The 72,089-nt window shown below is 38.9% G+C and overlaps 4 protein-coding genes and 1 long non-coding RNA gene across 5 annotated transcripts; 3 read left to right on the top strand and 2 right to left on the bottom strand.

Moving 5' to 3' along the window:
- Positions 1-8,235: 8,235 nt before the first annotated feature.
- On the top strand, positions 8,236-11,988 carry LOC131019429 (uncharacterized). Its single transcript, XM_057947969.1, has 2 exons — positions 8,236-8,411; positions 9,693-11,988. Exon 2 carries the CDS (start codon positions 9,994-9,996, stop codon positions 11,809-11,811), a length of 1,818 nt encoding a protein of 605 aa, XP_057803952.1. The 5' UTR covers positions 8,236-8,411; positions 9,693-9,993; the 3' UTR covers positions 11,812-11,988.
- A 14,299-nt stretch (positions 11,989-26,287) lies between these two features.
- Positions 26,288-27,088, top strand: LOC131019428 (uncharacterized). The gene is made up of 2 exons (XR_009100258.1): positions 26,288-26,737; positions 26,871-27,088. It is a non-coding gene; the product is annotated as an uncharacterized LOC131019428 (long non-coding RNA).
- Positions 27,089-29,880: 2,792 nt separating this feature from the next.
- On the top strand, positions 29,881-32,041 carry LOC131019427 (uncharacterized). Its single transcript, XM_057947968.1, has 4 exons — positions 29,881-30,163; positions 30,635-31,147; positions 31,252-31,314; positions 31,478-32,041. Exons 2-4 carry the CDS (start codon positions 30,653-30,655, stop codon positions 31,850-31,852), a joined length of 933 nt encoding a protein of 310 aa, XP_057803951.1. The 5' UTR covers positions 29,881-30,163; positions 30,635-30,652; the 3' UTR covers positions 31,853-32,041.
- Positions 32,042-40,722: 8,681 nt separating this feature from the next.
- LOC131019425 (15-cis-phytoene desaturase, chloroplastic/chromoplastic) lies at positions 40,723-42,344 on the bottom strand. The gene has a single exon (XM_057947967.1). The coding sequence runs from the start codon at positions 42,300-42,302 to the stop codon at positions 40,806-40,808; it is 1,497 nt and encodes a 498-aa protein (XP_057803950.1). The 5' UTR covers positions 42,303-42,344; the 3' UTR covers positions 40,723-40,805.
- Positions 42,345-49,206: 6,862 nt separating this feature from the next.
- Positions 49,207-52,800, bottom strand: LOC131023159 (uncharacterized). Its single transcript, XM_057952704.1, has 3 exons — positions 52,489-52,800; positions 50,769-52,421; positions 49,207-50,657 (listed from the first exon to the last, which is right to left on the bottom strand). The coding sequence occupies exons 1-3, from the start codon at positions 52,798-52,800 to the stop codon at positions 50,214-50,216; spliced, it is 2,409 nt and encodes an 802-aa protein (XP_057808687.1). The 3' UTR covers positions 49,207-50,213.
- Positions 52,801-72,089: the final 19,289 nt, after the last annotated feature.

Here is a 72,089-nt window from a genome sequence, read left to right as displayed (position 1 = left end):
AGGCCTTGATTGTAATAGACTAGAACTGTTCGAACTCAAGTGTTAGAGTTCTTTTCTAGTTTAGATTGATGTTCTGAAGACTGAAGACCGAAGGACGAAGGACTGAAGACTAAAGACTGAAGTATCAGTTGAAGAATCAGTCTGAAACTGATTACTTAATGCGTGCCACGAGGAAACAGCAGACTGATACTAAAGTCAAGTATCAGTTAAACATTCTTCCTCGGACTGAACTTCCAATGTTCAAAGGAAGCCACGTACTCCAGAAGTACAGCCGCATTAAATGCAGAGATCTCAGGATCCTCCTTTCTCTGCAGAGGTCATTCCTATTTGGTGGCTACTTTATCAGAGACGTCGCATCTTCTGCTCTTCAACATAGTCGTTCCCACCAAACAAGGAACCTCGAAGATTGAAGCCTCAGCCCAAATTCAAATTGCTCTCCAACGGAAGAATTCTTGAAGACCTTATCTGCCAACGGATCTATTCAAGACCTCTCCAATAAATAGCGCTCGAGGATCACTTCAAATCTTCACCGATTCAACAACTCAAGCTGAAGCTCTGCCAAAATTGTGACTCAGCCCAAAGCTTAACCTCTCCAAAGCTTGAATCGAAGAAGAGAATACCAAAGCCAAAAATCAGTCACTGCTGATTACATACATTCTCTTAGACCTTAGGCAAACCCCTGTTTACCCAGAGCCTAGGTCAAAACTAGCTCCAAAGAACTTGTTCTTTGAAGTTTAGTTGGTAAGATTTCAAACCTCCCTTCGACCGATAGAATCGACTGTTTGAGTTGAAAAGGAGTTCAGGAAGGTACTCTGACTCCGCGAGATCCTAGTGCCAGTTCGTGCTAGGAGTGAGAAATCCAACACGAGTGAAGTCGTTGGTACTGAAGATTGCATCTTCAGTTGATTCGGTTGTGTGCACCCGGCTAAGCACACGGATTCGATTTGCTGTGCACCCGTAAGCACAAGCATTGGTTTGCAGTGCACCCGTAAGCACTTGCAGAGTGAAGTTATTGGTCTGATCAACCAACCGATGATGTAGGAAGTGTTTTCCGAACCACGTAAAAATCTCTGTGTTATTTACAGCTTTCAATTTTACTTTCCTACTTGTGCTTAGCCGGGTGCACTGCAAACCGAAACTGTGTGCTTAGCCTGGTGCACACCACCGAATCAACTGAAGATCCAATCTTCAGTACCAACACTTCACTCGCGTTGGATTTTTCACTCCTAGCACGAACTGGCACTAGGATCTCACGGAGTCAGAGTACCTTCTTGAACTCCTTTTCAACTCAAACACTCGATTATATCGGTCGAATGGAGGTTAGAAATCTTGTCAACTAAACTTCAAAGAACAAGTTCTTTGGAGTTAGTTTTGACCTAGGCTCTGGGTAAACAGAGGTTTGCCTAAGGTCTAAGAGAATGTTTGTAATCAGCAGTGACTGATTTTTGGCTTTGGTATTCTCTTCTTCGATTCAAGCTTTGGAGAGATTTAAGCTTTTGGCTGAGAAACAATTTTGGCAGAGTTTCAGCTTATGTCGTTGAATCGGTGAAGATTGAAGTGATCCTCGAGCGCTATTTATAGGAGAGGTCTTGAATAGATCCGTTGGCGAAGAACGTCTTCAAGATTTCTTCCGTTGGAGAGTTTTTTGAATTTGGGCTGAGGCTTCAATCTTCGAGGTTCCTTGTTTGGTGAGAACGACTATGTTGAAGAGCAGGAGATGCGACGTCTCTGATAAAGTAGCCACCAAATAGGAATGACCTCTACAGAGAAAGGAGGATCCTGAGATCTCTGCATTTAATGCGGCTGTACTTTTGAAGTACGTGGCTTCCTTTGAACGTTGGAGGTTCAGTCCAAGGAAGAATGTTTAACTGATACTTGACTTTAGTATCAGTCCGTTGAATCCACGTGGCACGTATTAAGTAATCAGTTCCGGACTGATTCTTCAACTAATACTTCAGTTGGTAACTTCAGTTTTCAGTCCTTCGTCCTTCAGTCTTCAGTCTTTAGAACAGCTAACTAAACTAGAAAAGAACTCTAACACTTGAGTTCGAACAGTTCTAGTCTATTACAATTAAGGCCTATGGATTTTGGAATCATCAAAACAAGGATTAAGATATTCCATTAAGTTCCCAACATAGAATGACTTATTTGCCCTCTTTGTAAACTTCTATAAATAGGGAGCTTATTTATCATTATAAGGTTACGCTAAAAGAAATACAAAATACTTCATCGTTCTCATTGCTTTGTTCTAGCTTATCGACACTTCGCACACTACATGTGAATGATTATACTTTAAATTAGTGAACACAATAAATGAACTTATCAACGGCAGAGTATAGAGAATTCAAGAAGTAGAGAGCACGTAGGATTTTTCGTGTCCCCTTTATGACCTAGTCTGGATGTTTATAAGAGGACATCCAACCGCTAGGGTTTCTACAGTCTGGCCTCGTCAAAATCCTTATCTCTCAGGTTGTTACGGTTTGGACGGGATTATAGAGATTTACCTTCTAACTGCGTCAGCTTGGTGGGAGATGTCTTTTAGGGTTTGACGACTGGGAGACGTCTTTTAGGGTTTGACGGCTAGGTCTTGTAACTTTGTCAATATAGGTTGACAATAACCTTTGAGCCGCATGCGATATATCCAGCTTGGTTGTGGATTCAAGTTGATCCATAGCTTTCTAGGCTAGATGGACCAATCTGTTTGACTAACTGAGCCTTTTAGGGTAGTGCCAAATTGGTGAGCTAGCTTGGTGGACTAGCTTGATGGGCCAGGCTGAGCATGAATTATTCGGCCTGACGGTTCAGACAGGTTGGTCTTGAAGTGAAGTATTCAACCTGGGTCGGTCCAATAGGTCTTAAAATAAGTCTAATTTTAACTTATCGAGCTGGATGGACCGGGCTGCTTGAATCATTGGGCCAGCTTGAATTATTAATTGGGTTTAAGCCAAGTTGACGAATTTTGCCCACTACAATTTTTATTCATTTCTCAATTGTTTATGGACCAAGAAATAAATAGACTGCATTAGTAACGTTGAGGGCAGAGTCTTGAAATGTATATATTGCTTAGACGATCAATGTTCTAAATAATGTAGTTAGATGTTTGCGTGACTTCAGTTAGTTACAGTGATAATCCATCCGGTTCAACTAACTTGATCAATATTCATTTTTTGATCGTTGCAATTAAGTTGATTAATTTTTTTTATATTGAATAAATATAAGCAAGGAAACATCTAATCACTTATTTCCTTTCCTTTATTACCAAACACACTTAAAACACTAGTTTTTAAATCTTGTGCCGAAAAGAAGTTGATCAACTTAGTTTGAACCGAAGAACTATTAATTTATCATTTCATTTAATCATGATAACATTCATTTATTGGGAACTGAGATCTATGTGAAAAATCAAAGTATATAAAATTTATATATTTAAAGGCAAAAATATTAATTTAACAACTAAAATTGAATTAAAAAAAATCATATTTTAAAACACAATTACTCTTTTTTATTTATATAATATGTCTTCAATACATATATTCAATTAAGCCAAGCCAAGCCAACATATACTCCCTTAGTCCCCATCCTTATATTTATGTAATATATTTATGTATATATTTCCTTTTTGGTATGTTCTATAAATTTATGCATATTTTATTTTGAACATTGCTCGACCCATAATTTTCACAATTTTATTTTTGTAACTTATAGTATTATTTATTAACAATCTACTGTATTTAATAATATTTCAGTGTGAATTTTTTTTTTCATTTATCAATAATTTAAGGGTTAAGTATCAAATAAGCCCTTAACGTGGAAACCCTTATTACATTGCCGACCCTATGGCAAAGGGGGTATCAAATAAACCCCTATCGTAATTAATTTTGAACAATTAAGCCCTCCGACTTAACGGAAAGTTAACTCCGTCAGTTTTTCTCTTAGGCATTTCGTCGAGCAACTTCTCTGCAACACGATCCTCTCCAATCTCGCAGCCGATTACCCCGTCGAGAAGGTGGCTTGCTGCTTGGCCGACGACGGAGGCTCCTTGGTCACCTTCGAGGCCGTGGCAGAGGCCGCCAGCTTTGCCAGAATTTGGGTTCCTTTATGCCGGAAACACAACATCGATCGCGGAGGATCAATGCTTTGCCTGAGACGATTAGGCGGAGGTCGGACGCCTGCAACGCGCAGGCGGAGATGAGGGCGAAGAAGAAGCGGGTTGAGGGTGCTTCAGACCCTTTCGCGGCGGCGAGGGGATGTGCTTCATGCTCCACCGCGGCGGCGACAAGATCTGCTACTTCCAGTTCCCGCAGCCCAACGACCGCTGCGCCAACCACAACACCGTCTTCTTCGACGTCAGCATTGTTTCTCTGTGAACTCCAGCAATGACGCAGCCGGAAATCGCTGGTAACCTCGTCGAAAAATCGTGTGGCTGGGGAAGGAGAGAGGAGGCCCACCGAAAATCGCCGGATCGTGTTGCAGAGAAGCTGCTCGATGAAATGCCTAGAGAAAAACTGACGGAGTTAACTTTCCGTTAAGTCGGAGGGCTTAATTGTTCAAAATTAATTACGATAGGGGTTTATTTGATACCCCCTTTGCCATAGGGTCGGCAATGTAATAAGGGTTTCCACGTTAAGGGCTTATTTGATACTTAACCCATAATTTAAATACTTGACCTTTTTATTAAAATTCTTATTATGGTCAACTATTTACATTTAGGCTGCGTTTACTTTGATTGATAAATTTATCCATGGAAAATGATAGATAACACAAATTTATGCCTTTAAATGTCTCCTTCCTTTTCCAACATTTGACATAAAAAGAGATGCTCACCATTTTTTCTTTCTTATTTTTACTTCAAGAATGAATAATATTATCACACCAAAATTGAGGGATAATATTATTCATCCTTAAAGTGAAAATAAGGAAGGAAAAATGGTAAGCATCTCTTTTTGTGTCAAATATTAAAAAAGGAATAAGACATTTAAAGGTATAAATTTGTGTTATCTATTATTTTTCATGAATAAATTTATCCATCAAAGTAAACGCAGGCTTATGGGGATGGAGGGAGTAAGAAACAAAATGGATAGTAGACACGTCAGCCACATATTTAGATATTTTACTCTGTTGATGAAAAAATGGTATTGATAAGGGCACGCCACGACAACTCCACCAGCACCACTTATTTTCCTACCCGCGGTCCCACCATTTTTTAGGAATATACGTTTAGCCGTTTGAATCTTAAGATTCAACAATGGACAGAAAAAGAATCAAGAAATATTTCAAATACCCCTTTCAGGAAATAAAAAGAAAAAAGATATTTCAAGTAAATTATATTGATGAATTGAAAATTCAATTTCATCAATAAAATAGAAAAAGATCAGAATGAGTATAAACTTTAGATTAGTTTTAGAATAAAAGTATCCATGCAACTTTAACAGATGCTCCCCCAATTAAAATATATATATAAAAAATAGATACTTCCTCTTATAATATTAATTCTTTTAAAATTATTTTTCGAGATGTTCACAATTTTTTTTATTTTTGGACTATACTCAACTACTAATAATAACTTTATTTATCTTTATCTTTTCACATTTTTTCACCAACACAATACTCGACAATCATCGCTCCTAATATACTCGACAATCTCATTTTAAAATTCGTATTGCTCTTTCATAATAAATTTTATTGTAGACGAATGGAGTATATTCTACGAATTGGAACAAATTAAACGAACAAGATTCACTTCATAGATGTGAAACTTTAATGAAGATTGAAATTTCTTTACTTTTAGAATAGGTTTCTTGCATGTGACAACGTGGACATAAATATTTCTATGAATATATAATTCTGATTAAACGGTTCATTCCACAAATTGTTATCTAAACCATATCACATGATTTCCGTGTTCTTTTTATAGCTTTATGTTAGGGTTAATGATAGCTTTTATTCAATTTTAAATATTAAAATATAAAAAAAATATCTACATTTTAAATTTACTTTGATTGTAAAAATTTTATTGAAAAAGAATGAATAAGAAAATATGAGAAAATATTATATTTTTCTCCTTTTTATGTTTACTAGAGATGAAAAGATTAGAAAATATTGGAACATATTTTCACATCACTATCCAAAGATAATATTATCCAACATTTGAGAGAAAATGAGTGAAAATGAAATGTTCAAAAAAAATATTCCACTTGCCCGAAGAAAATTTTATATTATAATAAATATGTAAAAATTTTAGAAAAATAGTAAAAATATATTTTCTCTACTATTCCGTCAAAGTAAATGAACCCTTAATAAAAAATAATTAAAAAAATTAATTATTGAAAAAAAAAAAACTATTTCTATTCTCGCCGCCACCAACCTTCGTCGTCTTAAACCCATCTTGTATGTCAAAATCAACTCCTCCTTAACATCTTTTTAAGGAAGTTTGTGGTGCAATATAGGCCGGTTAAATGAAATATTTCATGTTAAAATTAAAGGATATGGAAAATGAAATATTTTGAATACTAATAACTAGCGATTATACGAGCTATTAACCGCACATAAATAATGAATAATTATGTGTGGCTAATATTTTTTGTCATTTAAATATAATTAATAATTTCTATTAATTTACCACATAAACAAATTTGAAATTAAAGTTAAATAAAACATAAAAAAATATAAAATAAATGTGACTAAATCTACACATAAATAAATGTAATTGATTATTTAAAAATATCTAATCACCTTACCTACACATATTTAGTTATGTGTGGATAAAGTGTCGCACATTATTATGTGTGGCTAAAATTTAATTTTTTTTGTAGTGCTCTCTCTCTCTCTCTATATATATATATATCTGTGTGTGTGTGTGCGCGCGCGCTTTTGCCTCGTCGCATTGCCGTGTCATTTTTCTGTTGCGATATGTTTTCTCTCTCTATGTGTGTGTCTCAAATCTAGAATGTTCGATGCTCGAGTGTCAAGTAATAATTCAAATTGAGTATTAGAATCGAGTATGCATGTTGGTAGTGGTGGATAGAAGGACTGATGGTGGTGGTAGCGCTGAATTGGTGATTGTGATTGTGGTGGTGGATCGATTTGTGGATTGCGGCGACTAGTGATGGTGGTGGTGGATTTGCGAAGAGTGATGATCGGTGGTGGGTGTCGGCCAATTGTAGCAATAGCGATGGTTGTCAGTCAAAAATTGGCGATAGTGGGACTATTTTAGTTTTTATTTTTTTAATATAAATTATGATAAAATAAATAAAAAATTAAAAATTAAAAATATTATCTAAATTTGAATTGATATAAAGGTAGAATATATATATATATATATATATATATATATATATATATATATGTGTGTGTGTGTGTGTTTTATAAAATGTGGATAAATTTTCTCTTGTCTTCGAAAAAGTGCGGATATCGTTTTGCCCTTTCATGTTATGTTTCCTAAACCAATGTCAAATAAATCTAATGTTATCTTAAAATTTTCATGAAAACGATAAGCGCTGTAAAACCAAACATTTAAAATGAAAATCAAAGCCAAATAAATTTGCAACGCACAAAAAGAACGTTGTGAAATAAGACGCATTTCCTTCGACCGCTAAATAGAGGTTCAAATTACTAGTATTACATAGAAAAATGAAAAATTATTATCAATAATTATTTTTAAGAAAAAAAAAACACTATTGCGACACCACTTTTTAAACTTTTGAATATGAATTCAAATTTTGGTAGCAATTTCAACACAGAAAAAAAATAAGAAAACTTGTCCCTAAATATCGTTTCAACACCAAAAAATTGCGGATTTCAAAATCATAATATATAAAAATAGATAGAATTCATTATTTGAATATTTTAAAAATGAATCTCTATAGTTCAAGGACAATTTTCACTTTTCGATTACTTACACTTCAATACTTTTTTAACAGTAACTCAAATGAACAATCAAATGAATCATTATTTTTCTCTTAAAAAAATGAATCATTATTTTTTTTGTTCATTTGCAATTACCCTTTTGAAAAACACTGAAGTGTAAGCAATTAAGAAGTCAAAACTGCCCCTGAGCTGCAGCGATTAATTCAAGTGCAGAAAAGTGAAAAGCAAGCGCCTTGTCTCTTTCATTATAAAGTTATATGTATTGGGTCCGAATCGTGGGCCTGCAGCCTAAATTGTCATGAAAGGGTATTATTGGTAATTTACGTGCCTTTAAGCTTTAACTAATCAAGATAAGGGGCTGCTCGAATCAAGTCCATTCCTATTTAACTCTTTGATTAACCTTAATTACGTTCCCTCTTTTTCTCTTTCTCTCCTTTTCTACTCTTTGTTTGTATTCAACTGGCAATTGCTGTTGCTCTCTCTCTCTCTCTCTCTCTCTCTGTTGAATTGTTGCAAATGGCCGAGAGAATAGCTAGCCGTGGAGAGTAATATTCCTCTTCTTTCCCACTCCTTTCATATTTAGTCTGCTTTCCTAATTACAGTATATCAATTCATCTTTGCACAGAATGAGTTGATATGCATCCTGTGCGTTAATGTGTATGTGATGCTTAAGATGTTATCTCAATCCTCTTTGTGTAATTACCAGAAACACTTGACCGCACACAATAAATTTTCCATGTTGTTTCGCTGAATTTGATACATTGAGAGCTGAGTAAATATTCTCTGGTTTTGGTAGTTAGTAGTTACGTAGAAAACTGCTATGTTTAATTCTTCTTTTACTGAAAATGGAAAATTACACATACAGGATTTTGTGTTTGCCTAACATGGCAGCACAGCTTTAGCAGCAACGGAATCTGTGATTGCTTTATGGTTTTCTAGAATTTTATTAATGTTTATTTTGATTTCATGTATGAAGAAAAGGGTTTGATCAACTGTCTTGTATTTAGTATGATTGAGAGATAAATCTTTAGATCTCCTTTCATGCTCAATTGGTGAGAGGCGGATCGATAAATATAATGGAGTTTTGAAGACTAATTTTCAGTAATTAAGAGATTAGATTTGTAGAGATTTGTTCATGTGAAAAACTAAATCTTCATTCCTGCGTTCAAGTATGAGATGAGTCAACTTCTCTGAAGGCGTTATTGCTTAATGAAATTTCACTAGTTTATAATTACCAACCATCTTGTAGATTTCTCTATATGCTGGTGCAAATTTTTAAGCTGGACGTGTTACTATTGGTTTAAGAGTATTTCCTGTATGAATTGGATATAACGACTTGCAGGGGTGCCAAATAAAAGATATAGGATGGAATGCATTAAAGATACAGATGTAGATTGCGATGTTTGTTTAGGTTTTATTTCTAAATGAATTATACATTTTGCTTCCTTCAGTGTTCTTCTATCATTTTAAAGTTAAAGAAACTTCTTGTTTGACCTGCCTTACACCGAAATTACATATGTTCGTTTTCTGGTCCTTATGTGTAGTATAATACTAGTCTAGATCAATAAATCATACCTTGATGTAAGTTTCATATCATCAGAGTTTTACAATCCTTATTTCCAATCATGACACATTCTTCTGCATTTGGCCTACATCTTTCTCTTCTATCTATCAGGCAAATTTCGGTAAGCTACACTTACCAGTTCCAAGAAATATGTATGTTTTGTTCACGCTGATCAACTATAACACACAGAACTGTGCCATTGTATGTAGGTTCCTTTCTCCCTTCTTCGCATATGGTTTGAAACTTTGTCTTGTTTTGTCAGGTGAATGAAGGACTCCGTATTCAGTGTCTGGAATTGTACGGGTATTTGAGATTAATGGTACTTCCAGTAGTAACTTCGCAATCCTGATGTCTTTATAAATACTCTCAGCGCTTCTCACAAGCAGTTAAAGAATGGATAGAGCAGACACATCTGGCTTTGTGAGTGGTGGAGGTAGCTTGTATGTCCGTGTTTTTTTCATTTTGATCTATGGATTATCGTACTAGTGTATCATAGTCTCTTATGCTGCCACTTCATTCCTTGGAAATAGTAAGGTATTTTTGTTAATAAGATCAAGAACGACATGCATCCTTCCTTCTACTCTGACTTCGTTAAGAACTGTAATGGCGGAGATACTACTCTACGGTTGAATGGCTTTGGTTATGGGTCAACTGAAGCTTCCATATTTGGAAGCAGTCATATGAATGGCGGTGGTCATAATTGCACAAATAATCCGGATGATGCATGCAAGTTAGTACTTGGACTGGGACCGACACCCAGTTCATATTCTGATAACTACTCGCTTCCTAAGGATGATAGTACCAAAGGTCTTGCACCTGTACATACTTCAGGCCTATCCTCGGAACATAATTCGATGTTGAAGCTTGGGCTTTCTGGAATCGCTGATGTAGATTCTGATGCACTCGAGGTTCCAGCTTCAACCCAGCCTCGTTTTGATACATCGTATCAGCTTAACCACTTATCCTCACATGGTGATGAGGGTTCTACATCATGCAAGAAATCAGGTGGCTATATGAGGAGCCTTATTATGGCCCCAAGAAAGGAAGATGCCAACAGTTTATTGCCAAAAAATAAAATTGCAGAACTTGGTGCAAAATCTAATTGCCAACTTTCTCAGCTGAGTTCTGAACCTTCATCTGTCTCTGATCACTCCATGAGTGCCATATCTGAGCCTGGAAGTGCTTCGGAATCATCAAATCTCAGAGGTACAAATTCAAGAAGATGTAAGTTCGATGGATGTATAAAAGGAGCACGAGGGGCAACAGGTCTGTGCATTGGCCATGGGGGCGGGCAGAGATGCCAAAAGCCTGGATGCAGCAAAGGTGCAGAAAGCCGAACAGCCTTCTGCAAAGCACACGGAGGAGGGAGACGGTGTCAGCAGCTTGGATGCACCAAAAGTGCTGAGGGGAAGACGGACTACTGCATTGCACATGGTGGGGGGAAACGTTGTGGATTTTCCGGGGGGTGCACTAAAGCAGCACGGGGGAAATCTGGCCTTTGCATCAAGCATGGTGGGGGTAAGAGGTGTAAGGTGGAAGGCTGCACTCGAAGTGCTGAGGGACAGGTCGGTCTGTGCATCTCTCATGGTGGTGGGCGACGCTGTCAAGTCACTGGCTGTGCTAAAGGCGCGCAGGGGAGCACCATGTTCTGCAAAGCTCATGGTGGCGGAAAGAGATGCATATTCGCAGGCTGCACAAAAGGTGCTGAAGGGAGCACACCCCTCTGCAAGGGGCACGGTGGTGGGAAGCGCTGCATGTTTGATGGAGGCGGGATCTGCCCGAAGAGTGTGCATGGAGGTACAAGCTTCTGTGTTGCTCATGGCGGAGGGAAGAGGTGTTCTGTTCCCGGCTGCACCAAGAGCGCCCGTGGCAGGACTGATTGCTGCGTCAAACATGGAGGGGGGAAGCGGTGCAAGGTTGAAAACTGTGGGAAGAGTGCTCAGGGTAGCACTGACTTCTGCAAGGCCCACGGTGGCGGGAAGAGGTGCAATTGGGGGGAGGGGAAGTGTGAGAAGTTTGCAAGGGGAAAGAGTAGTCTGTGTGCTGCACACTGCAGCCTGGTCCGGGGGCGGGAGACGAGCAAAGGAGGGATGATAGGAGCAGGGCTCTTCCATGGGTTGGTGCCTACGTTCAGCACGCGTTCCTCATCCGGTGTGAGCGTGGTAACGGACTCAATCAACTCAGTCGAGAGGGCGGCCAAGCGGCAGCGACTCATCCCCCCTCAGGTATTGGTTCCTTTGTCGATGAAGGCCTCAACGCTCCAAAGGAGCGTCGATGCACCAAAGAGCTTTGATTTTGCAGTTCCTGAGGGCAGAGTGCATGGTGGTGGTCTCCTTTCGTTGCTTGGTGGAGACCTTAATACTGCCATAACTGGGGTTTGAAGCTTATTTTGTCTCCATCAACTTCTTATTCTGATTTGTATAAATTATTGAATAACATCTACCCCTATGTAATGTGTGATGTGTCTTGTATGTTGGTGTAAGAGGAATGCTATTTTTTGAAAGTTAAATAAAACTTGTAATTATGCTGAAGAAAATGAAATAAATGTTTTCTTCCGAGTTGTGTTGTTGAATTAATTGACACTTCAAATGTGATTTATAAAATATATAGTAAGGGAACACAATTTTATGGTACTATTGTGAATTCTAACTTTCAAAACTAAAATTTATAATCAACCCTAGCTATTCATTTGTGAATTCTTGAACAACATCTCGTAATATAGTAAGTGTAGCTAATTTCTAAATTTTTTATGATAGTGTATAGTTTTTATTTTTGATATTTTAATTTGGATATTTTTTTAATCCACTTTTGTATAAAATTCAAAATTAACTTATACATTCTTTGTTGCATTCGTAGCACGATTGCAATATAGGTATGATCTGCTCGACTGCACTATTTTATGCACATTGTTCGACACAATTGCACAATGGTGATAACCATGATTGACAAAATTTGTAGTCAAAGCAACTACTATGACAATTTTTTAAGGTAGTTATCACGAGCCATAGATACCCACCACAATGGAGTTGTGGAAGTTTAGGCAGCTAAAAATTTGAGTATAAAGCTGAAAAAATTGGGCCGGTCCTATGGCCAGATCGATCTGCCTGAATTTAAGGTTGGATTGAACTCGATAATATAAAAATTAAAAAATAATCGGGCCTAAAAAGCTTTTTCAGAAGATTCACCGGGCTGATCGAGCTTCGGGGCTAAAAAATTTGGAGTTTTTGAGCTTTTTAGTCCACCTAATTTTTTTAATTATTAATTCATATTTATTTATATAATTATATATTTTGAAAAAATAAGAATAAATTAAAAACATATTCACGTTTATATTTCACTTTTATACTAGCTCATTAATTGAGGAATCTTAATTTATGAATTAAATATAAAAATATTATATCATGAATTAAATACAAAATATAAGTTAATTATAATATATATATATATATATATATATATATATATATATATTCATGTTGCACGCACTATTTATTTTTGTGAATCTCTTCATGATATAATGAGTATTATAATTTTTCTTTGACTTTGTTATGATCGTGAATTTGCCACTATTTAGAATAGATTTTAATTAGTGTAGTATGGAATATGAATGTCTGTTTTGCTATCTTTGTAGTTCAAAAATGTGTGCTTTCTTGATTCACAAAAACTTGCGTGCACTCGGTCTCTTCTATGAGACGAGGTCTGACCCACGCCCCCTCCCCAACCTAAACCCTCATCTCCTATTTTATCTCATTCTCTCTCTTCAGTCCCTATTCCATCTCCTCCCCTTTTTCTCACTTTCTCTCTAATTTTCCACTAGGAATATAGTCGTGAAGCATGTCCGCCACCTCCTTAAATCGGCTAATGAAGGTAGAGCAGGCTCTATGCCTTTAGTTCGAGCGTAACCTCCATGCGTGGCGCCACGCCAGCGCCGCTTCGAGGAGGTGGAGTGCTACCGCAATCTCGCTCTACTCTTGCATCGCGATCAACATCCTCGCTTATCTTACATATTTCTCCACTAGAAGAAACACTGGTGGCCCCTGAGAATAAACACTGGTGGCTCTGAGGTTCTCAGGCGCTATGGCGAGATGGCGTTGCTTTTTAGCGCCGGGGTTTTTTTGGCCAATTGGTTTATGGCTCTCGCTTATCTTCACAGTTGGAATTTGTATCAAACACTTGTCATGCAATTCAAAATCTATTTTTAATTTTTTTAATCGCGCATGTAATCCACTTGCTAGGCATAAATTGAAGATGAGCCAGAGCTCGACTAGCTTGGGTTTACTCGAGTCAACCCTATGAGCCGACCGGTGTGGATGCTCTAATTAGTATTAAAAAATGGTGATAAGGTGTTATAATTGATATTGTGAGTGATGAAAATGTAAAAAGTAAGAATAAATGGGGTATTACTAATGGTGGGGTAGTGTCCCAAAATAGATAGGACGTTATTTGGGGGGACGACCCAAAAGGAAAAGATAAGAAGTTATTTGGGGGATTGAGGGAGTAAAAAATTTCAAAAATCCACATGCTGAAGGTTTCGAATTCAATGTCATTGGATTGAAAATGTGGAGCTTTACCCGTTGCACCAACATCTTATTTTGATATTTCTTAATGAACATATGTTGTTGGGAACCTTGTGGAATATCCTAACCCTTGTTTTGATGATACCAAAATTCATAGGACTTAATTGTAATAGACTAGAATTACTTTGAACTCAAGTGTTAGAGTTCGTTTCTAGTTTAGTTTGCGGTGTCGAAGGCTGAAGACTGAAGACTGAAGAATGCAGATACCAACTGAAGTATCAGTTGAAGAATCAGTTGAAGACTAATTACTTAATGCGCGCAATGGACTGATACTAAAGTCAAGTATCAGTTGAACATTCCTCCTCGGACTGATCTTCCAACGTTCAGAGGAAGCCACGTACTCACAAAGTACAGCCGCATTAAATGCAGAGATCTCAGGATCTTATCTCTGCAGAGGTCATTCCTATCTGGTGGTTACTTTTCAAAGACGTCACATCTCCTGTCCATCAAAGAGAACTGTTTCCACCCAGACAAGGAACCTCAAAGATTGAAGCCTCAGCCCAAATTCGAATTGCTCTCCAACGGAAGAAATCTTGATGACGTTCTACGCCAACGGATCTATTCAAGAGTTCTCCTACAAATAGCGCTCGAGGATCACTTCAACCTTCACCGATTCAACGACATAAGCTGAAGCTCTGCCGAAATTGCTACTCAGCCTAAAGCTTAATCTCCCCAAAGCTTGAATCGAAGAAGAGAATTCCAAAGCCAAAATCAGTCACTGCTGATTACACACATTCTCTTAGACCTTAGGCAAACCTCTGTTTACCCAGAAGCCAAAGGTCAAACTTGCTTCAAAGAACTTGTTCTTTGTAGTAAAGTTGGCACTCGTTCAAACTTCCTCCCCAAAAGAGTGTTTGAGTGTTTCAGAGTTCAGGAAGGTACTCTGACTCTTAGTGAGAAGTCTTAGCACGGGTTATGTTGAGCAGAGAAATCCGACGCGAGTGAAGCGTGGGTCCTGAAGAAGGGTTTTCTTCAGTGGTACGGTTGTGTGCACCCGGCAAGCACACGGTTTGGTTTGCAGTGCACCTGTTAAGCACTTGCGGAGTGGATTGTTGGTCTGATCAACCAACCGTGGATGTAGGAAAGGGTTTTTCCGAACCACGTAAAAGTCTCTGTGTTGTTTACAGCTTTTAGTTTACATTCTTACTTGTGTTATTTCAATTGATAAACTGAACACTGATTAACTGCAAAGAGTAACCTAATAACCAACAACGTGCTCCACCGAGGCTATTGTGAAACTAAGTTTAATTTCCATTGCGTATGATATCAGTCTGACTGATCTATCTTTTGATAGTCAGGAAGAGTGTTATCATCTCTGTCTTAGCAAACACGACTGAAGCCCTTATGTGCATCAGTTAAGTTTCAAGAGCTTAACTGATAACTCTTTACTGAAGAGCTTTCAGTATCAATCGTCAACCCTGTTTGGTCAAAACTGTTTTCAGTAAAATAGGAGTCTGTGTTTGCATGCAAAGTTTCGTTTTGATCTCTGACTGAGATCCCTCTGATTGAGGATTCGTTAAAAATAGCCCATAGGTGTATTCCCCCCCATACACCTATTCGAGACCCTCTGGACCTAACATATGTTATACTCCATCTGTCCCACCTCACTTGGCGTAATTCATTTCGACAGGGATAATATATTTTTCAACGCGCCCCGCCCCGACCTGCACCTCACCCTACCCGCCCCGTCTCTTGGGTAAGACCTATTGCACTAAAGATAAACTCTTCTCGATTTGAATACAATTCTATTAATTTTGAATTTATTTGACTTTATAGCAATGAATGCAACTCAAACGATTGGTGTTTTTGAATTGAAATAATTAAATTGAAATAATTGATGTCATAGATTTTGTTAGAGTTAATGTTGACTCTGACAATATTGGATTAAATGTTGATAACATTTTTGTTGTCAACATTTCTGGAAACCAGCCAATATTCTGGAGTCTGTCTTGAAGCTGTACTTTGACTCTCCATTGGTAACTGTATATAATTATGGGTTAAGGTAGAGATCCACCCCTAAACTAGACACCCCTAGAGCATATTCTCCCCCATTCTCAAACTTGGTCCAAATAAACCCCCAGAGTCCAAAAAAAGTGTACATTTAAACCCAGCCACTAAACGTCCGTTTATTTAATTTTTTTATTATTATTTTTGGGAGGGGCCCACCTCCAACATCTACCAATGGCTTTTTAATTAGAAGTTAGGGTTCAAATATTGCGAACCCTAATTCATGATTGCAGGTGCAATTCTTTAAGAGAATTGGAAGGAATTTTGTCGAATTAGCTTAGGGTTTCTTTGGGATTTCTAAATTCGATCAAAGAACATGAGTTTGAACTCAGGATTTGGGTCTACTTCGTCGCGCGCTCGAAGGCAGATGCACACTGAGCATGGGAGTAATTACATGTGTTGTCTTTGCGAATTTGAAGGCAAACGACTTAAAGCTCCAAGAATTACCTCGTGGACAGAAAATAACCCGGGGAGAAGGTTCTATGGTTGTAGAAATTGGAAGGTATGTCACTTCTTCTTTTACTCACTTGGTTGTGGTGAAAGTGTTGAAATTAACATTTTGATATTTTCTTTGTTGACGAAAAACTGCAATTTCTTCGAATGGTATGACGAGCCAATGTGTGAGAGAGCTAGAGAAGTCATAAATGAGTTGAAAAATGAAAATATGAAGCTTCTAAAGATGCATCACAGTTTGGGCCCCCCCATGGATGTGAAAAATGAAATTGGTAGTCTTTGGAATGTAATGGAATGATCGAAGGAAGAATGCAGGAGGGTTAGAAGGAAAAATACCTTTGTTGTTATGGTTTTGATTGTATCTTGGTTGATGCTAGTATATGTTGTTCTAGCATGAAGAAAATTGTGTTTTATCTCTTAGTCGTTCATTCATTTGTATTTTGTATTTGTTGCAATCAATGAATGAATTAAACTTGATTGGCATACTCTAATTGAACCTTCGAATATGAAATATCTAAAGATTCTTTTTGAGGGGACGCTGGAGGCCTTTGCAAAGACTCCCGAGCTACTGAACTACTTTGCGCCTGGGCTGGCTTATATGATTACTGAGATTGGCAAGAAGGGTGCAGAGCTGGCACCACCCCTGAGGCAGTAGCTACCATGGACCTCCGAGCTCTGTTCAGGTCCATGGACAATGAGGCGTTGCAGACCAAGCTCAACATTGACCCTGCGGCTCCTCAACGTCCAGAATGGTGGTACCCGGTTCTCAACCAGGCCCTCCAACAATTCACAATGGGTCTATATTCTGAGCAAGCTCCCGACCAGCTCATCTACAACAGCTCATTCCTCAAAGTTTTGTGAGAATTTGTGCAAGAGCTGTCCGGCAACCCTGATCAACCTAGAGCCTTCGCGAAGTTTGGCTTGTACCCTTTCCAGCCCGTGCTTGCCGACCCGGCTAGCCTGCTTTCATCTCGGGAAGCGCCCTTGCTCAGCTGGGCAGCTTGTATAGGGACGAAGCAAGCTTTTCTCGTGCGCTAGTGGGGGACCTGTCCATGGACCCTGATCCTTTCCCTGACGTGGATGCCTCGACCAACTTGCCAATGTTTGATGAGTATCCTCCCATCTCAGGCTCCAGTGCTGATGGCTCCCGTGCTCCTCCTGGAGGCTCTGCCCAACAGCCCACTCAACCAGCCCCTTCGTAGCTCTGTTTTCATGATGTGAATTTCTCTTTTCAACTTGTACTTATTTCTGAAACAATTCCGCCCTCAGGGCGTGACAAGCTTCAGCATCGGAAAGATGATAAGCTCTGCATCGGAAAGATGATAAGCTCTTCCTCTTAGCACTTCTGTCACAACAAATTGACCCTCCCACGTGGGATCGAATTTCTTGGTTGGGTGGAGCGCATCCACACGCTTCAGCATTAGATCTCCTTTGTTAAATTTTTATACGAAAACTTTTTTGTCAAACTCAGCCTTGACAAGGCTCTTATATTTGGCCGTTCTCAACACGGCTGCATCTCGGTGTAGGTCTATCATATCAAGATCAAGGCGACGTAGCTCGTCATTCCTGATGGGATCATAATGCAAGATACGGTGTAACCCTAGGTGCACCTCTGCCGGGATGACAGCGTTGGAACCATAAACCAAAGTGAATGGAGCCTCCCCTGTAGCAGTTTTAAGGCTAGTACGATGAGCCCATAAGACTCCATCCAGCTCTTCCGCCCATCTTCCCTTGCACTTTTCAAGTCATTTTTTCAACCCTTCACAGATAGTGCGGTTGGTAAGTTCTACTTGCCCATTTGCTTGAGGATGCGCTACGGATACGAAGTGCTGCACAATATCCATTCTTAAACAAAAATCCTCGACTCTTACTCCTGTGAACTGAGATCTATTATCTGAGACTAGCACTCGGGGTGACCCGTACCGACAGTAAATGTTACGCCATAGGAATCTTTCGATGGCACACTCATTAATTTTGGTCACTGCTTCCGCCTCCACCCATTTCGAGAAATAGTCCACTGCTACAGTGAGGAATCACTTCCCTCCCGGTGTCGTGGGCAATTTTCCCACTATATCTATTCCCCACTTATCAAACGGACAAGTGGCTTGCATGGTGCCCATGGTCTCCCCTGGCGTGTTAATACGAGGGGCAAACTTTTGATAAGTCTCACACTTCTTAACAAAGTTTTTTGTATCCTCTCCCATCATAAGCCAGTAGAAGCCAGCCTTGACTATTTTCCACATAAGGTCCTTGTATCCAGCATGATTACCACAACAGCCCTGGTGTATTTCCTGAATGGCGTACACTGCTTCCTCTGATGAGAGACATTTTAGAAGCGGATGCGTAAAAGACCTGCAGTAGAGCTAGTCATTGAGCATACAATACCGACTGTAAAGGCAGCGCTGAGATACCATCGCGTCGAGACGCTCGCCCGTTCGTAAGAAATGGATGATAGGTGCTCGCCAGTCTGGCTTTTCTTCCACACTAAGAACTGCTTCCCTGCCCTCTGTGCTAGGCTCAAACAACAATGTCACGGAGTCCGTCCAGGTGTGGTCCACAGCGCTGGCCATTCGAGCCAACAAATCAGCCCTGTTATTTTGTTCCCGCGGTATTTGTTCGATGCGGCAATCCTGAAACTTAGCCATTAACTCTTTAGCTTTGAGATAATAACTAGCCATCCTGCTCTCCCTGATGTCGTATACCCCCAACAGCTGCTGCACGACCAATTGAGAATCAGATTTAATATGCACTAACTCGACCCCCAGCTCTGCTAATATCCGTAATGCCCTCAGCACTGCTTCATACTCTGCTTCATTTTTGGACAAGTGTTGCCCATACTTGATTGCAAATTGTAAATCATCGTTGGCTGGGGATTGTATGTGTATGCCCACGCCACACCCCTCTTTGGTGACTGACCCATCCACTGATGCTTTTCAGGGTTGGTTCATTTTCGTTCTTGTAGTTTCTTGTATGAAGTCAGCTAAGGCCTGCGCCTTGATTGCTACATGTGGCTCAAAGTCCACGTCAAATTCGCTCAACTCAATTGACCACTTTACCATTCTTTCTGACAAGTCCGGGTGTCCTAGCGTTTGTCTGAATGGCAGCGCTGTCCTTACTATAACTTTGTGCTCCAAAAAGTACGGCCGTAACCTCCGGGTAGTAGTGAGTACCGCCAGGGCTGCCCTCTCGATCTTAGTACAATTCAACTCCGCCCCTTGTAAGATCTTACTGACAAAATAGATGGGCCTCTGCTGCCCCCCGCTCTTCCCGGATAAGCATCGAGCCCAAAGACTCCATTTCCACTACAATATATAGGTATAATGTCTCCCCTGGGCTGGGCTTAGTAAGCACTGGTAGCCCTGCCAGATATTCTTTCAACTGTTCGAAAGCTCGTTGGCAGCCCTATATCCACTCAAACTTTGATCCTTTCCTCAAGACTTTGAAGAAAGGTGGACTTCTATCAGCTAGGCGAGAGATGAACCTTCCCAGTGCTGTGATTCTTCCATTCAGTGTTTGTACCTCCATAATAATCCTGGGTGGTGTCATGTTGAGTATGGCCCGCACCTTGTCTTTATTAACCTCAATACCCTGAGGAGTCACCTGGTATCCCAAGAATTTTCCAGTTCTTACCCCGAAAGTGCACTTCTTCGAGTTCAACATTAACCTGCGTTGCCGTATGACAGCAAAGATTTCCTCTAAGTCTGCCAGGTGTGATTTCGCAGCCCTGCTCTGTACCATCATGTCATCCACATAAACCGACATGTTTCGACCAATCTGATCCTTGAAAATTATGTCCATCATTCGCTGGTAGGTCGCTCCTGCATTTTTCAACCCGAAGGGCATCCAAGCAAAACCAAAAATGCCACAACATACCGCAAAGATAGTCCTGGCTATATCATCAGGGTGCATGCTAATCTGGTGGTACCCCTGAAATGCATCCATCATGGACAATAACTCATATCCAGCTGTTGAGTCCACCAGCTGATCAATACGAGGTAGAGGATAGCAATCCTTCAGGCAGGCTGCGTTCAAAACCCTATAGTCTACACACATCCGCCACTCCTTCTATTTTTTCTCAACCATCACGGTGTTAGATAGCCAGATGGGGTACTACGCTTCCACAATCTGCCTGCTTCCAGCAAAGCCTTCACTTGGTCCTTGATTGCCGCATCCTTTTCGGGCCCAAAGTGTCTTGTTTTTGGATCACTGGCTTTTTGTGGGGTCAACATTCAAGCGATGCTCTGCCAGTGTACGATCTATTCCCTTTAAGTCTACCGTGGTGAAAGCAAAGACATCTGTATTGCGTCAAAGGTATTCTATAACCTCTCTCTCCAGCTCTGGAGCCATCTCAGTGCCCACTCTGGTGGTAAATCCAGACTTCCCTGGGAATAGCTCCACCAGCATGCACTGATCATCCGTCAATAACAGGGGCTATTTTTCAGGATTCTTTCTCAACTCCTCCACTTCTTCCCTTTCAGCTGTGTTATTCGAGCTTGTTGTCAGCTTGAGACTCTTATTAGCCGGCCCCTCCTACTTGCTCTGGGAGCATTTTTCCCCGGTCTGTGCAGTTAAACTGCGGACGAAGCATTCTTTTGAAGTAATTTGATTTCCGACCACTTCTCCTATCCTTCCTCCTTCCAATGGGAATTTTATCTTCAAATGATACATAGATATTACTGCTTGAAAAGCATTCAAGGCTGGCCTCCCCACTATAATGTTGTAGCTAGGTTGAGGAAAATCGACCACCAGAAATTTCAAGATTCGGGTCCGCGAAGCTCCCTCATTTTCCCACGTTATAGGCAGCTCTATGGACCCCGAGTGGTGTGATAGACTCTCCTGTAAATCCATACAATGGGTTGCCCGGCGGCTTCAGCGTTGCGTTCAAAGCCATAACTGTCAAGCAATCCTTATATATAATGTTGACAATGCTACCAGAGTCAACAAAGATACGGTGCACAGTGCAGTTGGCCACATCTGCCAGACCAGTGCATCATCGTGCGGGTAAATGAGCCCCGCGTGATCCCTCGGCCCAAAAGAGATGGTCGGCTCCCTCTCGGTTGTGCGAATCGACATGACGTGGCTAGGATAACTACCAGCTCTGGCGGAGTGTATGATCTGTTTACGAGCTCGGTTGGATGTGGGGCCGTTCTCTTCCCCATTGATCATGTGCACCTGCCTCTTATTTTCCCGGGGTGGGGTAGCCCTGCGACCCCCGCCCCTATTTCCCTAATCCTGTGCAGCCTTGTCAGGCTAATCATTGTCTTGTTGCTGTGGTGGTGGTGTTTGCTTAACAAACTGATCCAGCTTTTCCTGTCTTACCAGCACCTCTAACTGATGCCTCAAGTGTCCACAATACTCTGAGGGATGACCATAATAGTTATGGTATTGACAAAGTAAGTTGTTAGGCCCGGGCTTGGCGGCCCCCTCAACATAGGCCCTTGGAGCTCTAAAATAAGGCTCATTTTTTATTAGATGGAAAATCTCCTCCTGAGATCTATTCAACAGTGTTTGATCAGTCAATCTATTCACATTATCAACCACCCATGTCCCTTGTTCAGCCCTGGGGGTTGGAGCTTGATACGAAGAATGGTAGCTGGGCTGTGCTTCCCCCTGCATCACTCTTGGGGGCAGACCTCTATAGGGTGCTCGCCCTTGAAAATGGTTTTCTACCTGTTCAGCCCTGCCTTCAACCTTCTTGCTCTGCCTTGCGGGCAGCTCTGGCCTCCTCTAACTGAATATAGCTCGGGAGACAAGCCAAGATATCCTCGAAATCCCTCGATTGTCTTATTTGTAAATTATCAAAAAAGGCACCAGGTCTCAACCCTCTCGCGAAGGCATAGCCTTTAATTTATGACTCAGCCTTGGGCACCTCCAGCGATGCTTTGGTAAACCGAGCAGTGAACTCCCTCAGCGTTTCATTAGTCCCAAGTTTCATTTCCATCAGCGACATAGCTGTTTTGGTGGTTCGTTTAGAACTCGCAAATTGACAAGTGAAAGCATCATATAGCTCTTCGAATGAATGGATGGAATCTGGCTCTAGAGTTCGAAACCACTGCTGAGCCATCCCTGTTAGCGTGGTGGAAAAATATCCTGCACTTAATCCCTTCAGTATACTGATGTAGAGTAGTCAGGGTTTCAAACCGAGCCATGTGGGCTTCCAGGTCATCAGATCCATCATAATCGATGGTAATAGGTCTGTAATGCCTGGGCAATGGATCTGCCAGGATGTCTTTAGAAAAAGGGCTCCCATTAATCCTAGCCTTCCTTCCGTCACGGAAGGAACGTTATCGGCTCTCATCTCCTCCCTCATGTGGAGATTGTTGAGTAACGTTCCTGCGCTTGCTCCCTTCATCCCGAGTGTCATATCTCTCCTCTTCTCTCCAGCGAGAGTGTCGTCTAGAGAGCTTCTGCCCTTAGAACGGGGAGACGATGCCCATTGACTCTTCCTGTGCCCAGTAACTTTACTTTTCCCCTTCTCCCTTGCTTTGTCCGCAATAACTTCCTCCAGGTCCTGAATATGTTTCTGCATGATCGAGACCCTTTTCTGCAGCAGAGCTGATTCAGCCAGCTCTGCTCCCTTTTCCAGTTCTGCCTCCTTGCCACGGAGGTCACTGATTGGTCTGGTCTGGCTGGAGGTATCCTCCAAATCCTCAATTCCTTCGATATTCCCCGAAAATTGGGGTCCCACAGGGTGTGTGTTTGGTACATTTTCAGCTCTAGTTGTCCTGGTTCCCGCTGGGGGGGATAACCACAGTACTCTTGATCAGCCCTGTCGGATGTTCTGCCCTGGCGCTCCCTGGAAAAGCCTGTGATGGGCGAGAAAGCCCCAAAATTTCCAGCTCTGCCTCCGAAACAACACTGGAGCCCAGATTCGGAAAGGATGCAGAGGTTCCCATCATTTGTTTCGCGCAAGCATAGCTAAGAAAAGACAACATTTGTTCAGTCATTGTAACATTCACCATCCCTGTTCCAGCAATTCCTGATCCCTGAATGGCTAAAGTAGCCTGCAGCCCTGCAAAAACCGATCTTACCGGCCCAGTGGGTGTAGAGTCACCCAAGCAAATTCCCTCGTTGGAAATTGTTGCAGCAGTAGCCGGATCCCGGCCTTCCCCAGTGAGGTCACCCATCAAGTTCTTAGGGATGTTAGTGCTTTCCATGACCTGTTGCAAAAAATCATAACCAAACTACGAACATGTAAAAATGAGTTAGCGCTGTCAAATATGTAAAACACAAAAATAAAAATAAATACATATATCGTATATATATATATATATATATATATATATATATATATATATAATAGAGTTCTATGGAGACCATCAAAAATTCGAAGAACGAAGACCAAATCTTGTGCGTCGATCTTGGTATATCCAAGGGTGATGATTCATCTGGTGAAGATTTGATATTTTCGTTAATTTTCATAGATATAGGCAATCAAATCTTTTATTTATGGAATATTAATTTGATGAAGAGTCTGTTACGTGAATAATGCATCCACATATTATGTTCATTGATATGTTCGTAGAAAATACTAATGAACATATTAATGTTCGTTGATATGTTCGTAAAAAAATGAACATACTAATTTTCGTTGATATGTTCGTAAAAAATAAATGAACATCTAATGTTCGTCGATATTTTCGTAAAAAAATAAATGAACATACGAATGAACATACTAATGTTCGTCGATATTTTCGTAGAAAAACAAATGAACATAATAATGTTCACATATTATGTTCATTGACGGATCAGGTCCCAGAACAGGAAGTTTCAAAATTTCCGGGATTTATTCAATGTGATTCCAGATTTCAGTGGATTTAATCAACTAATATTTAGATACCTCAAAAATCAAATCAGGAAACTATATGAATCGTTAGATTAAGCAAGATCGACGCACAGGATTTGGTCTTTGTTCTCTATGTAGGGGAGTAGTCTCCATAGAAGCTAACCCTATATATATATATATATATATATATATATATATAGAGAGAGAGAGAGAGAGAGAGAGAAGGGTTCAACAGATAAGCTAAATATTGTGGAGAATAGAGAATTCGTAAAATAGAAACGAACAGATCTATAAGTTTAACGAACAGATCAATGTACCGCATGAACAACAATTTGCCCCGGGTTCGAATCCTGCTGGTGGCGAGTTTTTCTATATTTTTATTAAATACGTCTGTTCATTACTTATGTTGATATGTTCGTAAAATATATAGATTTGTTCGTTCTCTCGAAAAAGATAATTCTCTGTTGAACTCAACCCTATATATATATATAGTAGAAAAAAGTGAGCATGTCACTAAGGAGAGAGTAATAGAAAAAACATTAAACAGAGTAGAGAGCAAGGATAAAAGATTAGTTTTAAAATTTTAAATTACCATAATTTAATCATTTAATTTGTTTTTATTTTTAAATTTTAAAATGTCTAAAATTTTAGGGTTAAGGTGCAGATAGGCCCCTCAAGTGGAGGCCCTTAGAGCGTTTCAGTCCCCTTACTAACTGTGTGTGCAAATTGGCCCCCGAACTCAAAAAAACGGTGCAGATTGGCCCCTCTGACTTAACACCGTTATGGGTCGTTAGTCAAGGGGGCGATCTGCACCGTTTTTTCGGAGTTCAGGGGCTAATCTGCACCTTTTAACTTTTTAATTAATTCATCTCTCTCGCTCAAAATTTGATCATCGTTGTCGCTGATTCAAGCTCCGACGAGGCCGGCGGAGGGCGCCGCCCCTTTCTTTCTCTCTTGGGCCCTAAACCTCGGAGCTCGCTCGACTGCACACGCTTAGCGTCAAGGACGAGCCCTAATTCTCCCATCCCGTCGGAAATCGCCGCCACAATATCCGGTGAACCCGCCGCCTGGCTTTTCTCGATGAGGAGTCGCCTAGCTTTTCTCGATAAGGAGTCGCCTCTTTCTCTCAAATCCGGCGAAATTCGGTGATAAAGGCCGACGATGCCCGTCGCCATCTACACTATCGGCGTGCTGTTGAAGAAGGACGCCTTCAAATCAGAGACCATGGCCAACATGATCTCGATTGGGGTCACGATCACCGCCTACGGCGAGGCGAAGTTCGATTCGTTGGGGGTGATTCTGCAATTGGGGGCGGTGACGTTCGAGGGAAAATTCGAGTTTCCATTTCGATTATGTGATTTTCGGGAGCAATGACACCGATTTGGAATTCCCGATTTGGGGCTTGGGAACTTGATTTCGTGATTTTCCTCATCTGACGACGATTGACGCCGGAAAAGTTGGTCGGAGAAGATGAGATGTGATTTTTTTTAATGAACGGTGTGCAGATTAGCCCCCGAACTCCAAAAAGGGAAAAGGTGCAGATTAGCCCCTGAACTCCAAAAAAACGGTGCAGATCGCCCCCTCTGACTAACGGCCCATAACGGTGTTAAGTCAGAGGGGGCGATCTGCACCATTTTTTTGAGTTCGAGGGCCAATCTGCACACACAGTTAGTAAGAGGACTGAAATGCTCTAAGGGCCTTCACTTGAGGGGCCTATCTGCACCTTAACCCAAAATTTTATATAAAATCATAGCAAAAAAATTCCAATTATAGCTATGAATCATACGTAAACATATTATGCACAAAAAAGAGAAAGGATAAAACCGAAAAGCAAAAGAAAATGAAAAAATAACATAATATCTAAATGAAAAAAAAAATAAGTGAGTAAAAGTAGGTCATTCCTACACTTTAATTATTTTAACATTCATATAAAAATAAAACATTTATTCCACTCATAATACATCAATTATTTATTAAAATTCGTGTCACTTTTAATTGAACTCAAATTATTCTATGCGACCGGTCGCATACAATGCGACGGGTTTACCCGGCCCGTTTAGAGACCCGGCCCGATCCGATTAATTAAAATATAAAAGTTTTTTTGCATTTTTTCCCCTCATTTTCTTTCTTCCCTTTCTCTCTCTTCGTTAGGGTTTTCGCCGCTCCCTCTTCTCTCTCATCTCCTTCCTATCCGAGAGCAGCAACACCGTCAAGGCGGCTCTGTCCTCCTCTATCTCCGGCGATTTCACCGGAGAACAGCAAGGCGGACCCTCCTTCTTCTTTCTTCTCCGGCGATTTCACTGTTTCTTCCAAATCCTAGATCCCCAAATTTGCCAGCCTTCTTCTCGATTTTCGAAGATCTTCACAGTGATCTGGGTGGATCTGATCCTGTCGAAGCCGGTGGAGTTCGGGGTGGGGCTGATTTGCCTTTGTGGCTGGGAATGAGAACTGCTGGGAATGGCGGGGTTGATTCAAGTTCATGAGGTATTATTTTCTCATTATTTTTGGTTTATTGTTGTCGATGCCTTTTTATTTACAGAATTTTGTTGGGATTAAGACACAACACAAGTGATTCAATTTAATTATAGCTTTTGATGTGAATCTTGTTTATAAATAGCTAGGAGATTCATTTTGACGTTCTGCAATGGATGTGGAAGTGAGCTGGGCGGAGGCCACTAGATTGCTCCTCTCCAACGAGTTCAAGCTAGTTAGGAGAAATTCATTGTTGCAAACCTGCAAGAATTCACGCCATGTCTACATGTTGTAGACATTATTGTCTACAAATGTATAATTTATACTAATTAAAAGTAAATATTCTTATGTTGATTTGGTTAACTAGATGTTAGTATGAATTGGTACTAAATTGGAGTTCTTATGCAGATTATGAAATGTTTTTGAATATGCAGTTGTGATGATTAGTACCACTTTTAGTTTTCGCTTTAATATTTGTTCAAGTAATACTTTTGTTCAGGAAAAGTAAATGTTACTTCTCAAAAAAGTAACACTTACAGTTAATGAAAATGGAAACATTTGCAAATGCATGTCTTGTAGTAATTCGATGTCTATTCCTATTTCGAATATTAAGATTTGTTTTTATCTTCAAGTGTTATAAATTGCAAAAGTAATTCTTATCTTCAATAAAAGTAAACATTACTTTTAGAAAAAGTAATACTGTTTGATAATTAAATACGTATATTAAACCTCTTCATATACTAATCGAAAATAATTATTTAATTATGAATCTGAACTCAATCAATTAAGTGTTTTGATTTTTAAGCAAAATACCTATATTAACATAAGCAAAATATCTATATTAACGTAAGTATACTTTTGTGGCAAGAAAAGTAAATGTCAGGCCTTACAAAAGTAAATATTCTCATTTGGGTTTAGTAATCAAATTTTAGGGTTTAGTATTTAGTATTTGGGGTTTAGTATTCTAGGTCTAGGGTTCAGTATTCAGTGGTTAGGTTGTAGAAAATATTTCATCAAAGGAGGTAAATATATTGACATAAGCCAAATACCTATATTAGAGTAATTAAGTAAACATTTTGGACAAGAAAAGTAAATATTAGGCTTCACAAATATAAATAATCTGGTTAGGGTTCAGTATTCGGGGTTTAGGGTTTAGTATTCAGTGTTTAGGTTCAGTATTCAGGGTTTAGTATTCGGGACATTTGCAAAAATGCCCACATCCTTATAAAAACTTGTAAAATTGCCCATTTTCATAAACAAAAGTGGGCAATTTTACAAGTTTTTATAAGAAGGGGGCATTTTTCCCTATTAACACTTAGTATTCCAGGTCTAAGGTTTAGTAATCAAGTTTTAGAGTTTAGTATTTAGTATTTAGGGTTTAGTATTCTAGGTCTAGGGTTTAGTATTCAATGGTTAGGTTTAAATAAAGAAAAGTAAAGCTATTTTTATTGGCTAGAACTTTTTTTTTTTTTAGGGAATATTGGCTAGAACTTTTATTCTTAGCTATTTGGTTAAGTAATTATTGTCGTAATTAAAAGTAATTATTGTTACAATAAAATGTAATGTTTCTAAATATTACATTTGTTCACGATAATTGTTACTTTTATTCTTGATAATTTGTACTTTTAATTATTTTATCAAATAATTATCATTGTAAGAAAAACTACTTATATAACATAAGTATATATTTTTGCGAACAAATTAAAAGTAAATATTCATATTAGGGTTTAGGGTTTAATTTTCAGGGTTTAGGGTTTAGAAAATATAATACTTTATATTGATCAAATAATTATTATTGTAAAAAAGCAAAAAATATTGTAAAAAATCAGAAAAACGAAAAGAGACGTAGGTAAGAAGAAGAGGAAAAAAAAAGGATAAAAATGAGGAAAAAAATAACATTAAAACACAACGAAAAAAAAAGAGAAAAAAGGAGAAAGAAAAAAAAGGAAAAGCAAATGCAAGGAATATTTCAAAACAATTACGTTCGTTCAAAATAATTGTTACTTTATTCATGAGAATTTATACTTTTAGTTATTTGGTCAAATAACAGTATTTTAATTCGCGCGAGCTTGTACTTTTAGCTATTTCGTCAAGTAATTATTGTCGTAAGAAAAAATAATTGTTGATATAAAGAAAGGTAATGTTTAAAAACACTATTCTTCGTGACGATAATTACTTTTCATTATAACAATATTTACTTTCATATAACTCTTTTTTATCATAACAATATTTCGTGTCGATAATTGTTGATGTGAAGTAAAGTAATGTTATTTTCCACTCGGTAGTACTTTTATTCTTAACTATTTAGTTAATTAATTATGTCGTAATAAAAAGTAATTATTGTTACAATGAAATGTCAAGTTTCTAAATTATTACATTTGTTCATTTTATTAGTTATTTGATCAAATAATTATTATTGTAAGAAAAAATAATTATTGATATGTATAGTATTTTATATTGAATGAAGTTAATTACTTATATAACATATGTATACATTTGTGCGAATAAATGTACATATTATGCTTATTAAAAGTAAATATTCATATTAGGGTTCAGAATTTAATGTTTACGATTTAGAGTTTAGTTTTCAGCGTTTGGGGTATAGAAAATATAATACTTTATATTGAATGAAGGTAAATACTTATATTATTATAAGTATACAGTTGTGCTAGTATATCTTATGCTTATTAAAAGTAAATATTTTTAAAAGTAATTTTTTTACTAAAATAATAATTATTATTATAAAAAAACTGTGAAATAAAAAAAACAAAAAAAAAACACAAATAAAGAAAACAGAAAAAAAAACGTAAACGTTAAAAGCATAAAAAAAATGCATAAATGGCTGCAGAAAAAGAAAACAAAAAAAAGCTAAAAGGTAAAATTGAAAAAAAAAAAACGCAGAAAAAGAAAACAAAAAGAAAAACTAAAAGGTAAAATAAAAAGGAAAACCACATAGAGTGGCGAAAGTGGGTTTCGAACGCTGCATATATTTGTTAAAAATGGAAAACCTTACCCACTACATCAACATCTACTTTTGATAATTTTGTTTCACCTTATTGTATCTATCCGCTTAGTGACCCGACCCGTCGCAGACTGTGCGACCGTCGCACAGGAGACGGGCTGTTAATTGAATACTAAACGATGGGACGGAGATTGGGAAGCATATTCCATTCCTCTCTTTCACACGGACAATTGTATTATACGAATGAAAAATGTTCTTGCATTTACTGCTACCCCTCCGCCCTCGCTACTATAAATGCGTTTCAACTTCCTTAACTTTTCAAAATTGCAGTCGGAAATATTTCTCGTTCAAATATGCGCAGGAAAGCGAAGCGAAGCTGAGCTTCGCTTAAAATTCAGATTTCATCTTCATTTCTCGGATTCTTCTTCGATCGATCAAGGCGTTACCACGGCTACAGAAAAAGCTCTCATCTTCAGGTGTGATTGAACTCTGATGATGCTATTTCATTCCGTTTGATGTTTCCTACGCCGCTTGATAGAATCAGAACTCAAATTTTTCTCTTTGATCGATTTTTCTGATATTCAATCCGATCGCTTAACTATTATCTCTTCTTATGAGTTATTTCGACTGTTGAACTGAATTAATTCGCAAATTCGTCCGCTTGATTTTGTCCTTTCCTGATTTTCAAACCTAGAAATGGCGCGCATTTGCTTCGCCGAGGCGAAATTGAAATAACTTTAGGTTTCACCTTTGTAGCTAATTATGTTGCCTGAACCTCAGTGCGTAAGTCAATTCTCGTAGGGTTTTTGTTGTTCCTTCGCATAATTTCTTGTATTATATGTCAGCAAAGATTTCAAATTTCTTTACTCAATGGAAATCAGCGGCGTGATCCAATCACCACTTCACCAGAACTCTTTCTTGATTAAATTTTATTGATTTTCATGTAGTTCTGATTCCACAATTAAATGCATACGATGTTCTTGGAAAATAAGCGCGAAACCGAAGGTCCGAAGTTACAATCCGGCTTCGTGTCACCAATCAACTTGATGAGTGTGGCAGGCAGCCGCCGCTCTAGGTCAGTGTTTGATCCGTACGCATCCGACAGTTCGGATTCCCCGTCTCCGCTGATGAAGTTCCTGCGCTCTGTTGATCCGGCGGCCGGAGGTGCCTCCTCGCCGGGATTCGTCACACCGGTCAAGGTCGAGGAAGATGTGATTGTCATGGATGGGATTTCGGTGCCTAAGTCCAACAAAGGAAGCGGTGAAGTCAGATTGAGATTACCTTTGATGTCATCAAATTCTGTCAATTGCAGTTATGGGAAATCAAATTCGACTGGTTCGTCGTCGTCGTCGGGGAGTGGCGGTAGACGCAGCGGCGTTGAAAATAGCAAATCCTATAAGAATAGGGTGTGCCATTTCTGGGAGACTTCTGGTATATGCCAATTTGGTTCCGAATGCCAGGTCTCTCTCTCTCTCTCTCTCTCTCTCTCTCTCTCAACTGTTAAATAGCAACTATATAACAGTGCTAATACGCTCACATAAATTCTTGGTTTCGATTGGAACAGTTTGCACACGGCAAAGAGGAGCTGCGCCACCATCGGTGGTTCCCGGGCAAGATCAAACTTGAGGTACATAACTATTCAACCTAATCTTTGTTGAGCCATTTTCTTTCCATCAACGAGTCATTAAGTAGTCTCGAGTGATGATGAACCATTGGATAGGGTGGGATTTTTATATAGCACATGGTTTCTTGTATGTTTTGGTACCTTCTTGCAATTTCCATTGGCATAGATCTCCAAACTGAACAGCAGTATCGAGGGATCAAGCCCAAGCCCAACCCCATCACCACATGGCTCTAAGTTTCTCCGAAACAGCCAAGTCAAGGCGGCAGCAGCAGCAGGAGAAGAAGCCTTCTCATTGCCATCACTATCATCGCTATCACCAATCCCAGCTAAACTAGTTTCTGGAACTAGCGCTATCCCAAATACTGCTCTGCTCATATCGGAATGGACTCCTCAGGTTGATGGGATTGAGGCCACTTTGCCTTGTGTGGGAAAGAGTCCACCAAAGGAAGATGTAAGTGCTTATATTGAGAGTATTCTGTATGGGGCTAAGACAAAGAAGAGGCTGCCTGTATTCGTCGAGATTTGCCCTGACTCTTGCTGAAGGGGGATCACTGTGTGGTAAATATGGCTGCTTTTGCTGATACAACTGAATTGGTAAGGATTTACTGTAATTACTAGCTACTTACTGATTTTTCACTGTGAATGATTGTGGTTACTGAGTGATGATGAGGGATTTACTGTAATTACATTTTTGGCCTTGGAATAACAAAACTGTTAATTGGTTGTGCTAGTTGTTGAATCCAATCGAGCTTTGGGAATACTTTCATAGTCGAACTTGTTTATAGGTCGTTAGCAAAAAAGTCGGTTTAATGGCTTCGGTGAATTTGAATTTTCATAAGATAATTCAGGGTAAAGGGTTAATATTTCCCCTATGGATCAACGAAGCCGTCACAGATAAGCCTATTATTAATTTATTACCATTCCATCTATTTACTTTATGCAATATTATTATTATGCTCTTAGCGTAATGTACGAGCTATGATATATCTTGTTCTTTTTAAAAAAAAATTAAATTATTTAAAAATTTCAAAATATCATTCTTTACCAGTTAGATTAATTGTTAACAAAAAATAATTTATGCTAATTTAAATATTAATGTTTGAAATAGTGTATAATAACAAGATTATCAATTTAATGAATATAATATTGAATTTAATAATAATAATAATAATTAAATTTATAGATTGTAAAGCAAATAACTTAAATCAATTTTATTTTGAGCAAATAATATTAAACCATAAATAAAACAAAACTAATAGCTCACATTTAATAACAACTAGTACGTGTCCGCTCGTGCGATGCACGACCATCATCGTTATTGAACGATAATTTAAAAAAATAAATATAAATATTAAATATAAGTAAATACAAACATGAATCTCAATATAAAAAATATGAATCTGAAAACATTCGAATTTTCAATTTTGGAAATAACAATTAATTGATTTAAATGATAATGTGTATAAATATATAAATCATCAAATATCAAAAGCAAGTATAAATGATAATGAGTATAATTATGAATCATATAATATTTTAAGATGTACAAAACAATTAATTTACATATAGTTTAATATATTTTTTGAATACATATTTAAACTTATTTATGCGATCATTTTCTTTAAATACAAATTTTAAAATAAAGTTCCTATCAACGTCCAAAGATTTGATTTTTCAGAAAATGCATGATTTGTTTTCACCCAAAAAATTGGCCAATTTATTGAGTTTAATTTTATAATATTGAACAGTGATGTTCCATTATTTTAGTTGAGCTTCGATTTTAATAAAAAAAATGGAAAAATGGTTATATCGATGAGTCGTAAGTGTATACATGCCATCCAGTAACGGATCTAGAAATTTAATCATGGTCGGGCCAAATTTTATCGAAATTTTTATCACCGGGTGAATTTATAATTTTTTTTTTAAAAAAATCACGTAAAGTATATATGTAATAAAAATAAAAATAAATGCTCGGGCGGGCACCGAGGGTGCCTGGCCTTAGGAACCTCCCCTGATGCCATGTAATTTGAATAAACACGACAACAATTATTTTTATATGCATCAAATTTTTTATTTGTGTTATTTTATCCACAAATATTTTTTTATCAATTGTAAGTGCAAAAATAAAGGGTTCAACATGAGATATGTGTCGTTCATTTTAAAAAATAAAATGTATGCAATTTCAGTAAATTTAAATAGATGTGCTACTACAAAATTAAACTCTTTAATTTGCTTTTATTTTTTTATTTTTTAAAGAAAACCGATAACGGTTATCCAGATAATGATTTTCCAATGAGTCATTTTGAGGCTTAATAGATACTCCCTCCGTCCCACGAATCTTGACATGTATTCCTTTTTGGGCCGTCCCACGAATCTTGACATGTTTCTACATATAGTAACAATTAGCTAAACAATAAGGGTTCTTAATTACCTTTCTCTCTCCTACTTTATCACATTATTACACTCTTTCTCCTACTTTGTCACTTTTATACTTTATTATCTACACACTTAAAACACTAATCTATAACTCCTTAATTCCCGTGCCGAAACTAAACGTGTCAAGATTCGTGGGACGGAGGGAGTATGTAATTATCAATCTAATATCGAATTTAATTAAATAATAATAATAATAATAATAATAATAATAATAATAATAATAATAATAATAATAATAATAATAATAATAAACTTTGTTCAAAATCCATATTTGACGCGAAGTAAGGATTTTACAATTAAATACACCAACATTGTAAGTTGTTTAATTTTTACGCCGATTTCATTATCCCCAAATTTTAAAATGATGTGGATCCTACGTGGCTCGCCAGCACACTCCTTCTAGTTGGTCGGACAAATAACAAAAAGACGTCATTTTCTTTTACATGAAACGGTGTCGATTTCTCATTCCGGCAGAGGTGGAGAGGAGGGAATAATCGAGGAAGAAGAGCGTGGAGGCGATGTGGCTTCAGAGAGGAGAAGGGCGAGGGCAATGAGAAGGTGGACGGTGCTGCGAATTGGAGAGAGGTGAGGAGGTGGACGGCGCTGCGGCCTTTGACGAGTGGATCGACGTCGGAGGAGACGATGAACTGGTGTATGATTGCGATGATGAGGCAGAGAATGATGGGGTAGAGATGCAGATGCTACCACCGGTGGTAATGTTGGTGGGCAGTGGCGGCGGCGGTGAAGGGGAGGGGATGGTTGGGTTTGGTGATGAGAAGATCTGGTAGATTAGGGCTGCATTTCCACAACCTTATTGACATTTGTTGCAGCTGATGATACAATTTAATTGAACAAAAATGGCGGATGTGTTCATCTACTAGAATCGCGTCATTGAGATTTAGGTGTAGCGGTGATTTTGCAATCTATTTAACGAAACGACATCGTTTTGTCTTGTTTAAAACGTCGTCGTTGTGTTTCTCTCTAATAAGACGCTGTCTTTTTATTTTTTACACGGAATAATTAACTTGACACGTAGGCGCCACGTCATTTTCCCAATCACCGGAAATGAAATCGGCGTCAAAATTGAACAATTTACAAAGTTGGTGTATTTAATTGTAAGATCCTAACAAAATATGAATTTTTAGCAAAGTTTGTGTACTTACATGCAATTTTTCCTTAATATAAATATATATAAGATTCATATAAAAAATTAATAAATCTAAATCATATACTCTATTTTTAAGATATATATATATATATATATATATATATATATATATATATATATATATATAGGGGCCGCTCCAATAAGACTCCCTATCTTTCGTGAGAACTGAGGTACGATCTGGTGCGTAGATTTTATAAATCTTATGGCTAGATTTTTTTTCTGATTTGATTCATTATTTAATTATCTAAAGGTTAACTTTGTCATTTGTTAATTTTCCATATCCGATTGTGATCTACTAGCATATCTAAGTTAGTATTTTATTTATGTTTAATTTGTAATTACCTAATTCATAGTAACCGATTTTATGTATACTAATATATCTCTCATTGGTCTAAAAAAATACATATATCTCTCATTATTTTATTTATGGTATATGTAGAATCATATCTTTTTAGTTCAATTTTAATTTGTCGTTATTCACGTCCTTTCATATATTCTTCTTTTCGCTTCATATAGTTTTTATAAATTATTTGTAAAACTGATTGCATTAACATATTTTGTTAAACTATTTTTTATTGTTAATTAGATTTAAAAATGATTGGGATTAAATACTTTACTTTAAAACAAAAATGGTTTAACGATTTATAATTCTTGTTCATGTTCTCATAATTTTGATTTGTCTTTGTAATTAATTTTCAAGCCAAAATTAAAAGGAATAATCAAATATTTATCCTTCCATCTAGCAAAACTAATCATTTTCTAATGAATAATGCATAATACTTACTGAATATGACTATAATACAAGATACACAGAACCAATTTTATGCATTGAATACGACTATAATAGAAGTTGCACAGATGCAGTTTTGCATTATGATAATCTGCTAACAAAACATGTCAGTTTAAACCTTAAACAAACTGCATAATTTTTTAAACAATTTTGCACTCGATGGTCTTGCTAGTTTACTTTGTTTCTTCGCAGGAGACGACGATGGGACCACCACCAACACCTTGTAAAAAGTGACTTCAATGAAATAAGACACTTATTATCTAAAAGACAAATGAACAACATAACAACGCATAAAGAATAACTAAGATTTTGTTATGAACAAAATAAGTTATCAAGTGAACAAAACAAGTTATCAAGTGAATAATTAAGATTTTTTAATGATCAAAACAAGTTATCAAGTTATCACTTGATGAATAAGGACTTCATTATGTGTATTATGGATATGTTACTGAATAACAAGTTATCCCCCAATTGAATAACATGTTCATACTTAATGAATAACGTAGATATTCATGAGAATAAAATATACTATGTAGTAAATAAAATATTTACTGAATTACTATGCAATACATAAGGCACATATAGTCATATCAGTGAACAAAGCTCATTTAGCTATTGAATAATATGGCATAGTTCATTGAATAATAAAGCTTCGAGCCTTCGAGGTGAAAGAATTATTAGTATTGAAAAGGCAGGAGAAATTTGCCATCACCTTCGTGTTTTCTCCTCAACAACCCATAAAATGCACTTTTAGAACTAAACATAGCAATCTGGTTTGTTCCACTACACATCACGGTTGTGGTAGCTCCAACCCACATACCAAAACAATCATATGAGCACAATGCACAGGTCCCTTGTACTTGAAGAGCTCGGGACACAATCCTCTCTGCTGCTGTCTATTTTTTACCACCTCAAACAGAGTGATGATAGCGAAAACTCCGAGCACTCCTGCATAGAATCCGAACAACGATCACCCACGGTGGTTGAGCTCTCATGTCCGTGTGTCCTTGAACATCACTACTATTACACGTTTGACCTCATCCGCAACGCGTATTTCAACATCAAATGCATAGAGAAGTAAATTCAATGTATTACATATTTTAAATAATCATATTTAATAAGACAAGTATATAACATAACCAAATTACACAAAACACTAACATATTTATGCCAATTGATTCCATTCATTCAAACTTTTTACAAAATCTAACTCACTTCTTTATTTGCTCTTAATATTTATAACCACATATATTAGTTGAAGAAACAAACGAAATAATTGAAATTATATTAAATGCTAAAAAACTTTCAAAGTATATATATAACAAATTTTGCACAATTTACAACAACAAAATGTTAAAAATCACATTCCAAAACACCCAACAAATTGACATATCGAAAAAAACAGGACACGTGCTTGACAAAAATTATCAGAGTAATCCAACTTCACAAAAAAAATTAATATAAGCTTCTATTTTCTTTACTGTGCATCAAATTAGTTTATTTTTTCTTCTCCTTTTCGTGTAATGCTTACTTACCCCATTATATACCTTCATCTAAATTTCTCATAATAATTTGTAGTGTAAACTAATCACTGTGATGTTGAAAAGTTCATTCACCAAATCGAGGAAAAAAAAACCAAAGAGAAAACTGAAAACTGAAAACACCAAATCACAAACTAAATATCGGAAAAGCGAGGATTAAGAATGTAGGTATGCAATTAACTAAGGCCTAATCTGGCGATTTGGCTCTGGCTCTAACTCTAACGACTTAGCTCTGACTCTGGATCTGGCGACTTGGCTCTGGCTCTGACTTTAATGACTTAGCTCTGGAATCTCTGCTCTGGAAGCTCTGCTCTGGCAACTTGGCTCTGGCCCTCTGCTCTGGAAGCTCTGCTCTGGTTTGCTCTGGCTCTGGCAGCTCTGCTCTGGAAACTCTGCTATGTTAACTCTGCTCTGACAGCTCTTCTCTGGAAGCTTTGCTCTGGCAACTCTGCTCTGGTAACTCTGCTCTGGCTAGCTCTGGCTCTGGCATCTCTGCTCTGGCAACTTGGCTCTGGCCCTCTCCTCTGGAAGCTTTGCTCTGGCAACTCTGCTCTGGTAACTCTGCTCTGGCTAGCTCTGGCTCTGGCATCTCTGCTCTGGCAACTTGGCTCTGGCCCTCTGCTCTGGAAGCTCTGCTCTGGCAACTCTGCTAAAAATCTAGGTTATAAGTTTTCATTGTTAAAATTCTTTCCAAAATTTGTTTTTTCTAAAATAATAATCATTCTATATTTAAAATAGTGAAACGTGTTATTAAATTAGGAAACTAATTTAATACTTACCAAAGGTGTGTAGGAAGAATCACGGCAGATTCAGAAATGAAGGTATCAAAACAGAGAAGTCGTCGGTGGGGTGGGGGTCGACGGCACGGTGGATGAACTCCAGGGCTCAGCGGCGACTATTTCGCCGGAGTCTAGAAGAAGGAACGACAACGGGTTATAGGAAAAAGAAATCTTAGGGCTCTTGTATTAATTGCTTCGAATGGAGAATTCTCATGGGTTTAAGAAGTGGAAACAGAATCGAACTAATTAAGGAATGGAAGAGGGAGTCAGAGATGAGGCGGAGCAACGCCGCACTTAGGACGGCGGCGACGCCGGAATTTAGAGGGAGAAAGAGGCGGGCAATTTAAGGGGGGAATTAGGGCTCGATTTGAGTGTGCAATTGACTTTAGAGAGAGAAAAGGATTGAGAGAAGAGAGAGACAGTGAAGGGGGAGACGACGCCGACCGGATTCAGGGACGACGGCGATGGGGTGAGGAAGAGGGAGGCATGACTTTTGTTTTAAAAGTGAGAATGAGAATATATAGATTGGATTCTCAAATGCCACGTTGGAGATTGAGATTGAAAAGAAAGAATTTGAGGCCTGTCACGTAGGCTAAGGTCTAATCGTATTGTAGAATAGATTATTATTATTATTATTATTATTATTATTATTATTATTATTATTATTATTATTATTATTATTATTATTATTATTATAGTAATGGACGAACAGAAACAAATAAAGTTTGCAGAAATGAAAAATATATTTTTCTTCCCTATATAAATAAAATGTATGGATTTATTTTATAAAATATAAAAATAAAATTTTAATTATTTTGATAGACATAAAATAAGATTTTGTTTTAAATTAATCAGTTTACAGAATTTGTGTCTTATTATGCAAACATGTAAATCAATGATCGGACCCATTTATAATTTATATATACGTGCATGTCTCAATTCAAACTTAATTTAAAATTAATTTTATTGAAACTTAAGAATATAAATATATATATATATATATATATATATATATATATATATATATATATATATATATACACACACAATATAATATATAATATGTACGGTATTGAGAAATATAAAATTAATAACAAATATACATCTAATCACTAACATTCAATTAAAATAATTTATCATATATAGATTATAATTTTTTTCTTATCAGACATATAAATCTAATTTTTATCTAGAAAAAATAAATAATAAAATTTATTAATTTAGATTATATGTAATGTTAATATTATTATATATATATATATTATTAATTATATTTATTATGATTAATGAATCTTTATATAGAATGTAATAGTTAATTAATTAATAAATGATGAAGATTATATATGGTAAATTTTGAAATGGTGAGATTTGAGATATGCCACATAGGTTAAGGCTTAATCCTATTATATAATAGATTATTTATTTCATTTTAGGGAAAGGACGGACAATTTATTCAAGACAATCCCCAATTACAACGTCCTTAAGCTAATAAGGAAAATCAAGGGTCCAACACATAGGCCGCAAACAATTGTGTTGCTCTATTAGCCGATCTCTAAGCATGACGAACTCCAATAAGCATGCACTCTCTAGCTTTAGCTAAAATTTCACACACATCATTCGTAAGAATTGGTTTTCCTTTAATGCACCAACCATCAATAGAGTTGCCAGCAGCGAATTAGTGAAATCTCAATGGGTTCCATATGATGCTCCATACAAGTGAGTATACCATAAGCCACCACCATGATCTCTGCACGCATAATGTTTGATGACAACCTTGTGGGCCTAGCAACAACGACCCATACACAACTGTGGTGATCATGGATAATCATACCAACACTGCCCAAAAGAGCATCGACATCAATGCAAAATCATTCGCGTCGCAACTTCATCCATTTATTATCTCCAAGCTTAACTCAAGGTTTTCACCGACATGAAAGTGGATTACGCCATTTGATAAGCTTCCCACAGCATTAAATTGTCCTTCTTCATTGGAACAACAAGTCTCTCTCCTTCATCATGTATTAATTTGCACACAAAACACCACACTTGCCAAGTCTAGATACTCCACAACTTAAACTCATTATCATCACATTCTTCCTTCGTAGCAAACACAATGTGGCACTATTGGAGGGCTAGTGCCTTCTTGAACATTTTGAATAATAACATTAAATTTAAAGTCCTCGCTACGATGAATTTAAACTGAAACATTTTAATTTCAGACTTTAGCTACTTTACAACACAATCTTTTTTTGCATTTTTATCACGTCATAGTCTAAATTATGTAATTTCACGTCACATCATTCGCATCTTCCAAAACACGATGTGAGGCAAATGCGTTGCGCGCGTTATTGCAGATCGAAGAGAGAAAGGATGACCCCATGCATGGTGGCCGTAGTGGCGTGCGCATGGCTGCATGAGGCGATTCAACGGTGTTGCGTCGTCTATGCCTGGTTTTTGTGGCAGCGGCGGATAGGGGGAAAGAGAGACGGGCGCACACTCCCAAGTCCCAAGACGTGAATGAATTTCGTAAATTTGACTTGTATTTTTATGAGTTGGGTTCATGATTTTCGTAAAAAGCTAGCTTCTCAGCTCGAACCTTTTCTTTTATCTTGGAACAAAGCACTCTTAATTACCTTAAATTCGATTTACCATAGGATAGTCTCCCCCTGCCCGAATCGAGTATGCAGCACAAATAGGTAGACAAATATAGACATGTCATTCAATATCTGCAATTAATAACGACTCATTTTCCAGATGATTTTATATGCAAATGAAAATCATTATGCTCGAAGTGCTGCTCGATCTTCCAACAGAGCCTCGACAGCCCTCCTCCCAGAAGACAACGCCCCATCAAACGTTGCACTCGTCACATAATCCCCGCACACATACAGCCCCGCCTTCACCCGCGCCTCCTTCATCAAATCCGTCGGCGGTCGCTGGTTCGGCTGCGCGAACTCCACCCTGTACATCCTCAGGTACTCCCACGACCCCATCGCCGCCTCCCCAAACCACCCCGACAGCTCCTCCACCACCCGCCCCGCCAACTCCTCATCCCCCACCCCGCCATACGACCCGATGAGCGACACCGAAGCCAACGCCTTCCCAGCGGGGGCGTACGAGGGGGCCACATTGCTCGCGAAGAACATGTTGTTCACTATGCCCCGACCCGACCCGTTCAGGAACAGAACCGGCTCCTTCACCGGAACCTTGTCCTCATCCACCGAGAAATACAAGCAAATCGTGCTTCGCGCCGCCCGTGGCTTCACCTCGCCGCCGTTTAGAATTTTGAGGGATTCGAATTCTTCGACTGCGAGTATCACTCCGAGATCGCTCCTAAACGACTCACCGCTTTCTAAATTCACAACTACGCCCGAATTCGATTCGTGATCGATTGAAATTACCCTAGAATTCAATACGATCGAGCTAGGGTTCAGTTTTGCCGCCAATTGCTCGGGGATTGCGGCAATGCCGTTCTTCGGGAGAGTGTTGTCGCCGAGCGCGAGGCATTTGAAGACGAAATCGAATAATCTGGACGTCGTTTCGAGCTCCCTGTCGAAGAAAATCCCGCCGAAGAAGGGACGGAAGAAACGGTCCAGGATCGAATCGGAGAACCCGGTGCTCCTCAGCAGTTCAATCGTCTCCACCTCATCGGCGGTCAGAATATCAAAATCCGAGCGGCTCAGAACTCTAATTATAGTAAGCGCGATAAGAAATTTGTCAATCGGAGAACCGATTGGATTCGCGAGCGACTGGAGCGAATCAGGGAAATGCCGCCGGGGATCCGCTACGGTGTGGAAGCGGCCGCCGAAGAAAACCCTAGCGCCGGAGTAAAACTGCTGCAGATGGAGGGCATCGTAGTCGAGAAGCTTCCGAGCTTCGGGGTAGGCCGTGATGAAGATCTGGAAGCCGCGATCGAGGGTGAAGCCGTCTACGAAATCGGTCCGGACTCGGCCGCCGACGGCGTCGGAGGCTTCGAGAAGGAGGAAGGGGATGTTCTCGGCCTGGAGGCGCGTGGCGGCGGCTAAGCCAGCGAGGCCAGCGCCGACGACGATGACGCCGGTGTTGTCGGAGGGTTGGGGAGGAGAGGGGACTGGGTTGGGCGGGGAGATCTGCGATGGGGTGGCGTTGGGAGGTCTGAGAGATTTGAATTTGGAAGAGGGGAAATGGGTTGAGGAAGAAGAAAGCGGGAGGGAGAGGGCAGCGACTGACATTTTTCGTGTGAGTTGGATTTGGATAAGGATATGGTCATCCAGTATTCCATTCTTCAATATCCACATATGTCTCTTGTTTTATGTTTTCTATATTTCTAGATTTAAAGGAGTTAAGGGTGACTCCAACAATGATCCCAGTTTCTAGTTTCTATATTGCCACATCAGCTTTAGAAACTCACTTATTTTTTTCTCTCACATCTCTTTCAACAATAAACTAGTTTCTTACTTTTTTAGGGTCCCACGACTCCCACCATAATACACACTCCCTATATATATATATATATATATATATATATATAGGGGAGGGCTATAATAAAAACACTCATTATTAATATATAGATAAAGGGGAGGGCTATAATAAAAACACTCATTATTAATTAAATGAATGGAATTAAGTTGTGATATATATAGATAAAGGAAAAAAAAAGTTGAATTCAGCCGTTGGCCCCAACGGTCATTTTTAATATATATATCAAACGGTCATTAAAAAAAATTAGAATTTTTTTTTTTAAAATGGGCGTGTCCGCCGGACGCGCCAGACAGCTCTCGCCTTTGCCCCGAGTCTCTGCCTCGCCACGGCTTCGCATCTGGCCGGGTCTCCAGTGCGCCGTTCCCCTCCTCGACGCGGGTCGATCCAGCGCTCGACACGAGCGCTGGAGGTGCTCTAAATGTTACGGTTCTTCATTTTTTTTTCTATTTCATTCCTTTTTCTATTTTTATTTTATTTTATTTTTTTGTTAGAAATTATTTTTAATATTTTTTATTTATATTTTTTTCTATTATAAAAATTTAAGGCAACCAAAAAGATTAAACTTATATTTGTTCAATTTTATCAATTATAAATAATTAATTGGTAGTTCAAAAATTGAAAATTCAAATGTTTTCAGATTCATGTGTTTATTGAGATTATGTTGTTCATAAGTTCGATTTCTTTTTTGAGATTTATGTTTGCATTTATTTATATTTAATATATGTATTTATTTATTTAAAATATCGTTCAATTTCAACATTGGTCGTGCATCGCACGAGCGGGCATACTAGTTCATTAATGAAAGGATGGTTTTTTTAGGATGCGTTCTCTTGGTTGTAAATTTATCATGGAAAAAGAAAGATAAATAAAATTTTACCTTTTAAATCATTCATTTCTTTTTCCACATATGCTTTCTTTTTGGAGGGATAATATTATCATTTCTTTATAGTGTAAATGAGGAATGAGTAAGGGTCAAGTAGAATATGTGGAAAAAGAAATTAATGATTTAAAGGGTGAAATTTTATTTATCCTTCCTTTTCCCATGATAAATTTACAACCAAAGAGAACACCCTTAGGAGAAAAAGGATGAGACTACTTAGCTTAAGCTATATATACCAGTGAGTAGACCGTTGAAATTCGACGAGAATTCACTTCACGTTATAAATTATAAATATAAATTTATAAAATAAATCAACAATTTATTTCTATGTAATAGAACATTTGATAATTTATTAAAGAAAGTTTTAAGAGATAATTAAAATCATAATAGAAAAATAAATTAGATAGTTATTTGTCTTTTTTTTTTAACTTATATATTTAAAAAGTCTATATACGTGTAATTGTTACATACTCAATTGAAAAATGATTTTTCTATGCGTGTTAATCTCAAACTCATATAACAGTACCTGTTAAATATTTGAATTGATTTAAATTTATAATTTTTTATATATAATTATTGGTTATGCATTTCCAAAAAAATGTGAACATTAAGCACACATTAGTACTCCCTCCGTCCCAATAATGAAGACACACTTCATTTGGGCCCGGAGATTAAGGAGAGGTAGTTTATGTGATAAACTTTTGTTTATTGAATTTATTTACTTTTATTTTACATTGCAAATTGATTTTTTAATTTTAGAAATTCAGAATTTCGAAATTTTTAATTAATTTAAGGGATGGACTTGCATGCGGGAGTCCACATCCTATGCGGCCGGGTCGGGTTCATCCTGACCCGACCCGTTTTGAACATATGTATATCAGTTTAGAGAGATAATTATTGAAGTTGTATGGTGGTGTAGTGGTATCAATCAGTGCCTCATTTTCTATTTTGAAGGGCATGGGTTCTCAAAACCCAGCAACACCATTTTTACCTTATTTTCGTTTTTTTTCATCTTTTTCTGGTTTTTTTTTTTCTTTTTCTGTTCCTTTTTTCTTTTCTTTTTTTTCAGTTTTTTTGTTTTCGTTTTTTTTTACCTTTTTTCCGGTTTTTTTACTTTTTTTTTCTTTTTTCGTTTTGTTTTTTTTTTTTTGCTTTTTTTTTCATTTTGTTAACTCCTTTATTTTCTTCTGTTTTTTTTGTTTAATTTTTTATTTTCAACTCTTTCTAATTTTTTTTTCTATTTTCTTCATTTTTTTAATATTACCTTTATTCATATTAATTAATGGTTATTTAAATGTATACATTGTTTCACTGTAAAAATTACTTTTGTTTACAGTAAGTTATACTTTCTCTGAACCTATTATATGTTATCTTAATTGAAGTTTTATTAATGTTTATTAATTAAAATGTTTACATTGTATAAATATAAATTTTACTTTTCTATACAACAAATAATACATTTACTGAATGTATGATATTTTGTTGTTATTGAAGATTTATTGTTATTGTTATTGTCTTTTGTTTTAGAAGAATGATGACACATAATGTTGATGAAACAAATGATGATACAAACACTGCGGGTTTTGATTCACCAACTGATCAAAATGATGATTCATCAAGTGTGAATACTAAATCCAAATGAAAATATTCACTTTTATTTATCCTAATATATACTTTACTGTGCATAAATGTATACTTATGTGAATATAAGTATTACCTATCATTCAATATTTTGTAAACCCTAAACACTGAATACTAAACCCTAAATAGGGAATACTAAACCCTAACCCTTGAATATTAAACCCTAAATAATGAATACTAAACCCAAATGAAAATATTCACTTTTATTTATCCTAATATATACATTATTGTGCATAAATGTATACTTATGTGAATATAAGTATTACCTATCATTCAATATTTTGTAAACCCTAAACACTGAATACTAAACCCTAAATAGGGAATACTAAACCCTAAACACTGATTACTAAACCCTAACCATTCAATAATAAATCCAAATGATAATATTTACTTTTATTTTATCTAAGATATACATTTCCATGCTTAAATGTATACTTATGTGAATATAAATATTGACCATCATTCAATATTTTTTAAACCTAAACAATGAATGCATACTTGTATTTATCTAAGATATACATTTTCATACTTAAATGTATACTTATGTGAACATAAGTATTAACCATCATTCAATATTTTTTAAACCTAAACACTGAATACTAAACCCTAAATAGGGAATACTAAACCCTAAACCTTGAATACTAAACCCTAGTCATATTCAATAATAAATCCTAGCCATTCAATAATAAATTCAAATGGCAATATTTACTTTTATTTTATCTAACATATACATTTCCATGCTTAAATGTATGTGAGAATAAGGCTTGTATTAAAGGAAAAGAAAAAGAGTACAAAACATCCAAGAAAGCGCAAAAGAGAGCAAACAAAAAACCGAGCCTCATTAAAACCTTCTAAGAAGAAGAGACCTTAGAAGGAAAAAGAGTACTCGTGAAAGACTCACATCCGGTTCAGGAGCGGGAAGAGACAACTTCAGGAGTTCCGGCCTAACCATCACCCCTAAGAAGCTCGGCTCAAGAAAACCGGAAGAAGAAGAACCAAGAAAGAAAACAGGAGACCAACAACAAAAGAAAACAACCCAACCAAAGCCCAAGGGAACCAACGAACCTGCTTATATAACCATACGGATATGACTATGCGTCGACATATCCCTTGCAACCGCAATCCGAATCTCCTCAATCGCAAAAGGCCACCAGCCTTCCTGCCGATCATCATTGGCCATAATATCTGCCGGTTGATTACCCTCACGGTAAATATGCGAGACCATCAAAGAAAAATCCCGAAGCAGGCGAAGAGTATGCTGCCAAAACGCCCTAAATCTCCAAGGAACATCACTCGAGCGAGAGTACAAAAGGTGAACCACATACATAGAGTCAGCCTCAACCCACAAATGCCGCCAGCCTCGGGTATGAGCAATGTGAATAGCATAGATCACAGCCAACAATTCCGCCTCGAAAGCAAAGCCGTTGCCGCCTTTAAAATGAAAACAACCTCGGACATGAGACCACTTGTCTCGAAAAACCCCACCCGCAGCAATAACTCCAGGAGCTCCCGCCGCCGAGCCATCTGTATTAACTTTAATCCATTGACCAACGGGAGGCCACCAGTGAACCTCCACCATACAGGGGGGAGGAGCAGCACGGCTCCTCACCCCAATCGCACGAGTGATCGAATAGTCAGCCCAAGAATTAGAAATATTACCCTAACTTCCGGAAAACCCCATCAATCTCCATAAAGTAAGCCTTGACAAAGGCCAAAACCGCACGTCTATCAAAGCACAAATCCTAAAAAATAAGCGCATTGCGTCCCGACCAGATACGCCACATCAGAGTGATAATTCCCGCCTTCCAAAAAGAACCAATTTGGGAACTCCAAGATAGATTCCAAGCCAGAACTAAGAAGGAATGAATATCCATGCACCCCAAGAGATTCTCTTTACCAAACCAACCTAAAAAATCAGTCCAAAGAGGGCGAACACACGAGCACTCCCAAAGCACATGCGAAATCGTCTCACTATCTCGGAGACACAAAGAACAAGCATTGGGCGCAATTAAACCTTGCCGGATCAGAACATCAATAGTAGGCAAGCGCCCATGGAGGACACGCCAACAGAGAATAGATCTCCTCATCGGAATAAAGTCCTCCCAGATCCATTTGCCCCAGCTAACAGCAGGAAAACGATGGCAAATATTAGAAAAAGCCAAAGAGGCCGAAACCTCACCCTTAACCGACTGTTTCCAATATCTCGTATCCCTCTGGCCGCCCATCGGAATACGCAGAATATCATCCACAATATCAGGATAACGAGAAACAAAGGATGTCGTGAAATGCCAAACACCATCATAAAAATAATCACTAACCGAGAAGCTCAGAAAATCATGCATATATATCGGAATTTTAAGTTTATCCACAAGCTTGTACCCAAGCCAATCATCCCGCCAAAAGTAAGTATGCTCACCACGGTCAATACAAACATAAGAATCATCCACCAACTGATTGACTTCTTCTTTCATACCAATCCAAACAGAAGAGTTCGACACCGAATCCTTTGCAACCCCAAAATTGTTTAGATATCTCGATCTCAGAATTGAATGCGCCCAAACAGTTCCCTGAATTAACTTCCAAGCCAGCTTCATCAAATAAGATTTGTTCATTAACGTAAAAGATCTAATGCCGAGGCCGCCTTCTTTCAAGGGGGAGCAGACTCTACCCCAACTAACAGCACAGCTGGGCCGTTTATCAATATTTCCCGACCAAACGAAATTACGACATTTCCTGTCAAGGGAGTGCAGTAACGATTTTGGCCATTTGTAAACCATCATGGAGTGAACAATCGAACTCTGAATAACCGACTTGACTAAACAAAGCCTCCCAGCCATAGAAAGATGACGACCTTTCCATCGAGCAAACTTCTGGACAATCCTATCATGAATTGCCTGAAAGAAAGAAGCTCTCGGACGCCCAACGAAAATTGGAACTCCCAAGTAATTGAAAGGGAGGTTCCCGGTAGTGAAACTGAGCTCACGATGAATAGCATTTTTCCTGTCATTGAGAACTCCCGAACCAAAGTAAATGCAAGACTTCTCCAGACTACACTGCTGACACGATATAGAGTCATAGTAAGAAAAGATCTGATGAATTTTTCTAGCATTCCGAACCGTAGCTTTACAAAAGATCATAACGTCATCCGCATAGAACAAGTGAGTAGGGAACTGAAAAGTTCGACTATAGCGCATCGGTTCAAGATGCCCAGAATCAACGCAGCTGCTAAAAAGCCGACTCAAGATATCCTCCGCAATTCCAAAGAGAATCGGAGAAAGGGGATCTCCCTGACGCACTCCGCGAGAACAAGCAAAATATCCCCGCAGCTGACCATTATAGAGAATAGAAAGCCTCGCCGAGCTGAAAATAATAGAAATCCAGTAAATGAATTTCTCATGATAGTGATTAGCTCGCAAAACTTGCAAGATAAAATCCCATCGAATAGTATCAAAGGCTTTTCGGATGTCAACTTTACAAGCCATATTACGTCCCCTGTCCGTGCGTTTCATACAGTTGAAACCTTCCGAGCTGAGCATGATGCAATCATGAATATTACGCCCGCTAATAAAGCCGAATTGATTGTCAGAAACATGAGACGCAGCCACCACGCCAAGACGAGAGGCAAGAATCTTCGAGATAATCTTGAATAAGAAATTCGAAAGGACAATCGGGCGAAGATCGGCAACAGTGTCGACAGAATCCTTCTTGGGAATCAAAATCATCGTACTGGAATTACACCCAGAAGGTAAATAAGAATGGCGAAAGAAATTCTGAACAGCCGCAATGACATCCGCTTTAATCACATCCCAGCAACTTTGAAAGAAGTTACCAGAGAAACCATCAGGGCCAGGAGCACTTGAAGCATCCATATTAAAAACCGCCGCCGCAATTTCACTCTCATCGGGTATACTTACCAACCGCGCATTCTGATCATCAGACACCCCCGACTCAAAAAGCGCATCAATCTCTAACTGATCTCCAGAAGGTCGACCATCATCAGCGAAAAGAGACGTAAAGTGGTCAATAATATGATTCTCAATAATAGTGGCATCATAAGTCTCTCTACCATCAATCTTGAGGCGAGTGAAAGGAGCATTCCGTTTCTTGAACTTGGTCAAACGGTGAAAAAACTCAGTATTCCTGTCTCCATCCCGAAGCCAGTTCGCACGGCTTTTTTGCTGAAGCAAACTGTTCTTATGTGTCAAAGATACATTTAGCTTTGCCTGAAGACTAACCTCCTCATCAAAGAGATCGTTCGTGTATCCAGAAGCAGAAATCTTCCCCTGAGTAGTCTCAAGCTGTTTCATGAGAGAAGAAATGGAGGAATCCACATTGCCAAAAACCTCTTTATTCCAAACCCCAATCTCCTTACGAAGCCTTTTCAATTTCAACATAACACATAAAATAGGGCAGCGTGTGCTGACAGTCTCCCTCCAAGATGTCGCCACCATCTCCTGAAAGGTCGGATGCAAGGTCCACATATTAAGAAAACGGAAAGGCCTACGACCAGTAGGGTTTGTCAATTTGCATTGCAACACCAACGGAGAGTGATCCGAAGTGAGGCGAGGCAGGACAGTAGTAACCAACGACGACCAGAGATCAGCAAAATCCTGCGAAAACAAAGCACGATCTAAAACAGATTCCACATGGTGTGGTAAAAATCTACGTCCCGACCAAGTGAAACGAAGCCCCTCCGTAGGGGATTCAATAAAGCCAGAGTCATCAATAAAATCACAAAACTCCTCACAAGAACCTCTATGTGGCGAAGCTAAACTCAGACGCTCATGAGCACCTTTCACCGCATTAAAATCGCCCATGAAAACCATTTTTCCAGAGACGAAACGAAGAAGATCATGCCAGAGATCACGGCGGTCATTTTGGTCATTCGAACCATGAACAAAAGCAATACGAAAATCATAACTATGCCACAGGCAGTCCACCACAACCACCTGATCAGAAGAGAACAAAACATTAGTAACAACAGAAGAGTGAACAAAAACCCAAATATTCGAACAGCGAGGAGACCGGCAGTTTTGATGCACCGGGACAAGATTCAACGAATGCCAGTAACTCTGTCTAACTTTCCGAAACGCCCGTTTCGGTTCAAGAATGCCCAACACCACCGGGCTAAAAGAGTTACAATGCTCCTTCAGCAGACGTTTGGATTCATCCGTCAAACCACGGACATTCCATGCAATAATATTCATCAGAATTGATTTATGTTAGCGGAGGCAGCTCCGCTTCTTTCAACCTCTTCCGCCCAGCTCTCTTTGGCGACGCTCTCCATGGCTAGAGCGCTGTCTCTATTACTTTTATCAATCACAAAAGTACGCGACGTATCACCCGTGTTACGAAGTCTACTTTTAATGCTTGTGTCCGCTGGCCTATTCGCTGTGTTCTCCGCTGCCCTAGCAGCTTGCTCCTGTTTGGATGGTCTTCCTCGTCGCTTAGCAGGAGCAACTGTTTCTGGCATGGGCGCTTTAGCTATCGCCAAAATCTGCTCAAGTCTTTGAGCTTTCAAGGCATTATTAACAGCAATATCATCCGTTGTGGAAACGTACTTCCCACTGCTGTCATAGTTCACTTCTTCATCCTCATCCGAAACCTCCTCCGAGATATGGCCATCATGGATCGCAGAAATGTTGACTGGCTGATCAAACACCGAGTTTTTACAAGGTTTTAGACACTCGGCCAACCTATCAGGGCCGTAGTGTTCAGCAGAATTGGAATCATCCAAAGATTTACCCCTAGAAAGACGTACCCGCCGCTGCTGCTCCGGTTCTTCAAGCAATTCAGTGCCTTCGTTATCCAACAGGGCAAAACTGTTGTTCGACGCCGAAACCGGCAAGCCTAACTGTTTCTGGTGATCATTTTTCTGAAGTGAGTAACATTCCGGGTCCAAACGAGCTGGGGAAACCTGTATGCCTTCGCGTCTCGAACCCACCTCAACCGGCCTATCTCCCTTTGCTGTCTCCTGCTCATGTTCTCTCTCATCTCTTGCATCACCAGAGATGGGTTGCCACTGTTTCCCATTTTTAACCAAAGGCTGTTGACTTCTATCTTGAACATCCTCTTCCACAACCTTCTTAACCAAAATTTTCCGACACTTTTCGGTGGGATGTCCTGTAAGTTTACATTTTGAGCAATAGAAAGGTAAATTCTCATACGTGAATTCAACATAGAACGAAAAAGTATCGTTATCAATTAAGAGGGTAGTAGGAAAGGATTTGGACATATCTAACTCAATAAGAAGGCGCGCGAACTGCCCAAAATCACGACGAGCCGAGGCTCCATCAATTTTAATAGGATGACCAATGTACCGCCCAATCCCGGCTAGAATCTCAGGATGCCAATACTCAATTGGCAAATAATGTATCCTCACCCATACATTCGCCATGGAAGAATGCTCTTTAAATGGATCAAAGTGTTTGGACCATTCTCGAAGACGTACATGACCACAAGATAATTCCCAGACCGGCTTGGCTTTAGCACGAGTTTTGTCTTCAGGAGTCCGGAAAGCCAGCGTATAATACCCTTTCCCAAGAGGAATAAGTTGCCACTCAGATTCTAATTTCCAAATTTTGTGAAGTTCTGCCTTGAGAAGCAATGCAGGTTGAGGTTTGTCTCCTTTACGAAGGAGAAGACGACCAATAATAGCATGAGAGAATTCCTTACTGACTTCTTGCGCATATAGGTGCTGTGGAACTTTTAAGGAAAACTGCTCTCCCTCTTTGGTGGGACGTAATGAGTAAAACCAATGAGCAGCTAGGTCGGGACGTCTCGGTGGCCTGTTCATCGTGATATCATCATACGATTTGGAGTTGGGCATTTTTTCAGCCCCCACATCCGAATCATTAGGGTTTGAGATAGCTGTGGCATTGGGTATAGCAACTTCTCGTTCCTCCACAAAAGCAGAATCTGCTCCGTTACCGCCAGCCGAGCCCGCACCAGTCTTTGTGTAGTCGTTCATCGGGGAATTATTGCAGGCAAAATTGTTCGAAACTATTGGGAGATTCAGACCTCCCAGAGAAGTCATGTGGAACCAAAAAACTCCTGCAGCAGGCGCCGGAAAAAGCAAACAGACAGCAGCTAAACAAGGGAGAGCCAAAATCGGTCTTTGGTGCTTTTTGTCAAACAGCTGGTGTGCTGTTTTTGGGACCTGGTTTGTGGAGGTTGGAGACCCCACGGAGACAGCAGCCACCAGATCGGTCCACCAGAAACGCTGTCGAATCCGGCCACCAGAATTTGGCCACCAGAAACGCAGCAACCGCCTGTGGGTTGACTGCTTCAGAGGACGCCGGTCGCCGGGCTTGTGGTGACAGAGCCGGCGCCGCGCAGACACAGAGGGTGAACTGCAGATGACGACGGTCGCCGGGACGGTGGGGAGAGGTTGCGCCGCGCAGACGCAGAGCACCTGCGAAGCTCTATCTCTCTCTAAAGTCAACGATCTGTCATCCTCGCCATAACGTCGCCGCGCAGACACAGAGGGACGCCACAACGTCGCCGTTCGCCGGCACGGAGCTGGCGCCGCGCAGACGCAGATCGCCTGCGATTATCCTTGAGGCGCTGCAGGAAAAGTCGTCGATGAACAGTATAATGTTCGACTGCTGCTTGCTCTCTCCGCCATGCCGAGCTCCGACTGGAGGCGCTGCTGGATCGGTGATGAGGCGGATCGGGCGGATCGGCGATGGGCGAAACGCCGAGCTCCGGACTCCGGAGTTAACGGCGTTGGGGTTTTCAACTCCGCATGGTACAGTAGAGCATCTGTTGGAGGCGCTGCTGGGTCTGACCATGCTTAAATGTATACTTATGTGAATATAAGTATTAACCATCATTCAATATTTTGTAAACCCTAAACACTGAATACTAAACCCTAAGAATACTAAACCCTAAATAGGGAATACTAAACCCTAAACACTGAATAGTAAACCCTAACCATTCAATAATAAACTCAAATGACAATATTTACTTTTATTTTATCTAAGATATACATTTCCATGCATAAATGTATACTTATGTGAATATTAGTATTAACCATCATTGAATATTTTTTAAACCTAAATACGGAATACTAAATTTTAAATAGGGAATACTAAACTCTAAAAGTACTATTACTTTTGCTTACACAAATAATTATTTGATCAAATAACTAAAAGTACAAATTCTCATAAATAAAAGTAACAATTATCGTGAACAAATGTAATTATTTAGAAACATTACATTTAGTTATTTTATCAAATTATTATTATTGTAAGAAAAAATAATTATTAATATGTATAAAAATAATTATTGATATGTATAATTATTTCAAATAATTATTATAGAAAAGTAAAAAACATTGTAAAAAAAACAGATAAAAAACGCTAAGAAAAAGAATAAAATGAGCAAAAAAGGGAGAAAAAACGCCAGCCAAAAATGGGGAAAAGATGTTGACAACAGGGTTCGGAACCCTTACCCTAAGGGTGAGGAAAGATGGAGCAGTTGTTGCCATTGCACCACACAACAGATTTGATTTTAAATTTCAAACGTTAATATATATGGATGCGTGTGAGGGTGGGTGCCCGCTTGGTATGCGGGCGGCCGCACCCAAGTTTTTGCGTTAATTTAAATATTCTCATTATATGTTTTTCGATTTTTCTGTTTGTAGTTTTTAAGACGAAGACGAAGAAGAGGACATCTTCCATTTTTTCTCCATCGCTTCATCCATCTCTATTTGTTCCTATCTGCACTCTTGGGTCTTGGCTACAGAATGGCGTGTTCCCTTTGCAAAATCGTTCAACCCCCAAATTAAGAACTCACTAAAAGAAGAGATTACAATTGAGCTTCAAGCCACAAAATCGTGACCTAATTTTACCTGTACATAACGATATCGTTGTTTTGGTTGAGAGGTCTGCGGTGGCGACGGTGATGGGATTGATGCAATTGATAGGGGTGAGAACGATGCAATTGATGCAAACCCTAGCCCCCAGATCCGCCGCCGTGCAAACGATTCCGTCGGAGGAAGCGAAGCCACCGCTGCTGTGCAGTCGAAAAGAGAAGAGGGGGATGGGTGATGGCTGTTCGGCCGGAGAAGAAGAAGCAAGCGGCGGCTGTACCACTGAGGCGACATCTTCGTCGGGCAAGAGAGAGAAAGAGAGAGAGAGAGGGCGAGATGGGGATACCGCCAGCCTTCATCGAGCGGCGTGCGGTCAGGGCGGCGCTGGCAGCGAGAGAAGCCGAGAGAGAGACGATTCTGGAAGAGAGAGATGTCGAGCGTAGAAAATAGGGGTGGGTTTTTTTTGTCTTATTTATACCCTAATTAAGGTGCAATTAATTAGTGCATCTTAAGTTCTAATTATTTTCTTATTTAGAAGTGTGTCTTTATTATTGGGACAATCCAATAAGGAAAGTGTGTCTTTATTAGTGGGACGAAGGGAGTAATAAATACTACTATAAATAACAAAAATGTTGAAAGTAGAGAGAAAAGTAGTGTTGGATTTGTATACTGAAAGCAAGAACGTTTTATGCTTGTATACAATGATTCCTGTTTTCACTTTTTAATCTCCTATCTGATTGGATTCATGATTGCATATGTATGTTCTGTATCTCTATATAAGTAGATTATATGGTGTGTTGTAGATCACAGAAGACCATATAATTGAATTAACCTTAAGAGATATAATATGATCACAACCGAAATAACTCTAGGACAAGTTATTTGTTTAGGTTGCGGTATAGATGGAAGTAGTTTGTCTTGACTACTTATCTATACTAGTACGTAATACGTATTGATAGGACCACAGTGAGATATATTCTTCTATCTGACCTAAGTGAAGAATTAGAGATCTCGGTGACTTATAAGATCTTAATACTAATAAGATGTCAGGTATATATGTTGATTCGTCTATCACTTTGACTTACTATGAGCGAGAGTTATATAGTAACTTGAGTACTCTGTATCTTAGGTGATAGCGGTTAATATATGATATCTGATTATCTGTATTGGTACTCGTATCTGTAAAGGATAATGACATCCCCTTAAGGAGCTCAATAATGTTTATTGCGCTAAACCCTGCAGGTTGATTAAGTTCAGGCGCAATAATAAGGTCTGAGTGGTACTGCTTAAGGATTACAAAGAGATTAATTAATTTAGGCTGTCAGAGCTCTAATTAATTAATGGATGTCGGATATTTTAAATACGAGGATTTAATAAGTCTAAATACAAGCCCCGACTCATCACCGGTAATAAAGGGGTAAGTCAATATTGGTTCTCTAGTGGAATGAACTAATATTTATAAATTAATTATGGTCTGGGCTGACCATAGATAAATTAATTTATTTGAGGCCCATCTTTATTCCTTGTATTTGGTCCCTGGACTGGCCCAAAGTCTCCTAGCCCAGAAAGGAACATAACTCGTGCCCTACTCTAAAACTGGCGCCTCCTCCCTCTTTCTGTATTATTAAATACAGCTGTCAGCTCTCAGGAAAAATACACTGATAATTATTAGAGTTTGAGAACTGAGAGGAGGCGCAGGAAACCGTGGGAGCTTTCTGTCTTGGTTTTTCTCACAGTTCGTTGTCCATCCAACGGTGAGACTAGAGCGGGATACAGTCTAGAAGATCAGAACTGGAGTCGTTCGATTCGATCATCAATCATCTGTGCATCCGATTCACAAGTAAGTAAATCCTAACACCTGTGTGCAGCTGTTAATTCATAGGAGCATGTTAGGATTAATCGTTGTATGATAGATTAATAATAATCCAAGAAACGATCATCGGGCAAACGGAACATTAATTCAATTTAATATTCCTTCAAGTAGAAGAAAATATAATAAAATATGCAAGAGCGTTCTATTGTGAGGACTAAATTCCTCTATTTATAGGAGATACAAAGTTAGGGTTAATGGTTAAGGTTAAGTCATCAAGTAGGGAAATATATATATATATATATATATTATATTTACAACACTCCCCCTTAAATGACTAACCCTAAAAATATGCTGTCTCGTTAAAACCTTGCTAGGAAAATTCAATAGAATAAAAACCTAGTCTAAGGAAAAAGAGTACAGTTGCTCCCCCTGAAAATGAGCATTGTATATCTTTGAGTCGATGCAAGCCGATCTTGTGTATTAGCTTTCTAAAAGTCGATGTTGGTAATGTCTTTGTGCATAAGTCCACCAATTTATCGCTTGTTCGAATCTTCATGTTCCTTTGAGTTGCGTGCAATTTGACTTCAAAGAAACTTCTCAATTGATGTTAGAGTCTAGATGTTCATGTCTTGTTAAAAACCTTTCCGTAAACCTTATGGGAAAAATTCGGTAAAGGAAAAAAGTACAAGACATATATTTACTCATATATTACAATAGTTGCCTCGTTAAAAACCTTAACTAAGAAAACATCGTAGGAAAAAACTTAGTAAGGGAAAAAGAGTACAACAATTTGGCCTTTAGGGCCATTGGCCTTCAAAGTCTAATTTTTGAAACTATTTAAAACATCGTTCTCCCCCTCAAGACAACAATCTTGAAAGTTTTTAATATAATTTTCGGGATTATATAAATTATCAACATTATCTACCAATACCGAATTTTGATTTCTTTTAACATAGACCAATTGTATTTTGTTTTGAATATAACCAATAACATGGTTAATATCATTTAAAATTCTCCTTCTTGGAGAAACATTAAATCTTGCTAGCAAGTTAACTGCAAATTGTATATCATGCATGATAAAAGTAGTGCTCCAATAGAACACAAATAAGGAACTTCGGGTCCTCAATAACTTTGTTATTTACTTTTGGTCTAGTTGACTCCTTATCCACTTCAAGTGGTAGGTGTTTAGCCCTATTTTGTGATGAATTTGTGGGTGTTTACGTCTTATATTGACTTTTATTTTGATCTCTTTCATTCAAGAGTTGATTGATTTGAGCTTTTGTGCTAATTTTGTTGTCTCATGATTTTATGCTCAAATTGATTGATATGTGGACAACAATAAAGTCAGAATTTAGTTGAATGATCTTCAAATGAATCGAAGTTCGTCTCGATACGAGTTCGTAGGCGAAAACAGATCTAAAATCCGACTTGAAACGAGGGAGAACGGACCAAAACAAAAACGCTGCGCATTGCAGTGCCCATTCTGCGAAGGGCGTCCACGGCGGCCGCCGTCCCTGGGCGTGTTTTTCCATTTAAAAGCCGAATTTTAGGGTTTTGGCTCCCACTCTCGACCCCAGCAGTCTCCTAGGCGATTTCCACCTTATTTCCTTAGTCTTTTGAGTGATTTAAACATCAACAACACTTTGTGGAATCATTGGATCAAAGTTTACAGCAGTTTACATTCCGTTGGATTGGATTTCTAGTTCATACTCGTTTGTAAGAACTCATTTGTTTTCTCATTTGAAGATTATTATTTCCTTTGGTTTTACTTTCTTGTTCTCTTATGTTCTTGATGAATGAGATGATCTTAGATTAATTTCCTTGATGTGGTTGATTCTTGATAATTTAAGTGCTTCGTTAGTTCGTCGTTGTTTTCCTGCGGATTTCTCTTTGATTGTGTGTGTTTAGGAATCTCCCTAATGGTAATTAAAGTTCTCTTTGAATTTGAATTTGAATTTGAGGATTGATTTTGTTCTCATTCCTAGGTAGTGGTTAATTGTTGTTCATGGTTTTATGATCGTTTGGTTTGGAGTGTTAGATTACAACCCTAGTTTGATAGTTTTAATGTCTTATCACTACGTTCTTCGTTTCTACTTATCTACTGCCTAGTTAATGTTATATGCTTCCTTTCAATTATGTTTTGGTGAATAGAAGAGCGAGATAGTGCCAGACCCAACTACCCGATTAGAGTGTTTAGGTTTTCCTTCCGTTTCTTGTGAGTAACACAATTAAAGCCCTGCTAAGCCTTCCGTGTGAGACGACTTGAGTGACCTTACTGCCCTAGAACGACCTCGTATAAATTCGAGTCCATCTGCTAGGTGTTTTGGATGAGTCAGTAGGATAATAATTTGGTAGCTAAACATATGTGATATTATTCAAAATCTTCTCTGGGTAGGTCGACTAATACATATAAAATAAATACTCCATCGGGAATATGCTCGATCTGCAAGTCGAGAAAGTACTTAGTTTTAACTAAGTCTTTTCATTGGAACTTCATCATTAAGCATGAGTTCACTTTCTCATGAGTTTTGAGTATTCATAAATATTATATCTTCGGGAAGATAACGTAGTCGGTTATGGATTTTTACATATATATATATATTCATGTTTAATGAATTATATAATAATACAGCCATAACGACCATAAATTTGATATCTATATCAATAATTACTACCATAAAATATTATATAAATAACGAAACATAATGTCATCTATAACATGAGAATATTTGATTTATTTTGGGTTTCTCAAACCCTTGAGCTACTAATCTCACTTAACTATTTTCATTTAGCGAGTTCGGTTCTGCCTCATTGCATATGTCTATATCAGTGCTTTTGGCACACTAATATCATTTATTTTGTATCCAAATAATCTTCAAGTTCAACTAGCAATTTGTTGAGGCAAAAGTGTTGTCGACAACTATGATTTTTCTATTACGATTCTCACGTATTCACAAAGTTCATGGCAACTTTAGTAAAACCAAATTTTCACCATTTTCTATAATATTTGGTTTAGTTGTTTTGTAATCCCACTATTACGATAATTTACTGCACGTGGAAAATGTATTAGGATTATCATCTTCAAGACGATCCTCTTCATGAGGTTTTTGGAATGATTTGATTTATTTATTTGATTATAATCCGTGGATATTTTATCTTGGGCACCAATAGATCGTTTACGCTTCTGGCGTCAATAAGCATTAAATCAAATTCGTCCTTCGTGGACTTCAATTATTTGTGGTGCAATATGACATATATATAAAATTTCACTCCTTTTTGGCAGTCAATAATAATTTATTGAGCTTCTAGTTCATAACGTGTGAATATAACATAGTTAATCCAACGAGAAATTTACGGCATTGTATAATTCATCATTCATATATATCTGCCCCTAATGCCGAAAAAAGTTTTAAGTTAGATAATCAAAGTATCAATATATGAATTGATCCTCAATTATTGACTCTATATATGTATTTTTCACAAAGTATACATATAATTTTCGTAGAGCTATGGGTACACTGGAATGATGATAAAAGAAATTTAGTAGATGAGAAATCCTCTTCAGGGGGTATTTTAATTGCGCACTAATTGTAATGTAGACAACCCAAATACTCAAGTCTTGAGTTATTTTGAAATCATTTGGGTATATGAATTTGAAATTCATCACAACATGATTAAATGATAAAATAATAAAGGGTTAAGTATCAATTTGGCCCCTAACGTAGAGGCCCCTGTAGCTATTAACACCCTATGGGCAGGGGTGTGTCAACTAAGCCCCTGAAGTACCTAATTTCCGTCAATTAACCCCTCCGACTTAACGGACGATTAACACCGTTAACTATTTTAATTTTTAAATTTTTTTTTATTTTATTGGTGGTGGGACTAATCACTATTTTATTAGCAATAAAAATACCTGTTGGGAACCTTGTGGAATATCCTAATCCTTGTTTTTATGATACCAAAATTCATAGGTTGTAATTGTAATAGACTAGAATTGTTTTGAAGTCAAGTGTTGGAGTTCGGTTCTAGTTTAGTTTGCGGTGTCGAAGACTGAAGACTGAAGACTGAAGAACGAAGGATTGAAGACTGAAGACTGCAGATACCAACTGAAGTATCAGTTGAAGAATCAGTTAGGAGCTGATTACTTGATGCGTGCCCCAGACTGATACTAAAGACAAGAGAACTTACATATATTCTCTTAGACCTTAGGCAAACCTCTGTTTACCCAGAAGCAAAGGTCAAACTTGCTACAAAGAACTTGTTCTTTGCAGTATAGTTGGCACTCGTTCAAACCTCCTTTCCAAAAGAAAGATTTGAGTGTTTTGAGTGATTCGGAGGTCAGAAGGGTTTTCTGTCTCTGAAAGTCTTAGTGCGGGTTGTGCTAAGCAAGAGAAATCCGACGCGAGTGAAGCGTGGGTACTGAAGAAGGGTTTTCTTCAGTGGTACGGTTGTGTGCACCCGGCAAGCACACGGTTTAGTTTGCAGTGCACCTGTTAAGCACTTGCGGAGTGGATTGTTGGTCTGATCAACCGACCGTGGATGTAGGAAAGGGTTTTTCTAAACCACGTAAAAGTCTCTGTGTTGTTTATCGCTTTCAGTTTTACATTCCTAATTGTGTTATTTCATTTGATAAACTGAATACTGATTAACGGCAAAGAAAAACCTAAGACCAACAACGTGCTCTACCGAGGCTATTGCGAAACTAAGTTTAATTTCCGCTGCGTATGATATCAGTCTGACTGATCTATCCTTGATAGTCAGGAAGAGTGTTATCATCCCTGTTTTAGCAAACTCGACTGAAGCCCATAAGTGCATCAGTTAAGTTCCAGTAACTTAACTGATAACTCCTTACTGAAGACCGTTCAGTATCAGTCGTCAACCCTGTTTGGTCAAAACTGTTTTCAGTCAACAGGTGTCTTTGTTTGCATGTAAAGTTTCATATAAAATCTCTATCCTGAGATCCCTCTGTTTGAGGATTTTACGAAAATAGCCCATAGGTGTATTCCCCCCATACACCTATTCGAGACCCCCCGGGACCTAACAATTGGTACCAGAGCAGGTTGTTCGCAAGAACACTCTGTATCTGATTAGGTTCTAATTGAACTAGATCCTTTTTCTCAAGGGTATCAAAAAAGTTTTCTCTTTCTTTTTGTGCTTGCTATCTGTTCTATCTGTTGTTATCTGTTCTCTCTTTTTTGATGAAGACTAACCACATCAGATTATCTTCTCTATCTATGTTTAGTATTGAAAATACGACATATGGAAGTTTTGGCTTGAAAGCTTCCTCACCGCCCTACATTGCCGAATGTGGAAAGTCATCACCAACGGACCAATCACCATCACCGAAATAGTAAAAAAGATTCTTGTCGATCCCCGTCAGGATCCTTACGATGACGTCCAGCCCAAGCAAATGACAGACTTCACCACCGAAGAAAGGAAGAAAGATGAGCTCGACAACCTCGCCAAAAGCATCATCTCCGGCACCGTTCCCGACAAGCATGTCATGAAGATCATCAAGTGCGGAACTGCAAAGGAGATGTGGGACATTCTTGAAAGAATGTGCGTAGGTTCCGAGGAAATCAAGGAGAATAAGCTGTCCATAGCTTGCCAGAAGTTCGACTCCTTCCTCATGCTCAAGAATGAATCTGTCGAAGAAATGGAACTTAGATTCAATCAAATCTTGAATGAAGTTCAATCCATTTCTAAAGACAAATACACTCAACGAGAAATCAATCTGAAGATTCTTCGAGCACTGCCACGAGGAGAATGGCAGATCTACTCAGTCGCTCATCAGCATAAGCTTGGATTCAGTCAGCTCCCGACGAACAAGCTTTTCTCCGATCTCATGGCAAACGAGTTCGACCTTTTGAGAAATCATGGAATCAAGAAGGCTGGAGGATCAGACGAAGATGGTCTATCAACCTCAAGAGGAGCAGCACTGAAAGCCTCAACAAGAGAAGGCAAGAAGCAAATCAAGGAACCAGCAGAACTCAACCCTGAGGACTTCTTCAGTCAATATGCTTTGTTGACTGAAAGATTCAACAAAATGGAGTCCAAATTCCGGAAGTACAGAAGGCTCCACAAGCAGCACTACAAAGGAAAGGAAAGAGAAAGCAACTCCAGACATTCCACTAATCGAAGCGGAGAAAGGAAGTCAGCCGCTTACGATATCAAAGATATGGAATGCTTTGGATGCAGAAAGAAAGGGCACTTTCGAAATGAATGCCCTGAACTGACTCAATCTGAGGGCAAAGAGCTGAAAGCCAAGAAAGATCGCAGCTTTTCAAAGAAGAAAGCGATGGTTGCTGACGATGCTGATTCTTCCAAAGACACATCAGAATCATCCGACTTCGACAGCTCCAGCTCAGACGATAAGAGCCGAGCCCTAATGGCCAATGAATCTGAAAGCGTGGCTGACAACAGCTACGACAATGGAATGAATGGCTCAGAGGTAATCTCTCATTCAAAAACTTCTTATACTGATAACTTCCTGATGCTTTCAGGAGACCACTCAGAATCTGGAGAAAGCTCATCCGATGAAACTAACGAATTTGATCAGCTCATGACTGATCACTGTCAGTTGAGGAAAATGTTTGAAGATCTCCTCAAGCAGAATCAGAAAATGGACAAGGAGATCAATGATGAACGAGCTAGGAATCAGACAATCATCTACTTTCCGGATGAAACTTGTCTTGATCAGCTAATCATGGAGAACAGTCAACTGGAAGAAAAGCTCAGAATCTCCAACTCAGAATGTGATAAAGCATCTCATGAGATCAAGAGACTCAATCACAAGCTGGAAGAAACAGTCAAGAACTGCATGATGCAGTCTCCCATGATGAGCAACTTTCCATCGAAAGGCCTTGTTAAAAGCATTGGAGGAAAGGTTGCAGCTGACAAAGGAAAGAAGATCATGATCGCCTCAAAGGACAATACTTCTGAAGTCACAACATCAGAAGAATCAAGAGATCATGATATGGATGAAGTTCGCAAACGCAAACTGATGGCAAGATCAAATGTTCCACCTCCACGGAGCTACAGACGAGCAAAGGAGGTCCCCCAACCAGATCACCCTACTGAGAAGACTGGAAAGCAAATTTCAGTCAAAGATTGGGAGAAGGAACATCAGGAGTCAAAAAGAATCTTCCTCACCAGTCCAGGGGAAAGAAAGGCCACATAAGTCAGAGACTGACATCAGTTCAGTTTCAGAAAGAACAAAATCCATGGAGACAAAACAATGATGAGTCCAGTCGAGCCAAACGACATCCACGACGACAAGCAACTGGATATCAAACGACTCATGTTCCACGACATCAGTGAAGTCTCCATCAGTCTGGAAAGACTCAAGTATCTCAAGGAAGATACTTCGCCGAGCAAAGAAGACCTCAACCACTCATCAGACAGAACTCCTACAAGAGTGAGGCCTTCAAAAGGAATTCTCAACTGAAGAATGCTCGTGTGCCAACTGAAGCGCCAACAACGTCAGTCAGACGATCAACAAAGCGCAAGAGATCAGCCAGACCAATTCTGAAGCAGATATGGGTTCCAAAGGGAACTCGAGCTAACATCGAAGGACCCAAATCTTGATTGGGTGCCTGAAGCAACTCTTCCTTGCAGGTCAATGTCAGGAAACACAAAAAGAAGAAAGAAGTTAAAGCTTCAATCAGAACATGGTATCTGGATAGCGGCTGCTCGAAGCACATGACGGGCTACAAAGAATATCTATCTCAGTATGTTGAGAAAGCTGGATCCAAAGTTGCATTCGGAGACAACTCAATCAGAGAAACAAAAGGCTATGGTGTGCTCAACATGGGTAACGCCAATATCAGTAATGTTAGCTTTGTTTCTGGTCTTAAACAAAATCTGTTGTCTGTGAGTCAATTTTGTGACAGCGGTTTCACAGTGAAGATCAAAAAGGATGAATTCACTGTTAGAAACAATCAAAAGAAGGTGGTTCTGAAAGGTTTCATACAAGGAAGTCTCTACGTCGTTTCATGGGAAGACAGCCCACCAGAAACATGCCTCATCAGCAAAAGCAGCTCGGAGCTCAACTGGCTCTGGCACAGGAGACTCAACCATCTCAACTTCAAGACGATCAACAAGCTTGCTAAACATCATCTGGTAGAAGGTCTGCCTTCTATTGTGTTCCAGAAGAAGCAAGAATGTGAAGCATGTCAAAGAGGAAAGCAGACGCAAATGTCATTCAAGTCAAAGTCAGGACACTCCTCTGGAAGAATCCTTCAACTACTTCACATGGATCTGTTTGGCCCAATCTCTCCAAAAAGCTACAACGGTAGAAAGTACACCTTAGTAGTTGTGGATGATTATTCACAATATACTTGGGTTATCTTTCTCTTCAAAGAAGAAATAGACACTGGAGGAACTGCCAAAGCTGCTGAGAAGACTGAGCGTCGAAAAGGAAGTCAACATCATCAGCATCAGATCAGATCGTGGGACTGAGTTCCTCAATGCTGTCATTCGTGAGTATTGCAAAGAACAAAAAATCAGTCATCAAACTTCTGCAGCAAGAACTCCTCAACAGAATGGAGTTGCAGAAAGAAGAAACCAGTCTTTAAAAGAAGCAACAAGGACGATGCTAGCCGAATCAAAACTCCCCTTGAAGTTTTGGGCAGAAGTAGTCAACAACGCATGCTACACGCAGAATCGCTCCTTCCTCACTCAAAGACATGGAAAAACTCCTTACGAGTTATGGAAGAGCATAAAGCCCTCAATTGCCTATTTTCATGCTTTTGGTTCTAAGTGTTTCATCCACAACAATGAAAAGAAGAGGTGTTTACATTTGATAGCAAGGCGGATCCAGGAGTCTTTCTTGGATACTTTGGAACAGAACGTTCAAGCAAAGCCTATAGAGTGTTTAACTCTCAACTCTTTGTGTTGAAGAAACACCTCATGTGGTCTTTGATGAGTCTACAGATGATTTCAGGGAACAGGAACTGAAAAGTGTGTTCAAAACACTGAAGGTTCCAAAGCTGAAATCCACAACACCGAGCCCTCTACTGTCTTGGTGTAGGGACCAGGCAAAGATGAAGATACTGAAAGGCTTTAGTATCAAAAGATCAGTCAAAGGTCTGAAGTTCATACTGGAGCCAATTCAGATGGCATCAGTCAAGGGGGAACTCCAGTTACTGAAGATCGAGTTGAACGTGCCGAAGCAGCTCCAGCTCAACTCACCCCTGCTCCAGAAAGTGCTCAACACTTCATAACCATTCTAACCGAAGAAGCCCCACCATCTCCAGAAGAGATCAAGAAGTATCGAAGATGGTTTGAACTCCATTCTAAGGAGAAAATCATTGGAGAACCATCAGATGGCGTCAAGACTCGGAGATCAATGTGCAACCTCGTCTTTGACATCAATCAGAATTGCATCAACGAAGATAAGATTTTCAGCTGTTTCTTATCATCTACAGAGCCCAAGGATATTGAAGAAGCTCTGAAGTCCACTCAATGGGTCATCGCAATGCAAGAAGAACTCAATGAATTCAACCGGAATTCAGTTTGGGAGCTTGTGGATCGACCAGACGATGCAAAGGTGATTGGTTTGAAATAGATTTTCAAAAACAAGAAAGACGAAGAAGGAAACGTTGTGAGAAACAAAGCAAGGCTTGTAGCAAAAGGATACAGTCAAGAAGAAGAAATCGACTACGACGAGACGTTCGCTCCAGTTGCTAGATTGGAAGCAGTCAGACTCTTCTTAGCCTTCGCAGCTCACAAAGGTTTCAAGGTACACCAAATGGATGTCAAGTGCGCATTTCTCAATGGAGTGCTCACAGATGAAGTCTATGTGGAACAACCTCCAGGATTTGAGGTTGCTGGTCCAAAAAAGGTGTACAAGCTGAACAAAGCGCTCTATGGATTGAAGCAAGCTCCAAGAGCGTGGTATGATACTCTCTCGGAGTATCTTGTTGAACAAGGTTTCAAGAAAGGATCTGTGGACAGAACTTTTTTCACTCTCAAAGAAGGAGAAGATCTTTTACTTGTTCAGATTTATGTCGATGACATAATTTTCGGATCCAAATCCGAACGCATGTGCAAAAAAGTTTGCTGACATCATGACCAACAAGTTCCAGATGTCCATGATGGGAGAAATGAATTTCTTTCTCGGATTGCAAGTCAAGCAGACCAACGAAGGAATACTGATCAGTCAGTCCAAGTATGCCAAGGAACTGATAGCCAAGTTCGATATTCAGCACATGAAATCAGTCAAGATCCCAATGAACACAAACTGGAAAGTTGATCCAGGTTCAGAAGGAAAATCTGTCTCTTCGACGAAGTACAGAGAAATCATTGGATCATTGCTGTATTTGACTGCGAGCAGACCAGACTTCTCATTTGCAGTCGAGGTATGTGCAAGATATCAATCAGATCCAAAGGAAGCTCATTTGGATGCAGCAAAGCGTATACTACAATATCTTAAAGGCACACCCAATTTAGGATTGTGGTACCCAGCAGACGACGACATAAAGCTCACCGGATACTCAGACTCAGACTTCGGTGGATGCAAGCTTGATCGCAAATCAACCTCCGGAACATGTCAATTCCTAGGAAACAAGCTCATCTCATGGTTTTCAAAGAAGCAGACTTCAGTCGCCACCTCCACAACTGAAGCTGAATATGTTGCTGCCGGAAGGTGCTGCTCACAAATCCTGTGGTTAGTCCATCAGTTGAAGGACTATGAGATCGACGAAAAGGAAGTCCCAATCTATTGCGACAACTCCAATGCTATTGCAATCTCCCAGAATCCGGTTCATCACACCAGAGTCAAACATATTGCTATTTGACATCACTTCATCCGTGATCATGTCGAAAAGAAGAATATCTCTGTGGAATAGATTCCCACTGCTGTTCAGAGAGCGGACCTGCTGACCAAGGCTCTTCCAGAAGAAAGGTTCAACGATCTGTGTGGAAAGATCGGCCTCATCAACCCTGAAGAGTGATGCTGTGCTTGAAGACTTTCTCAAACAGTCATGCTGACTGGTGGTCTTCCTTTTGCTGTTCAAACACTCACTTACGTGGAAAGCAATGAAGTTAGAACGCTCATCTGAAGAAGAAGTCATCCTGATGATTCAACCAGGATCAAGTGGTATCGACTGACTACAATGATCGGTCGATCAGTAAGTATTTTTAAGCTTACGCCTTTTTAAATCAGTTATTTCAGTTAAGAGCTTTGAGTTTTAGTTCAAAATCTTTCTCTAACTGATCAGTTTCTTTCAAAAACTTTAACTGATTGTTGGAAAATGGAATATCCGAGAAGGACAAGTGTTTTAAAAGGGAAAATATGTTTTGATGGAACTTGTCATAATCTTCTCTAAAAAAATTTCCAACCTTTTGCCTCTGTGATAAAATTTCTTGAGAACCTCATTGACATGACAGAATGCAATGATGCCTCTCACCTTTTTGAAGTTTCAGTCCCCTGCAGTGACGGCGGACGTGAAAATTTCTTCAAAAACATTTTAGGCACAGTCTTCGAAAAACCTTTCATCTTCTTACATGGTACAAATTTTGTCTATTTATACCATGATGTCTTCACTATTTTTCTGCATCAACTAACAACTCTCCACAGCCTTCACTGTGAGAAAACCTTTCAATCTTTCCAAAGTTGCAGAGAAAAATTGTTCCGACTAAAGGAGAAATCTATGACTGCAAAGTCATGGAGTGGGAGAATGACGCTCACATACTTGGTCTTCACCGGACCCTTCCACTGGATCTCAACGTCTCTCCGACGTCAAAGTTTGCTTTACCCTCACTTGTATCCAGCGAAGCGAGTGTCTTCCATCCTCATGCCCGGACCATATGGCTTGAAGTACCTGTCTCAAGCAGACGGACTTCACCTGATTTTTCAGGCAAGCTTTGCACCTTTCGTAAAGCTTCCATGTGGTGCAACAACAATGAGTAGGAGCTCGTTGTCAACCGGCGCAATATCGACAGTGCTAGTCCTCACGACTATCACTGATTCAATTTTTCATCCTCACCTTCTCTTTCCTCCATGTATGACGAGGCGCGTTTTGATATACTTCTTTCATCAAAGCCTCGCCATGCATTTCCTTCGTTTCTCCTCCCCACCTCTCGCACTCATCTAATTCTTCTCTTCTCGTCTGTCTATTCGGCCTCCGAATTGTATGCATAGCTGCATCTCATGTTTATCTCTAACATGCTATGCATACTTTCCTTTCCTACACCCTGCTCTTCTCCATCTCTCCGTCTCCATCACTTCTCCGTCTCCCTTCTTATCTCTCCACCTCTCCACTGGCGTCCTCTTCCTTCTGCATCTCAGGATCACTTCTCCATTTTTAAGTTCTCCCACGAGTGCTTGAGAATCGGAGTTGAAGTCCCATCCGATCATAGCTTCCATCATCAGCTCTCTTTTTGATGTTGCCAAAAAAGGGAAAGTCAGAAGTCAGAGAGAAACCTTCCCTAAGGTTGCTCCTGTCCCTTCTTTCTTGACTGAACATGAGACAACAAGGATCACCAGAAGTTGTAAGGACGACGTTCCAGTAAAGACCTCGACTCAACGAAAAACAAGTGAGAGTGGAACAAGCTTAGGAACATGAAGACACGAAGACAGAAGATAAAGATCAAGAAGTTCAAATGCGTAGCCAAGCAGACTGCTGGAGTCCATGGGTTTCCCATGTTGTTTTTGTTTTTTATTTATCTACTCCAATGTAAGTCTCGCTCTGTACCTCGACTGATGGCTTATCAGTCCGTTTTTAAATGAAAAGAACTTCTTTTTTATCTCAACCTGAAGACAATGACTCTTTGTCCAGGCTCTGATTATGTTTTTCTGTCTTCTCCTATTCTGTTTTAGAACTGTTTCGTTCTTAACTCTAAGTATAAGTTTTTAGGTTCTATTGTTAAGGGGGAACTGTTTTCACCCCAGTTTTAGAACTTGTACTATGAGTTCAGTCTTTTTATTGTCTAGAACTGCTGTATGGTTTTGGCATCATCAAAAATGGGGAAATTGTTGGGAACCTTGTGGAATATCCTAATCCTTGTTTTGATGATACCAAAATTCATAGGTCGTAATTGTAATAGACTAGAATTATTTTGAACTCAAGTGTTAGAGTTCGGTTCTAGTTTAGTTTGCGGTGTCGAAGACTAAAGACTGAAGACTGAAGAACGAAGGACTGAAGACTGAAGACTGCAGATACCAACTGAAGTATCAGTTGAAGAATCAGTTAGGAACTGATTACTTAATGCGTGCCCCAGACTGATACTAAAGACAAGTATCAGTTGATCATTCTTCCTCGGACTGATCTTCCAACGTTCAAAGGAAGCCACGTACTCACAAGAGTACAACCGCATTAAATGCAGAGATCTCAGGATCTTATCTCTGCAGAGGTCATTCCTATTTGGTGGTTACTTTATCAGAGACGTCACATCTCCTGTCCATCAAGAGAGCCGTTTCCACTAGACAAGAACCTCGAAGATTGAAGCCTCAGCCTAAATTCGAATTGCTCTCCAACGGAAGAAATCTTGAGGACGCTCTATGCCAACGGATCTATTCAAGAGTTCTCCTACAAATAGCGCTCGAGGATCAACTTCAATCTTCACCGATTCAACGACATAAGCTGAAGCTCTGCCGAAATTGCTATTCAGCCTAAAGCTTAACCTTCCCAAAGCTTGAATCGAAGAAGAGAATTTCAAAGCCAAAATCAGTCACTGCTGATTACATATATTCTCTTAGACCTTAGGCAAACCTCTGTTTACCCAGAAGCCAAGGTCAAACTTGCTACAAAAAACTTGTTCTTTGCAGTATAGTTGGCACTCGTTCAAACCTCCTTTCCAAAAGAAAGATTTGAGTGTTTTGAGTGATTCGGAGGTCAGAAGGGTTTTCTGTCTCTGAGAGTCTTAGTGCTGGTTGTGCTAAGCAAGAGAAATCCGACGCGAGTGAAGCGTGGGTACTGAAGAAGGGTTTTCTTCAGTGGTACGGTTGTGTGCACCCGGCAAGCACACGGTTTGATTTGCAGTGCACCTGTTAAGCACTTGCGGAGTGGATTGTTGGTCTGATCAACCGACCGTGGATATAGGAAAGAGTTTTTCCGAACCACGTAAAAGTCTCTGTTTTGTTTATCGCTTTCAGTTTTACATTCCTAATTGTGTTATTTCAATTGATAAATTGAATACTGATTAACGGCAAAGAGAAACCTAAGTCCAACAACGTGCTCTACCGAGGCTATTGCGAAACTAAGTTTAATTTCCGCTGCGTATGATATCAGTCTGACTGATCTATCCTTGATAGTCAGGAAGAGTGTTATCATCTCTGTTTTAGCAAACTCGACTGAAGCCCATAAGTGCATCAGTTAAGTTCCAGTAACTTAACTGATAACTCCTTACTGAAGAGCGTTCAGTATCAGTCGTCAACCCTGTTTGGTCAAAACTATTTTCAGTTAACAGGTGTCTTTGTTTGCATGTAAAGTTTCGTATACGATCTCTATCCTGAGATCCCTCTGTTTGAGGATTTTTCGAAAATAGCCCATAGGTGTATTCCCCCCCCCCCCATACACCTATTCGAGACCCCCGGGACCTAACAATACCGCAACTAACACGGTGTAATCGTAGTATAAACAGCAATAGAGTATCGTATTCACAGGGACTGACACAACGAAATAACTTTTGCTATCCCCTAAACAGACTATAACAGTAGACAAGCAAACGAATATAAAGAAGGTTTGATTAACACTAAACTCAAATAGCAATAAATAAAAGCACGTAGAAAAATCAAATATTAAAGACAACTGATCCTAGGGTAGTAAATTCATTAACTAAATCTACGCAATTAATCTATTAATCCTATGTACCAGTTTAATCCAGTTATGATGAGAGATCACTTAATTAATCAATCATTCTCGCTAGAGCAGCAACAATCGTAGATTAGTAAATTCTCTATCTCCGTTAGGTCTCAAGAAAATCTACTAACTCCCAACAGCTCCTAAAAATAGCTCCCTATGATCCACCTATCTCCGCTAGGTCTCAAGGTTAAGATCATATCATACATTCTTGAATCTGCTAAACAGTTATCTCCGCTAGGTCTCAAACCGAATAGCTACACATGCAAACTATTGATCAGATAATTCACAAGAAAACAAGCACCAGGAATTATGAATCATAAACTGGAAGGCACAAAGGTATTAACAAATAAATCACATAAATTCAATCAACTATTTACAAACCCTAGAATGGTATCATCCAAAGGGGCTAAGCCCGATTGTTATCCCTTTCATTCGGATTTCACAAGGGTTTTCCCTTGTTTATTTTAAATGATGAGTCGTACCCCAGTTATACTTATTGTTTCAAGAATTGGGGTGTGACAGAATGGTATCAAAGCATAAGTTTTCTTTCATGTCTCTGATAACCAAAAGCTTCTAATGTTGAGTCTAGATTAGTACCCCTACACTTCTAAGAAAGTTGTTGAACCTCAGCTCGCCGTCACACTGCCGCAAGAAAAAGGTACGATTTAAAAGTTTCAAAGTTATTAAATGTTTTGAAGGTTTCCAATAAGTGCGCGCTTTCAATGAATGATGATATGTGAATTACTAATCGCTTTCATATTGTTATTTTGAGTCTTTGATTCATATAACTAAGTTAATATCGTGTTAGGGACTACCCGAACCCTTAACGATAGTGTCGTGTTTGGGACTACCCGAACCCATAACGACTCAATAAATGTTATTTCGTGTTTGGGACTACCCGAGCCCTTAACGAATCAATGTACGAATGGTCGAGTTAGATTCCTTGAATCTTTCCGGCAAAAGCAAAATTTTTAAGGAATGTGACATTTATTGTCCACGTGTTTTAAAGGTTTCAAAAGAAACGAATGAATGAAGGAATGAATGAATTAAGGTTTAAGTTATCGTTTTAGGTTCACTACCTATACGATCATAATGAAGGGTCCTGTTGCAACTGTTTGAGTACCACCTGAGGATACCTTGGGAATGTTAGTCGTGATAGCTCCGCTTGATCGATTTAAGTAAGGACTGGTAAGATAGAAACGTTTAACATAGATATGTTATAACGTAGAAGCAATGAGATAAGATTAAGGATCCACTTAAGTACTCCACTAAGTTAAGATCAGTTTCCAATATAATTAGCCTTTCACAGGGTTACACTATAGAAGCGATATACCTTGGGTATATCTATGTATGTATATATGTATGCATGCATGCAGAATGAGTCTCACATGTGTGTTGATTTCGTCCGTTAATCAGAATGGAAGATGCACCAAGAGGACGCGGTAGGGGACAAGGACGTGGTCGCGGACGCGGCAGGGGATTCATCCCTGAACAGCCTATCCCTCAAGTAGCACCAGAGCGTACTGCTGAGGAAAAGTTTCGTAAAGAAAAGCCTCCAACGTTTGATGGTCTTGGCGATCCCGCAGACGCCGAGAAATGGGTTAGAGCAGTAGAGCGAATCTTCAGCTACATTCGTTGCGATGACGA

Source organism: Salvia miltiorrhiza, chromosome 4 (genome assembly GCF_028751815.1).
Source record: "Salvia miltiorrhiza cultivar Shanhuang (shh) chromosome 4, IMPLAD_Smil_shh, whole genome shotgun sequence".
NCBI classification, from domain to species: Eukaryota; Viridiplantae; Streptophyta; class Magnoliopsida; order Lamiales; family Lamiaceae; genus Salvia; species Salvia miltiorrhiza.
Note: the sequence above shows the minus strand (reverse complement) of the source record. Positions and strands in the feature narration are given on the sequence as shown.

Coding starts and splice junctions, on each gene's coding strand:
- LOC131019425 (XM_057947967.1), bottom strand. CDS start 42,302: ATGTGGATATTGAAGAATGGAATACTGGATGACCATATCCTTATCCAA.
- LOC131019429 (XM_057947969.1), top strand. CDS start 9,994: ATGCATCCTTCCTTCTACTCTGACTTCGTTAAGAACTGTAATGGCGGA.
- LOC131019427 (XM_057947968.1), top strand. CDS start 30,653: ATGCATACGATGTTCTTGGAAAATAAGCGCGAAACCGAAGGTCCGAAG. Junction 31,148..31,251: donor AATTTGGTTCCGAATGCCAG/GTCTCTCTCTCT, acceptor CGATTGGAACAG/TTTGCACACGGCAAAGAGGA. Junction 31,315..31,477: donor CGGGCAAGATCAAACTTGAG/GTACATAACTAT, acceptor CCATTGGCATAG/ATCTCCAAACTGAACAGCAG.
- LOC131023159 (XM_057952704.1), bottom strand. CDS start 52,800: ATGGTCAGACCCAGCAGCGCCTCCAACAGATGCTCTACTGTACCATGC. Junction 52,422..52,488: donor ACGTTGTGGCGTCCCTCTGT/GTCTGCGCGGCG, acceptor AGAGCTTCGCAG/GTGCTCTGCGTCTGCGCGGC. Junction 50,658..50,768: donor AACCGGAGCAGCAGCGGCGG/GTACGTCTTTCT, acceptor GTGTTTGATCAG/CCAGTCAACATTTCTGCGAT.